This window comes from Periplaneta americana, chromosome 9 (assembly GCF_040183065.1).
Source record: "Periplaneta americana isolate PAMFEO1 chromosome 9, P.americana_PAMFEO1_priV1, whole genome shotgun sequence".
NCBI lineage: Eukaryota > Metazoa > Arthropoda > Insecta > Blattodea > Blattidae > Periplaneta > Periplaneta americana.
The window spans coordinates 64,518,281-64,572,309 of record NC_091125.1 but is presented as its reverse complement, the minus strand read 5'-3'; the positions used below and the strand labels follow the sequence as shown (position 1 = coordinate 64,572,309).

General features: G+C 35.6%; 1 protein-coding gene across 2 annotated transcripts; it reads left to right on the top strand.

Moving 5' to 3' along the window:
• Positions 1–31,088: 31,088 nt before the first annotated feature.
• LOC138705657 (facilitated trehalose transporter Tret1-like) lies at positions 31,089–44,167 on the top strand. 2 transcript variants are annotated; one of them, XM_069834244.1, is made up of 2 exons: positions 31,089–31,193; positions 41,458–44,167. In XM_069834244.1, the coding sequence occupies exons 1-2, from the start codon at positions 31,121–31,123 to the stop codon at positions 42,810–42,812; spliced, it is 1,428 nt and encodes a 475-aa protein (XP_069690345.1). In that variant the 5' UTR covers positions 31,089–31,120; the 3' UTR covers positions 42,813–44,167. The 2 variants fall into 2 exon arrangements, with proteins under 2 accessions (XP_069690345.1, XP_069690346.1); XM_069834245.1 differs by having other exon boundaries at positions 31,097–31,189.
• Positions 44,168–54,029: the final 9,862 nt, after the last annotated feature.

Sequence of the window (54,029 nt, the reverse complement as noted above, 5' to 3'; positions counted from 1 at the left end):
CGACCTTTCAAGCTCTACTACGCTAATCCTCAAGCTAGGCGCATTCCTAACCCACACCAGCTGACTACACTAAGGTTCGCTGTGTACACAGATGTCGAGCAGGCTACCCACTCATTCCTAGGCCAGCCCCCTCCGTGCGTCGCCAGCCGGCATTTGGGAATGATGACGAAATGGAGTAATGTTGACGTAAAATTGTAGGCGTTTAATATGGGAAACAGGAGATCCTCGACGAAAACCCTAACTAGACCTTGTCTTCTAAAATGTCACTGTGAATTTTTCTATGAAAAATCCCAAACCTGACCGGGACTCGAACCCGGACCGCCTGCGTGACAGGCTGAAGATCTGACCACTCAGCCACCGCAGGGTAAAAAGAGGGAAGTATTCATGTCCCGATATAACTTATTATTATTATTATTATTATTATTATTATTATTATTATTATTATTATTATTATTATAACATTGTATTGTCAGAAAAAAATATTCATAATGCTTAATATATAACCTCGGAATAAAAACGTACTAGATTTTCATAAAAAGTACTAGTGTACGAAGGTACCTACAAGTATGGCAACCCTGAACGTACACCGAGCGCGCAACCTATGAGCGTTAACGATCGAGAAAACGAGACTAACAGCGCCCACAAAGCCGAAAACTCGCACGACAATGTTGTATTAAGTCGCGTCCTTGACGCAAAGACTGGTTGTGAGTCTTCCGAGACTCGATATTGATCATCTCCCGAAGTCAGCAGTTGTTTATACCTGACTGAACTTTTATCTACTCTGGCAACAGTTATATGTGTATAAACAATCAAATAGCCTATTTGAAACATCATCTCTACCTTTCAGTGTATAATAATCCGTTCCCCAGCCTTTATTTAATTACTAGGCCCTTAAAAGGCTAGGAATTTTCTTTTCATATCTTTAAGATCCAGTGTGCAATCTCAAGTAAAAAGATATTAATGTCACATTTTATGTTTCTCAGAAATGCAAATTTATATAACCATAGGTAATATCATAGAACTTTTTTTTTATTTTAGTTGGTTATTTAACGACGCTGTATCAACTACTAGGTTATTTAGCGTCGATAAGATTGATGATAGCGAGATGATATTTGGCGAGATGAGGTCGAGGATTCGCCATAGATTACCTTGTATTCACATTACGGTTGGGGAAAAACTCCAATAAGGTAATCAGCCCAAGCGGAGATCTAACCCGCGCCCGAACGCAACTTCAGACCGGCAGGCAAGCGCCTTAACCGACTCCACGCCGACCAAATGCTATTTCGAGAATGATGAGCGAGACTCGAAGCGTACGAGAATGACAAGTCGAGACTCGAAAGACAAATGCAGCGAACACAGCGAGCGAGAGCGGCAGTTAGTTTTGTTCATCTGTAATGAGCGTATTCCGAATCTCAGCGCTGAGCAATCTGATTGCATCACGGTGTTCCGAATTTCAACGATGACATCACTGATGCTCCACCGGTGTCGCACCGGTTCCATCAGCTTGGAGTGGTGGTGGCAGTATCCATCAGCCGCCATGAGTGAATGTGATAGGTTCTTGTATAGGGCGGAAATTAGCAGACGAATGATATCGTGCACTGTTGTGTCATGACGGTGTGCTCTGCTGTATTGTTTTAATGAACACAACGTAATAACAATATGTTAACGGCTTATGAACGAACATGTCAACGGACTAGTTATTACTACTGATTAAAGAAATAAATTGTTTGTGCTCTCTTTTCTTTGAGCGAGATGACAGTACGGAATCTTGCTAGTGTAGCACATACAACAACTTGTACAACCGCCATGATAGCCATTGAACCTTCCAGCAGTTTTGTTCCTATTTCCCTGCAGTGTGACATCATTAACGTCCACCGGTCCGGTGAGATTCGGAATACGCTGTATGTATGGACACCACCTTCACATTGGGACCCCTTTGTCGTTCAGTCGAAAAACAGACACCCGACGGAAAGCGTCCAAAGCTACAGTACAGCAACGTGGGGCCCAAATCTTTATCATTTCCAATCATTCACTCGCAAGTTGACAAATGATGTTGGACCCGGCGTTGAGGCCAGTGTGTGGCCTTTAAATTGTTACAGAGTACGGTACAGTTCTTTTCTTAGCATGTAGCCTATTTCTGTCTGTGTGTGGCGGGTAAATTTCAAATGGCTTTTGTTAGTCGTGGTCGTTAGAGCTTTAAAATCATTGCAAACATCGGTTATCTCTCTTCCCTCTTACCACAAACCTGACGTTGCACAGAAGCAGAGATATAATACAAGATTTGTACACAAATTGGAATTCACAGGGGAAATGAAAGCGGGGCAGACTCGACAACTCGTGGATTGCGGAAGAAAATATGAAGAGAAATGAAAGTATAAAGAATATAATTATCCACATGAACAAATACTTGATGCAGTCTTTTGGCTTGACTAGACAACCCTTCAACATTACGATACTAAACAATAAAATATTCGTCAGCCATTCTTTTAGTAACGGATGTGACATATAGCCTACACAGTTTTAGAAGTAAATTTAAAAAAAATGAAATACATTTTCTGGATATTTCTTAATCACCATGTCACCTTGCGGTCATCCTTATACTCATATGAATTTTCATCATTGTTGCTTTGAAGATTTTCATTTTATACTCATTTTTGTGCTGTAACGACTTCATTTTATATTAGTTTAAAAATCTGTCAGTCCTTTTGAATAATTGTATATAGAAAATTCTTTACTGGTGAATTAACTATGTGTATTAATAAGTTTCTACGATTGTTTATTTTAATTAAAAATAATAATGCTTTTTTCTATAACACATTTGTCATGGATTCGTAACGGATGTGACAAATAACAGTTGAAACATATTTTTACTTTATCTTAGACGGAAATTTAATGCTTCACAAAGATTCTGTGAACAAATGAAAGCTACGGGTTATTTGGAAATATTACTACAAATTATTATATTAATTTCATTAGTATGAGGTGTATGTTATAAAATAATGGTTACATGCGAAGTTTGAATCGGATATAAGAGAAGACAATACCCACAGCATAACCGTCAACGAATTTTAAAGCTTCCTTTGAGAATCATAACTTATATACGTCAGAATAAATTATTATAATTTGAACACAAAAATATTTCGAGGATATTGTAGAATAATTCGGAACACATATCGGTACGCTCAATATAATTCATCAATTATTTTGAAAAAAAGTTTCGTTAACTTAATACTCCTATAACGTGTATTTATACGCCCAAACAAATCATTACAATTCAGACATAAATGCTTCTTTGGAACTGTTTACTGCTGCATATATATGTCCAAACAAGTAAAAATTTCAACATAAAAACTATGTGTTAATAATATACTGCTGCATGTCACTATATACGTCTTAAGAAGGTACTAACAATTGCAACATTAAAATATTTTGTTAAGGTTACATGCATACATACATACATACATTTTTACCTACAGAGAATTTTTCGCAAGTAAACATAAATAACTTAATTAAAATTGCATGTCGCTGCATACCTTTATACGCCAAAGGTAGCATTACAGATTAAAACAAAAGCTCTGTTAATGTTTATACCACGGTATACCTATAAATACCCTGAACTATCGTCCATCACAATATTAACATAACAATTTTCATTAAGATATTGTATCAATATAAATCTATCTTCATAAGTTCAAATCATTACAATCTGATAAAAAAATTGTTTATTTTGTTGGTTCGTAAAATGTTGTATGACTGTGTATTGTTTCATATCTTCATTCGCCCACGCAAATCACCGCAATTTGAAGGTAAAAATTTGTTAAATTTGCACACAACTTCACTTGTTTTACACATTCAGTATCAGAGTAGTGCATAGACAGTGAAATGACTGAAATGCTACTTACCACTTCATTCGGTGGACCACATGAAGCCACATTGCTCTAGTTCTGAAGTTGGACAGCTGTTCGGAAACCTTACCCCATAAGACCGCACTTTCACCAATGAAATGCGAATTTGTAAGTGGTGAGTCGCCTATTTAATATCTGCTTTGCGCATGCTTCACTTCTCGTGGAGAACTCACCCTCTCCTTATTTTATGTAAGCAAGAAATTGGTTACCGGTACGTCACATTCAAATGATTTTAATTATTTCACATATAAAACATACATGAATGTCCTGTATTATTTGAGTGAAGTATGAACAATTCCATTCAATAGAAATTTATAACACTGCAGAACTGCTTACTTGAAGGCATAGATAAAGGAAGGGCATGGTGGAGTGAATCTATACATGAAATTGTTTTTATCTGTTTTTAAAATGTAATAGTTGCAAAAATCTGTATTTTCACTTAACTTAGAAATGTGAAAAATATGGAGTTTCTATTTAATTTTTGAGGTGCCCCAAGGGCTTTGAAGTTTCTTAAAATTACAATGTTTTTTTCCTCTTTGTATATTTGTTCTTTTATTTTGTTTTCCATTACTTAGATAATGAATTGCTGTAAAATCACATATTTAAACTTCATTTGGAAGACTCTAAATTGGGGTTGCAATATACTGTATTTTCGAGCGGATCCAAAGGGACAAAATATATAGTATTGTGACAGTGACGTGAGATTCGAACTCACGACCAGCGTCCCGCAAGAGAGAAGATCGCGCGGAGCACTTTGGGATGGCGCGCGGCGGAGAGGGGAAAAGGGCCAACGCGGCGAGAGAGTGGAGAGAGAGTGCGCGCGCATCTGGTGTTGGTAGAGAGGAGAGGGCTCGGGATTTTTCTGGAGTGCCATCTCTAGAGACGCGTGGAACCTTCGAGGCTACGTCGCTGTGGTTATAAATTACGGACGCGAAGGAACGACAGCAGTTTCCAGTTTTTCAGTTATTCAGTCAGTGAGTAAGCCAGAGCAAGCAAGCCAGTCAAGCAAACCGGAGTTCGACTCGAGTGTGCGTCCGCATCTGCGTCAGCATCCGAAGGCCTGAGTTCGAGTGCAGTGGACCGCAGTTGGAGGGACCTGAGTTCGAGTGCAGTGAACTGTCTCTGAAGGTCTGTGGTTCGAGATACCGTGAACTCGAGTGACTGAGATAGAAGAACTGTGAACTGAGAACTGGTAGTTCTTATTTGTAAATAGTGCTTTGTAAATATTAGTTAAGATTAACAGTTCATTGTTGTGCGTAATAGTCCAAGTAAATTGTCATTGTCGTCGGTGGAGTGCTATAACGAATACTGTGTTGAGTGAAGATCCAATTGTTGACGAGAGCGTTTAAGGTGAATTGTAGAAAGGAATTATTGTTGTGACGAATAAATTACATTGTTGTTACTAATAAAATTCACAGTATTTTACATAAAATATGACAAAAATTCCATTTCAGCCCATTTATTTTTTTAGTTAGAATTTATTCTTGATTTATTTTTCATTTCTTTCTGAGTGGTAACTAACATGTCCAATTATCATCCTTCTTTCTGTTCTTTGCTCTAGCAAAACATTCTTTCTTGTTTTGGAACACGGCGGTCTTTATCACAATTAGGCCTACAGCATTAAATTTTCTTGCATATGCAACTGCACATATCAAACAGTTTGCTTGCTTCTTCTTTGAATTCTATAATGCCATTTTAGTTGTCGTCACTATGTCGTTTGTTACAAGACTTCATTAAGTTTGTGTATTGGTCATGGTAAGCACGAATCAGTTGTAATATTCTCGTATGATTGACTTTCGGAATTTATGCCTTTACCTGGATTTCCTTAGTTTTTATAGCAACTCTTTCTGAAATCTCTCCAACAGTAGATTCTTTTGATTTGATGTCAGATTTTAATTCATTTTTAACTCATAGATAATATTTCATTACATCATGATAGGTAGGTAATTGTGTTGGGTTCAGTCCCACTGGCATGGCGAAAACAGAGTAGAAGGTCAGATTTCTTGTATTAATTAGTGATATTCTGACTTAAATATCCTGCAACATAAGGAGAATGAATTTCCATTAATTTTATTATATTAATTAGGCCTATATCATACCTAAGAGTTTTGTGATTATTCCCAATTTTCTTATAAATTGAGGTTTTTGTGACACTTCAAGATTAAACAACAGGGGGCCAAAAATATGCAGACTCTTTTGACATGTATTTTTCTAAACATGCTCCTGGTATCCTGTTCAGATTAAATCACTGGAGAATGTTCTCTCGTTAACAAATCTGAACCTCAAAATTTTGTGAAAATTTCAAAATATAATGCTCTTGGGGCACCTCTAAATATTAATCTAGAGAAAAAAAATTGCATTGTTCTTTATGATATCACCCCACAACTTTTGCCTGGTATTATATTTTGATTCCACAAACTTCATATTTTCACTCCACCTTACTGTACAGATCGAAGGAGACAATAGAATACATTAAAAATGAATAAACTACCTATTATGCGTTTCGTAATTAAGTGCATGGTTAATTAGAACATTAGGCTGAAAATCTGGTCTAAATAGCAGCGTTCCGTTTCTTGGTCACCGCAGTAGAGTCGTCAGACTTGCTAGTGGCAGGAAATAACGATACGTGTTAATCTTTTTATTTAATTTACAAGAAAACTGTGCATCTTATTTGGCAATTTTAAAAGGATAAATCAATCCTTATCAGTTTCTCTGATGATATGAGTAAAAATCAGAATCGTACGGATATTGTACTTACACTGGCTACAAAAACTGTTAGCACATTTCATTTGTTGTAGCACTGGGTTCAATTTATGATAATTGAAAATGCAGTTGATATATGAACCGTTGAGAGCAGAAGTGGTGTAAGTAAAAATGGGTAATGAGAGTTAAAGTAAACATTCTGTAGAATACAGCGCAAAGTACCAATTAATATTCAATTTATTTAAACTATTCGTAGTCAGTGGATAGCATGAAGGACATATTAATTGCTACTTTGCGCTGTATTTTACAGAATTTTTACTCTAAACCTCATTACCCAATTTTGACTTACACCACTTCTGCTCTGAATGGTTCATATATGGGCAAAGATAAGATAGTTGAATAATCTTAATTACGAAATTATTCAATGACACGATAAACAAACTTTCTAGAAATTAAAACACAGTATTATAATCACCAAAAAATTATTGGCACAGTCGCGTCATGTATGTTTCTGTCATTTAAACTGCATTAAACACAAGGTCATGTTTCTGTACCTTCACTAAGCGTTCTTTACCAGTCAGTCGTTAAGTCTGGTGTGGTAGTGCTCAGTACAGTCAACATGTGACCGAAGAAATGTGAACATTCATCCTCTGTTCTAGGTAAAGTTGTGTTACTGCACTCACAAGGAAAAAGTTACAGAGAGATACAGATAGAGTGCTTTTTATAAGCTTCTCTACTGTAAGATCTATAATACATAAACACAGAGAACAAAGATCTACACGAAAGAAGCAAGGATCTAGTCGCCCATATAAACTCACATATCGAGAGAAAAAGAACCATCATACGTTTAGTCCAAAAGGAACCTACGAAAAGTGCTGCCTCTTTAGCTGCTGATATCACAACAATCGAACAAGATGGTAAATGCCCAGACAGTAAGGAATATCTTGAATAGTGCTGATATTCATGGCAGGTCTTCCAGGAGAAAAAAAAAACAACATATATTTCCGAGGTAAACAGGAAGAAACGCCTAGAGTTTGCCAAGGAATATTCACAAGAGCCTTAGGGAGAAAGATAATACAAAGAAAAAACGAAAAAAAGTAGCAACAGAATGAAGAGTAAGAAAGACAAAACAAATCATTTTAAAAAGTTACTCAGTAGTAAAAGCATCTGTGTTATAGGTCATGTAGGAATGTCAGTCGTAAGTACTCACCACATTTAACCCCAAAAACAACTCCCTGAGACTCATCTCCAGAGGCCGGAACTTTAGACATTATGAATAATTAAAACAGGCAAGCAAAAAGGCATTATAAATAGCTAAAATAGGCAGGCAAAAAGGCATTATAAATAGCTAAAATACGCAATAAAAGGCAATTACAAAAACCTTGCACAAGACCCACAACCTTGCACTTTCCACAAAGGGATTTCGGCAGCAAGAAAAGCTTTACATAAGTTGAATGCAAATTGAGATTTTCGACTCGATGTTGCAATTACTGTTGGAAGCAAAGAAATCTTCTTCCCAGTAGCCTTGGAAAGTGCATTTTTGTGTTCGGTTGTACTGATATGTTGCGATATAAAATATTTCTTTTCGTAGTTCACTTACTACTCACATATTTTGCATGTAAGTAATTTACCGTCAGTACAAAATACGTCGGATCCAAAAGTATTAACGTAAATTTGCAATTTACTGCGTAAAGGAACACTGGATTTCGGCATCTTGCTGCTAGCTACAACAATGTCGCAATGAGAACTGAAAGAAAAACAACCGTTAAAAATAACGTTAGACCCGCACTCATTGTTGTCTTGTCAAATAAACACAAGCGATAATTAAAATGCTTACTGTTATACATTTTTGCAGGGCAGTACTCACTGTTGCAAAGAGATTATGAACTGACTGAAAGACAATAATATACATTCGGTGAAATCACTTTAGAAATAAATTAAAATATACATGTAGGCAATATTTAATAATAAATTAATAAATAATAGATAAATAATTAAATAAAGGCAAAAAAGCATTTATTTTGTAAATTAGGCATTTATCTTAAAAAAGGCAGAAAAGGGCAACATAAAACTGTGACGTTTAATCACAAATGTATAATTCGTACAGATTTACTTTCAAAATGAAGATAGATTTAAAACATTTAGGAAGGCATTCTGCCAAAGTTCCGATCTCTGCTCATCTCTGTTAGAACCTGAGTAAACCTCAGGGCATAGTGCGACCGGAAGGACTGGTTTAGTGGAGAAAATTCACGATCCAGCCGGGAATCGAACACTTGACCTTCCGGCGTGCAGCGCAATGCCTCAACTGAGACGCTACCGTGCATCGTCTTCCTGAAATAGACATCAGTTTCCTTCTTTTACTAATATCAGTATGCTATTGAGAGCGTCTATAGAAGTGTGCGATCCCAAAACTCGCTCAGTCTATTTGACCATTTGTATGATTTATAAATATCCTATATAATTTTTAAGCTTGTTTTTTTCCAAAACAACACCAATTCTTGTCTAAAAGTTTGTGTTATTGTGCATGTCACTTGAAACCTCGCTCAGTTTGTAGGTGGTGGATAAAAAAAACTAATCCAGTCCTTCATAAAAATGGACTGAACGCGTTTTGGGATCACAATCTTCAATTGTACAGATCCAGAAACTGCATTGAGCATGCGCAGTATGTTATAATTGGAACTTGGAAAAATTCAGGTGGCCCAAATTTTGTTTCTGAGTCTGTACATAATTACGAACATAATATACAAAACTAACTCCTAGCAGAATTAGTGTAAGTTGTAAGTTTACAATAATGTATATTGATACATGTATTATTTCTATGAAAACAGGCGACGTTCTCAAGGCCTCCATGCTATTTGCCCAAGTGATCAAGATGAAATCTTCCACTGAATGCAGTGCTTCATACAGGAAAAAAGCAAAAGTTCGTCAAGTCTTTGCTGCTATCATAGGTATGAATATACTTTCTTACAAATAGACATTTTTCATAAAGACTTACAGAGAGATGGTTGACTCATCATTGACGATTCAAGAATAACATATGCCATCTTCAAATGTTATACTAGGTAACAAACATCTTTGTAATAATCAAGTGCTGTCACTGGTATTATTTAAATTCAAATATACAGAATAAAGAAATATAATTACAAAAACAAACAAAGAGAAATACAAATAAAATAATAAGAGCAATTTAAAAAGAAGATACAGTAGTATTAACAAAATTTGAGACCGATAGAGCAGCGCTCGTGCTCGGTCGCAGTTCAGATATAATATTAAAATAAAAAATAATAATAATAATAATAATATAAATAAATAAATAAGTAAAATAAAATAGGAACTAAAATATAATTACAGCGGCAATGGAATTAAGTATATAATATAATATTAACACTAGAGAAGAATAATATCGCACGTGAAAAGTAGGATTAACACATATTTCAAAATTATAGAATACAAATATAATATAGGTTGATTAATTCATACACATAGGCTATAAATTTATTTAATCAAATTTAAGATATTAACACGTTTCTAATTTTCTTGTTATATGTTAGTGGGTTACATGTTAGAAGTTCTGGGTGTAATTTAGTTAAAGCATTGTACAACCGAGGGCCAAAATTTATGCTATGCTTTAGACCAGCAGATGTGAGACATTTAGGTTCTACTAATGTTGAATTAATATTTCGTCTTGTGTCATAATTGTGTGTCTGTAATACAAACTTATTACGATTTTTATGATAAAATTTTAACAGCGTATACTTATAAATTTGTTCAATATTAAATACATTAAATTCAGAATAAATTAATTTAGTTGGATAATCGAAACGTTTCTTCAAACAAATTTTAATTATTCGTTTTTGTAGTAAATTTAACGGACTAAGATTAATTTTTGTACTTCCACCCCAAACAATTATACCATATTGAATGATAGACTGAATAATGGCCAAATAAACATTTCGTAAAACTCTAATAGGTAAGTAGCAGCGAAGATTAACGAATTTATAAATTGTTTTACGAAGCCTCTTACAAAGATAAGTAATGTGATGAGGCCATTTTAAATTCTGATCAATAATGATACCCAGATATTTGATATACGTGGCTTCTTTCAAAGGTGGACATTTACAACTTTTGGGATCTAAACAATTTTCACTGTGTATTATTAGTCTATATTTATCGCTAAATTTTAAATTTTGAACATGACATTGAATAAAACAGTAAATAAGTAAATACACGTATGGTAAGTAATAAGTTTAGATTTAATTTATTAATCTGACCCAATATTTTGAGTTTGTCTTGCGACACAGAATAGCTCACAATAAAATTTAAAATGAAAAATTAAATAAGCAGGTTTCAAACAAGAGATTAAGACACAGGGTAAAGGTTGGTAAATTGTGATATGAGTAATATTGTGGTAGTTCTTTTTGAGAATTTATTACAATTTTACTGAGCGAGAGAAAGACTGGTTTTGTGCAGAAACTTGTCCACGAACATCCCCTTAATACGTCGAAGCAAAACACCGATCTTCCTCTCGCTTAGTAAAATTGTAATAAAATCTCAAAAAGAACTATCACAATATTACCAACCTTTATCCTATAAGAAGAAATAATGTTAATGTTAATGTTATGTTTTATTTAACGATGCTCGCAACTGCAGAAGTTATATCAGCGTCGCCGGATGTGCCGGAATTTTGTCCCGCAGGAGTTCTTTTACATGCCAGTAAATCTACTGACATGAGCCTGTCGCATTTAAGCACACTTAAATGCCTTCGACCTGGCCCGGGATCGAACCCGCAACCTTGGGCATAGAAGGCCAGCGCTATACCAACTCGCTAACCAGGTCGACAAGAAGAAATAGAAACTAGTACAGGGACATCGGTTTATTTTTACCAACATTTTTAACATTAACCTGGCTATACTCGGAAACACTGTTACCCCGTTCCATTACAGGAGTTTGGTGTTACTAGTACAATATGTAAACAAATCATTTTACTAGTTGTAGGAGGAGAGAAATGTAGTGTAGCCATTTATGTTACAGAGAAATACGATATTAGGATTTTCAGTTTGATCATTACTTTTACGGTATTTTATCAAAATACAGTAGAGCAGTAACATTTTTTTCCACAAACTCAACTCCTCAGGCGGGTTTATTCATTATAAATGGCTACTTTATTCAGCATATTACCGTACTTTCGGTAACACTAATCTTCACTTCTGCTCAGTCCACACAGATAAAGTTATTCAGTCATGCTACACACAGTACCTGTGTGAAATAAGCAGGGGGGGGGGTATTTACGGAGATCGCGAAAATCACGACATAGGCCTAATAGGCTAAATATACAATAGATTTTTACTAATCTTAACGAATTAAGTGATTCTGATTAATAATATGCGGATAAAACAATCACGACAAATTGCGAAATAGAGTTCTAATAGCGAAATATGAACACATTCGTGAATTATTATTATTGTGTCGTTTTACAGCGAATTTCATATTCTGAGTTCTTTTTTCGGACATTTTTTCATTTGAATTTGTTGCACATTCATGTAGGCTACATTACGTGGTATTCCAAGTGTTCTAATTACATTAGTGAACTCAAAAGACGAGAATTGAACATTTCACTAATAATTTGAAAGTATTATTTGAGGGCTTCAAGTTTTTTTCCGTTTTTAATGAATGTGTGTTAAATACAGTCTCAATCCAACAAATATTGTCTATTGGCCATACCGCACCTTTACCAGAATCCAATGAATCTTTAATGTTAATTATTTGGAAAGTAATATTCATACTGAGTTAATACTCCAATTTCAAAATAGTTGTATTTTCCAAAATTTCCATTAATATCCAACAAGAGTACAAATCAATCTCCAACAATCTCCGCCGACACCAATATTGAAAAACACAAATGATAAAATTAATCTCCATAAATACCTGCCCCTGAAAATAAGCTTCAATAATATAGGCTCTCCCTTCTATGGAAAACGCAACCATATTTCTGAAACACACTATACTCTGTACTCTTTACTTCACTGCTAGCAGACTTCGTTTGCTACAGCGGCCGTAAGTTTGTGTGGCTGACGGGAGCAGGAACATTAGTGAAAGGGGTGAGAGTCAAGTACATTCAGAAACGCAGGTACAATAAAAATGCAAGTAAAAATAAAGTGATGTCCCTGTACAATTTAAATTGAGTGTACACCATAAAGATGCTGGCGAAATATCGCTACAGAAAATTTTATTATGGTGGTGACGATGACATCTTGAAGATCTCTCTTCAGCTTGTATTTTTCCCTCCACTTTACAAAGGTTTTCGGAATGGTGTCTCTCGCTCCGAAGAAGAGACCGGTAACTGTGATTTTTTTGTTGATAGATACTGAATAGAGGGGCTCGTAGATTTTCTTTTTCTCTTCGGTCACTTCAGATGGTTGAGTGGCTGAGATTTGGAAGAAAACAAAACACTTCAGAGATAAAAAAAGAACCGCCAAAAAAAGAAAACGTATAGCGATTTCTATACTGGAAATGTGTGCAGGGAAAGAGCAATATAGTTTGAAATATGTTATAACTTCTTGATTATAATGTGTTTTGGCATGAAAATGAAGATCAATCTTATCTGCGTTTTAACAAAACAAACGTTTGCAAGGGAGAAGGTTGGCATGCATTAACATTCCCTCATATCCTTGCAAAATAAATTAGCTTTGTCTCGAATTTTCACCTTAATGTTCGTCCCACCCAGTCTACTGTTCTACATTCTCTTCAAAATCTAACTACTCGTATATACCAATGTCTTCATTTACCACCATTCCCTTACCCAAATCTGAGTCCCATATTCTAACATTGTATAGTCTACTCATAAGGAAAACTTCATCTGTATTTGAATTGAATTGAGGCGGCACTAAACCAGAACTGCGACCTTATTAAGAGGAATGGCTAGTCTGAGCGTTTGGCTGTAGCATGAGTGAAGAAATTTTGCTATTACCCTTCAACTTTTGAATCTATCTATTTACAATTTTTACAGCATACACATAGGCCTAATATTTGCAGGTATATTTTAGTTTTCAGATTATCCAACTCGAACACCACTGCTGATGGCCATTTGACTCCCGCTCATATGCAGCTTTGTAAATACAATACTCGTCTTCTCTCCAGCAGGCTGCTAGTGGTCACGTCCCCTCGTACAATCCTGCACATGATGTGATATAGTGTTATCTACACTATTTTGGACGAAGCAGGTCAAATCATTTCCTCTACACAGAAAGAGAGATTTAAGGGGAAAATTAGAGGATAAATAATTAAGGCTACGGGATTGTTCGCCCTTGCGAGGGAATTTGGAACTCTCATTAAAAATTTATGTGTGCTCCAAGCCTGTTGACCACTTGTCTCACACTACAGATTAGTGAGATTAGCGGTGAACAATACGTCTGTGAAATATGTTTTCTAGAAGTGGGCACTTTGCTCTTATACCATCTCCTATGTGTTATTCCGTTGTATTAGAATAGCCCCTATAGTTTACCAAAGACAAGAATTAGGGAAAAGTGTAGAATATGGAGGTTGCAACGTGTTAGGAACTTAGACTTACGAGAGACCATAGGAACTAGAATCATATAATAATACAGAATATCACGACATGCTAAAAAAGGGGGGGTAATTTGTCATCAGACACAAAATGCTAAATTGTGGGACAATGCAGAACATGACGGGACAGAATTATCTAGACATTATAGACAAACAGAACTAGATCCTTCAGAAATATTGAGATATCGGCAAACGAAGGCAAGCGCTAGCAAATGAGGAAATCCTTACAAATAAAAACAAAAGCTAAAGTACTAATGTTACATGATCGCTAAGCATTGATGTCGCCACTGTCGTTGTATAGAAGACATCGTAGGCGATTACGAAGCGCGGGCCATTGAGAAAATCAAAGCATTCGAGAAGGGGTATGACGCACTCTGCTGGTAAATAAAATTTACAACGGACGGGTAGTAAACGTAATAATGTAAAGTTATAAATGACTAAAACGAAAATATGTCATTGTTGTTTCAGTGAACATAACCGTTGTGTCATACGGTGCCATCCACGGCTGGCTCTCACCCAGCCTGCCGATTCTGCAGTCGAACTTCACTACTGTAGAAGATCGTGTCGTCACGAAGAACGAAGAGTCCTGGCTGGGATCGCTGCCCTTCCTCGGAGCCTTCGTTTCAGCCCCTTTCTATGGCTACATAAATCAGGACTTCGGGAGGAAGATAGCTGGCTATCTGACCGCATTCTCCCAGATCGTGGGATGGCTACTCATAATGCTTAGCAAGTCGGTCGTTATGATGTATATCGGAAGGTTTATCATGGGCTTTAGCCTCTCCGGGGTCAACGTCTTCATTACCATGTACATAGGAGAGATCTCTGAAGACGACATCAGAGGGGCACTCGGAGTATTTCGGGGTTTGGGAGGAGACTTCGGTGTTGTTTTCATCTACGCTGTCGGATACCATCTGACTATATTCTATTCTGGTCTGGCTTGTACCTTATTATCCGTACTCTTCCTCCTAGGATTCGTCTGGCTGCCAGAATCTCCAATGTACTTGCTCGGAAAGGGAAAGGAAAACAAAGCCTTGGATGCATACATTTGGTTCAGAGGTGGTGATACTCAATTTGCTGAACAGGAAGTGTCAAAATTGAAATCTGTTTTAGTAGAGAGTTCCAAATTAGAAAATGTCACTTTGCGGGATATATTGTCCATTCGAGGTACAAGAAAAGCTATAATCATAGCTCTTGTATATGCAGTGTGCCTACAGTTCTCTGGCCTCAACGTCGTTTATACCTACTGCGATCCTATACTTCAAATGACAGGAGGCCTCTTAACACCTGAACTGTCGTCTTACATTATTAGTTTCATTGGAGTTTTAGGGTCCGCTTTCGGGTGTGTATTTACTGACAGGTGGGGAAGAAGAATTATTATGATGAGCACTTACTCTCTGCAAGGTGTATGCTTGGGTGTGCTGGCCATATACTTGTACATGAATGATGTAGAAATGAATATTTCTTATCTGGGTCTGATCCCAGTGACATGTGTGTCCCTCTACAGCTTTTTTGTAATTGCTGGTCCCTGTAATCTGTACTATGTTCTGCTTTCAGAAACATTCCGTCCTGAAGCTCGTGGCTTAGCAATGGGATTTTCCAATGCTTTGTTGTGGCTTTTGGCATTTATTTCTACAAATTTCTTTATAGATATTGTAGATCTCATGGGGTCTTATGGATGTTTCCTTTTGTTTGCTATATTCTCATTCATTGGAGCTTTATTCACATTTTTCCAATTACCGGAAACGAAAAATCGAAGTCTAGAATCGATCCTTAAAGAACTGGATGTCAAGAAGTCAAAGACAGCTTATGAAATAGAAATTTGAAACACACCGTTCAATTTTCAAGGTTTATGACGAGTTACAATTGAGGAAGCTATATGGAGACCTTCTATATGTTATAAACTATGTATTATTCCTGGGATTTATGATGTAATGGCTTTAAATCTTACCAGTTTACAGGACAAATTTTGGTATAAATGCAGACTTTATTAAATATGTCACGGAATTAGACAACCTTACCCTACATTTTGGACTGTGGAGAAGCTGTTACGTGATTTATACTGGAAGATTTGAACCCCAAAACCTCACATTCTGGCGATTCAGTAATCCATTAAGGCAGTGGCGTCTCGTGATAAAATATTATGTGTGTTCACAATGTTGTGGTTCCAAAATCGAAGAGAATTTTAAATCGTACGTTTAGTCTAATATGAAATGTCATGATTCCAATGTTTCACTATCGAAAAAAACCGTATATAAATTCAAAACAACATATAATAATAATAATAATAATAATAATAATAATAATAATAATAATAATAATAATAATAATAATGAAACTCAGTCTTTTTATTTCCAATTTTTCTTGGTAAGCCAGTTTAGCCAGTTCTTAACTGTTCAAAATTACTTGAACAGAGTTCATTGCTTACGTTTGTTAAAAATGAATACATACCACAGTCCCGTTATTTACAAACGCATGTGTTCAGTAATATATTTTCATTCACAACACACTGATACACTATAGCCTATACCAGTACTGTAATCCCATTCGCATAGATTTATTACTATAAATACATGCCAGTAAATATTATTCTTAAATATTATACACCACCATACTGATACTTAAATTGATACCACCATCACAGTCAGCCAGCGCGTGTTTGAAAGCCAAACTATGCTATTATGCCGACACTGAAGTATAGTAATTCACAAACTACACTCTCGTAGCAGCACTGTACACACATCCACGTAAGTAAACGTTCCTACAGTCAGATGCTGACATCTACAGGCTATTAAATTTCCTCCTCGAGATATAGCACGTGAACGATAGGCATCGATGGACCTGGCATCTGTAGGATAGATACTCATCATGTTCACTTAACACTTTGTGCTCTTGACGAGTCATAAGCAGAGTCCGTGGATATCCAGAGTAACGCAATTGTTTGAGCCGGCAAATGCCGACAAATCCGCCATTGTTAGTCCAGTGCGAGCTATGCAGTATACAGTTGTATAGGGAAAGAATGTAATTTAAATGCGAAAAAATGCAGTGCTGCTGTGTTCAGAACTGTTCACAGAGAACTGAAAAATGCGCACATTTGTTTTCTCTGTGACAAGGTGAAAGATATAATGAAAAAGGAAAGAAGTGACTATAAATATAAAAAGGAACGATCCGCTGCCTAAGCGAGCATACGTTGTGAGATTAATGAATGGCTGTATTTTGATATTTATTTTTTCAAAATTTGGGCCCCAAAATATTTTTATAAAATTAATTTAGAATTTAAGTTGTTTCAGCAATGATATGTCTACGTAAAACAAATGAAAATCACGTACCAATTAGGATCAGGTCAAATTTTTACCATCTTCTCCTTTTCAAACCAGGCATTTCTGAATTTAATCCTATTCGTTATTTGCAAGAATGACATAATATATTTGTGAAGTTCTGAATTCATTCTTGAGACAAGATTGTATTGCCTGGCTCGATTGGAAAATACAAAGACCGTAGAAACTAGAAACCGTATTAAGGTTAGACTGATGTGTAATTTCAATTTTCTAAACTATTCTAGGTAGATCTATGAAATTTTGTACTTATAATTTGTAATTTTAAATTGCGTAAATTTAGGTTTTCAAAAATTGCTACTATTTTGGCCAGAATTTTTGTCTACATACGTGTCAGACCTTCAGAAATGAAACTTACTATACAATTTCCCTCTTTATTTTACTAAAAAAAAATAATTAAAAATATTTAATGCACTAAAAGTGTAAAAACAGAAAAAATTCAACTCGAGTCTTAAAAAAATTAATATTAAAAAATACCTCTTCTGGCTGATATGCATATATATATATATATATATATATATATATATATATATATATCTATAATCAGGCAGTACATCTCACTTGACGATATGTGTCAGAGGAAGGACAATTGTTTGTAAGCATCTGAAGTCTGATTAGTGGAATATGTAGCTAATCGGCGAAGTATGAATTGGAGGAGGAAAGAAACTTGCCACCCTACCCCATTATCTCCTGGCCTAGTTGTCTCATGAATGATGCCTTGTTGGTGGTACTTATGAGGTTCAAACCTGTCTTCGGACAGTTGACTAAACAACAACAACAACAAAAATGAGTGTTAGGTATAATACTGATAGTAAGTTTTTGTTAAGAACATATTAAAAAACCTCTACAAAAAATCATGCATTTAGTACAGAATCTGTAGAACGAGTAGCATTTTTAGCAATGCAAAATTTAAGAAAATTAAAGTGGAGAAAATTGACTTCAAAAGTTTGGGATAATAATAATGAACCAGGCCTCTGTCTTTTTTATTTTATAGGCATTTTGAAACATATAGCACTAGCATATTATGTACACTACCACGCTGTGCACACCTAACCTACATTAGTAAATAAAGATGACTAAAAAAATTATGTAATCTTATAAAAGCATTATAATAGATAAATATTATTTACAAGTCACTATGGACTGTAGACACTATTATAACACTAACAATAAAACTGTTAGAAACTTGCAGATATTTCTTGTATCACAAACAAAACCCAAGCATGGAAAACACGTTGTTATGGCTACTAGGAACAAGTGGAATTTTCCTTTAGATAAGAGTTGTGCTCTCCTTTGTAACTGAATATCTTTTAAAGGAAAGCAGCCTTTGAAGTAGGTCTAACACCTGTTGGATTCTATGAAGAAATATTTCGAGAAGTCGAGAAAATACACTGGCTCAATCGGAAATCTAATATAATAAATAATGTATGAAATATAGCGTAATTTCCAAAATGGTCGCAGAATTCAGAGTGGAGGTCGTGGACGGAGAATTTAAATTAACAGTCAGAGCCCGCAGCCTTTTAAAAATGGGACCCTAAACAGCTGATAGACCGGGCGTATGGTCATGAAAATTGGCACAGGGCATCTTTAGATCATAAATGAATTTTTAGAGATAAAAACAAAGAAACGATTTTTTTTACCAAATATGACAAAATCTCACACATTGTTATGGCTACTAGGAACAAGTGGAATTTTCCTTTAGATAAGAGTTGTGCTCTCCTTTGTAACTGAATATCTTTTAAAGGAAAGCAGCCTTTGAAGTAGGTCTAACACCTGTTGGATTCTATGAAGAAATATTTCGAGAAGTCGAGAAAATACACTGGCTCAATCGGAAATCTAATATAATAAATAATGTATGAAATATAGCGTAATTTCCAAAATGGTCGCAGAATTCAGAGTGGAGGTCGTGGACGGAGAATTTAAATTAAAAGTCAGAGCCCGCAGCCTTTTAAAAATGGGACCCTAAACAGCTGATAGACCGGTCGTATGGTCATGAAAATTGGCACAGGGCATCTTTAGATCATAAATGAATTTTTAGAGATAAAAACAAAGAAACGATTTTTTTTTTACCAAATATGACAAAATCTCACATCGGTGTATTCTTGGGGACATTATACTGAAATTATTAACTTCCATATTTTTAAAGCTAAACTCACAAAATGTTTATCACTAGTATATCTGGTTGATAATAACACATGTACAACATTTCGTCTCTCTCTATGATAAGTGATTTGCATTTTATTAATAACTTAATTATATAGTGTATTGCTTAATGCAAAAAGTCCCTTGCGTCACAATTTACATTATTTTTCATTGATATTCACTTATAAGATTCTTTATATACATTGGAACAAACATTACTATTGGAATTTTCTGTACAGCGAATGGGTAAATTACTAGGAATTTTTATGACTATTAATTTTTTTTATTTTTTTATAATAAAAAATTCTAGTAATGTTTGTATTTCTTTTTTGTATTTATATGTGCTATCTGGTAGGATGGAAGAGAAGGCCTTATGGCCTTAATCCTGTCAGATTAAATAAATAAATTATTAAAATTAAAATAATAATTATTATTATTATTCTTAATTCACTTATTAATTTTACAGCAAAACCTAATAGTAAGCTTTGATTCCATGTATGTAAGGAGCCATATAAGTGAAAATCACTTAAGAATAATGTCAACTGTAGCACAAGCGACTTTTTATATAAAGCGGTTCAATATTTTAATAAAATAGAATTAATAAAATGCAAACCACGTATCATAGGCGGATGTAATTTTGTACACTTGTCACTATTAAGCAGATATACTAGTGATCAAAATGTGGTGAATCTAGCTTCGTAAGTATGGTAGTTTTGTGAACTCCTAAAACTAATGAACTTCGAGAAATTTCAGTATAGTGTCCACTTATATGCGGAAGTCGGAGAGTTTGCACGAGGAATGCAGTTGGAAATTTTTAGATTTATTGTTATTTTATTTGCAACATTGTTGTTTTCATTTGTTACTTGTAATTTATTAAATTCATGTTGCTGTAATACCTAGAACTGTGACGTTTATGAAGGAGCGTATTGAACACTTAAATGTATATTTATGCTGTAATAATTATTAAATAAAGTTTTTATACATTAGTATGTTGACTGACAATAATGTTCTAAAATGTAAGAAGATCCTTTAGAAGTTTTTGCCCTTCAAATTAAAAATATCTGAGTTTTACTTTAAATATTCCTATCCCTAGCGTGTTGAAAAGGAATAACAATGGCGGCCGGCTCGGTGATTGCGCTACTCTGTTTATCCACGGACTCTGGTCATAAGCGGCCAGCGAAAGACAATTTTCTCCCGCGCATGCGTGAAATTCCTGTAACCATCTCGAAAAGAGCACGGCTTGTACGTGAACGGATGTTGCCAAGTTTACATAAGAAGTTTATGCAATATGTGGGAAGTTTAAAATACTCGGTTCTGATATTATACATCCCCACTACGTCAATACGGTATCAAATAATAAAACTAGTCGTGCATTAATGGAAACAAAGTGTTCACGTGCTCTTGTGCTCTTATTAACGCATCGCCACTGCATTAAGGTAGAAATGAGCTTCGTCTGCAAACCACATATTGTTCACCCACTCCTCATTATCTTCCATCATTCGATTAAAACCACTGTACATTTCAGCACGTTCATCCTTGTCTTGAACTGATGACTATTTCATTTGCAATTCACGTGCAATTCTCCTAATGGACGTTGGACGCAGCCTCAGATCTCTCGCACGTCTTCGGTATCCTATTTTTGAGTTCTGACTGACTGACAACCGTACAGCTTCAATATTTTCTTGTGTCCTCGCCGTCCTGGTTCTTCCTGAATTTCCTTTATTAAGATTTAGAGCAGTCCTTTTCTCATTGAATTTATTTGCTATATGCAATTTTGTCTTTGGAGATGGTGCTAATCGGAAATTAAAGTGATTCCGATATCTACGTCGTGTCTCAATCACTGATTTCGTTTATAAATAAAATGTAGTAATTTTAATTCTCTCTTCCGTAGTGAAAACCAACATGAATTCTCCCAAGCTTGCACAACAATTACCAAAAAACAAAAGAACAATATTGTATCAACATAGTAAAATATCATATATTAAAATCAGGTACAGGTACATTTTATTGGCGCATCCAATATTCAGTTGTAACCACCGGCGTAGCTCAATCGGTTAAGGCGCTTGCCGGTTTGAAGTTGCGCTCGGGCGCGGGTTCGATCCCCGCTTGGACTGATTACCTGATTGGGTTTTTTCCGAGGTTCTTCCCAACCGTAAGGTAAATGCCAGGTAATCTATGGCGAATCCTCGGCCTCAGCTCACCAAATACTATCTCGCTATCACCAATTTCATCGACGCTAAATAACTTCGTAGTTGATATAGCGTCGTTAAATTACCAACTAAAAAAAATGTATACAGTTGTAACCTTTCATTCACTCATTCACTCGTTTCTCTATTGTACAGGATGAACCGTAGGGGAGAGTCGGGTAGTATCGGACATCGGGTAATATCGGACAGTGAGTTTCTTTCATCTACCACACGATGATAGTACCTGATTGACATGGTTACGTTTCTGTGATGTTGCATATAGAAACGTAACCATGTCATTCAGGTACTACCATATGGTGGTAGATGAAAGAAACGCACTGTCCGATACTACCCGATGTCCGATACTACCCGACTCTCCCCTAAGTAATGTCATTAATTTTAAGAGGTTATTCTTTGAGATATTTCAAACAAAAATGTTCAATGCAATTTTGCTTTCTATTCGAGAAAAAAATTATTTTGTATGAAACATTTCGTAGCGTATTTTGCGAAAGCTATTGAATCAATTCCAAATATGCTCAGTCAACTCAAGAGAGCAGTGTATTCTGATAGTGAGGCTTAGGATCCGAGACAACTTGAGAATGAAGTGAAGTTACAGTGCAAAGGAGTACAGATGGAGTGAGGTGGCGCCTTGAGTTTTGTTTACCTTTGCGTTGTGTACAATCCGGTTCGTGATCAGAGGTACAGTATTCTTCCGTCTCTCCCTACGAAACGAATTCAGGCCATCACAATGCACTTTCAATTCATAGCGAACAGTTTTTTTTTTCGAACTAGTTGAAAGTATGTACAGTAGTGGCAAAAAAAAGTCGGACCGACGGAATAATAAAAGTCCCCGAAATGAGCCACTGCGCATGTCACGCCCGCATTCACAAGATAGCGAGTAATCTATTGAAATTGTTGTAGTTTCGACTGCTAACGTAGCCCATTTCGAAAGCCATTAGAAAATAGGCTGGTAAAACCCATGTTCTAGGAATAATAAGTTAATTAAGTAGTAAAATATTGCTGCAATCGAAAAGTATTGGGAATAAATTTGAATAAGGAACAAAAAAGGTTTCCTTCCCAAGCAGGATTCGAACCACGAAAGTCTTAGTTACCAGTCTATCGTGCTGTCATTGTGAACAAGGCTCTGAAATCAGCTGCAAGGGTCGGTCCGGGTTTTTTTTTTGCCACTACTGTACATAGTTGTTCATTGTAACATCTTAAACGTCACCGAGGGACATGAAAACTTTTAACGTATGTATCCTACTTCATTTTCCACCGTCACTAGATTGTACTATTAACAGTAGAATATAACGCAGCACATTGACGTCGTTGTTTACATTCACAGTATGTCTGTCTACTACGTTCAAGGAACTCTATAGTCAAGTTGAGCGTACATTGGTTGCTAAAATGTCCTGGATCCTAAGCCTCCTCATAAGTAAACATGACAGACCCAGTGGCGGACTGTAGGAGAGGAACTACAACTCAATCGGATTAATTTGTTTCTTTTCTTTCTATAGTTTCGAATGTATTGTCGTACAGAAGAGGTAATATGAAAAGACTAGCTCCTCGGAAAATATCCTCTCTTATCTTTCCTTCCTTTCCTTTCCCCCCACCCCTTTCCTTTCTTCTTCCATTTCCTCCCCTCTTTCCTTTCTTCTTTTTCTCTTCCTTCCCTTTTCCTTTCCTTTTATTCCAATATTTCTTTTCCTCTTTTCTTTGCTTTATCTTTCATTTCCTTTTATTTTCACTTTCTTCTTTCATTTTTATTTTCTTACTTTCCCCTTTCCTTGTCTTTACCCTTATTTTCTTTCTATCTATTTTCCCTTCTTTCCTTTCCTCTTTTCTTTTCATTCTTTTTCTTTTTCTATTTCTTTCACTTTCTTTCCTTTCTTCTTTTTTCCTTTCTTTTTCTATTTCTTTCACTTTCTTTCCTTTCCTCTTTTTTCCTTTCTTTTTCTATTTCTTTTAGTTTCTCAGTCTTTTACTTTTTCTATTTCCTTCACTTTCTTTCATTTCCTCTTTTTCCTCTCCTTTTCCATTTCCTTTACTTTCTCTTTCCTTTTCCTCTCTTTTCCCTTCTTCCCTTTCTTTTACTTTTCTATTTTATTCACTTTCCTTTTCTTTACCTTCTCTCTTCCCACCTTATTTTCCTTTCCTCTTTTCTTTTTATTCTTTTCCTTTTCTATTCCCTTCAAATTCTCTTTCATTTTCTTCTCTTTTCTTTTCTTTCATTTCCTCTTATCTTTCTTTTTACTTTTCTTTTCTATTCCCTTTTTTTCTTTCCTCTTTTCTTTCCTATATTTTCCCTTTTCTACTTCCTTCACGTTCTACTTTACTTTCCATCTCTATTCCCTTCTTTCCTTTCCTCTTTTCATTGCTTTCTCTCTCTTTTCCTCCCTTTTCCATCTTTTCTTTCTTCTTTTCTTTCCCTTTTCCCTTTCTTTTTATTTTCCAATTTCATTTCTTTTTTCCTTCCTTTTTACTTTATTTACACTTTCCTTTCCTTCTATTCCCTTATTTCCTTTTCTCTCCTTTTCTTTCCTCTTTCTTTTCTTTTTCCTGCTTCTTTCTTTTCCTTTTCTTTGCTTCCTTTCTTTACTCTCCTTTTCTTTGCTTTTCATTATCTTCCCTTTCTTTACTTTCTTTTTCCCTCCTCTTTCTGCTCTCTTCCTTTTCCTTCAATTTAATTGTCTTTTCTTTTCTTTTCTTTTCTTTCCTATCTTCTCCTCTGCATTTCTTGCAAGAGAAGATTACTTTCACTGCATCAGAAATTATAATATAAATTTTATAAACAATATTGAAATATTAAATGTATAATATTATTGAAAGTTTCGAAACACACTGAAGTGCGTATTGTCTATCGGCTTCAATTAGCTGGATAGGCATTTTTGAAGATAATGACAGAGATGACTGTTCTTTCAGACTCCATCAAAATTGAAGTTAATGAAATTTTAATAGTCACAATCTTAACGACTTCCTAAGAAGTGTTATTGAGAGTGACACTGTTACCATATCTTGAAAAGATATTCACTCAGAATAATACGATGACAATATGTTGACGTTTATGTTTCCAAGTTATAACAAGCGGGTTAATAGCCTAGATAACAGAAGAGGTACTGGTAATATTTAAAGTTTGCTTCTTAATGATAAAGGCAGTAAAATAAAAACTGTCAAATCATACTTGAACAGGTTGTGGTTTCGAATTCCGTTTGCTACATTACGGTAGTTTTCGATCGTGCGCGTAATAATTATGTGAATAGTAATTCCTCATACAAAAGCATTTTCGATACAGCCTATAACATTTTATTCATCACAAACCTATGCAAATAAGTATGAAAAAATTGCTTACAACCTTTTTGAAATCAAACTCCATTTTGTCCTCCTCCAAATAAAGACCCATTAATTTTGCAAATGCAATAAAGAGATTATCACAACAAGCATTAAATTATAAACCTAAGGTACACAATAATACTAGATAATTCAAATGCATAGTTCAATATTTTTAGCGCAGGACGGTCTTTAAAAATGAAAAGATGGCATAGCTTAAGAGCTACTTTAATTCAGCCGGTTATATAACAACCCTGTCTCAACTGCGCGTCGGTAAAACGGGCGATAACGAGTATTATTCAGCAAAATGAATCCCAGGATTCGTCATGATATTACCTAATATTTGCATTAGAGTTGAAGACAACCTCGGCAAAAACCCAACGTGTTCCTATTCCAGCCATTGACTTAACCGAATTGTATCTGCCCACAATTTTTTACTAAACTGTCCATCTATTGGAGTATTATACAATACATGGGACAGTGATCAAATCTGATTGGCAGTTTCACACACATTTCCTATTCAAGCCACTGTCTTATACGAATTGTTTCTGCCCACAATTTTTTTACTAAACTGTCCATCTATTGGAGTATTATACAATACACGGACACAGCACTTACAGTCTTCTTCTAGTTTCACACTGAATTCAGTCGATGCCATAAAAATGGAGGTATTGTTAAACTACTTTAGTAGAGCTAGTTTGTCGTTATTTCTCACCACTTGCTCGTAACTATCCCTACCTTCTTTCTTCATATAAATGTCACTTTTTAGTGAAGTGTATTATATTGTAAAGAATATTTTGATTATATGAAAATGATGCGATCATAAAATAACAGCTATCGTGTTTATACAATATTATGTATTTTACTTAATACACAAAACCATAGTAATGTGATTTATGAAAAGTTATGCTAGTCACCAAAGTTATCACCAATGATAGCTCTTATAAAGTAGTGCTGTGCCCCTGTATGAGAACCCAAACAATGTTTCTATTATTATTACGTGTCTAGCTAATGTATAAGAATGTATCAACAGTTAATATTATTTCATTTAACATAATATAATAATCGGCAATTATATTTGCTTTTCTCCGCCATACTGCTGACTAGAAGGAATGATAAATTCAATCAACTGGAGGCGTCTACTGACAAGAAAATAGAAGATACTCGAATGATAACCGAAAGCGCAGATGGTATAGAATAAGATACCTCAGGTCGCGGACCTATATAAGCGTATAACGAATGACATGAATCAATTTCTAAGGTATCATATATTATGATAGACGACGATAATGCACGCTTACTGTGTGCATATAAAACATCGGACATTGTGCGCGATATACGGCTATGAGGGGCCGTTGCTGGTGTCCGCTGCTGAGACATTACCACGCGGAATCATTACAAGTACGATTATTTAGTCCTGAGAGTCGCCGGCAATGTGCGCCTGGGTCAGGCGAGTCCATTAAGTTACGCCAAGGGATGTTCAGGTTAGTCTGTTGCCTGCAGTCAAAGCGATCGGATGTCTCGCATGCGGTACAGCGTTGTGTTTCCAGTACAGTCAAGCTGTACTGCATTCCTTTACCGACCGCTCGCCCTTATCTCTACCCCGGAACTCTCCCCACTACTCCCATTACTTCCCCTCTTTCGCGTCGCTGAGCTGTCAGGACTAAATAATCGCTCTGGTACTACGCGGAATCATCTGGAGACATTAACTGATGGACGAGTTGTCCCGGAACGGGTATTTGTCAAGTCCGGGTTATCATAATTGAACAACTTGAGTCTGGCAGTGTGCTCGATTGCGGAGCATGGCCTGTAAAAAGAGTGGTAGGCTCGGTCTAATAGTACCTGAGGTCTACCAGGATGAGATTATATGATAAGCTTGTGAAACTATGCGGGGTTGAATGAAAGCAGTTTGATGTGGTGAACTATTTTTGTGTTGCAATGCTTAATTGTTATTTACTTAATATTTTATTTTATTGTTAATTAAATTATAGTTAATGTTGAATTGTGAGTGATTTTATTGTGATATTAGAATATGAGACAACACAAATCTCATTACAGAAAAAGTTCCATGGATCTAAAGAAAACAGGATGCGTCACAATAGTGAGACTGCGAGTCTCATGTAATTGCTTGATTGCTGATAAATCGAAGCATAGACGATATAGTACGATTATTTAGTCGTGACAGTCGCAGACAATGTGCGCCTGGGTCAGGCGAGTCCATTAAATTACGCCAAAGGGTGTCCAGGTTAGTCTTTCGCTTGCTTTCAGAGCGATCGGATGTCACGCGTGCGGTAGAGCATTGTGTTTCCAGTACAGCTAAACTGTACTGCATTTCTTTACTCACCACTCGCTCCTATCTCTACTCCGAAGCTCTTCCCCACTACTCCTATTACTTCCCCTCTTTCGCGTCGCTGAGCTGTCAGGACTAAATAATCGGTCTGTACAAATGAAACTAATGAACGTAAGAAAAAAATCACATTAATTTTGAGCAGCATGCTTTTAACTATCAGTGTAATTCGATTCTCATTGGTCAATATAGTGTCAATGAGCTCGTTCGCGTGGGATTATCACATTTAAACACGTTTGAGTTTATTCTATTCTTTTGGTACTGTCTGAAAATGTTTTAGGGGAGAGCCCGGACTCTACCCCAGTCAGTAATTTAATAAGTGTGCATCTTGCTATCAGTTAATAGCTAATCACAATAGTCTGTTTATCCTTGCATATTGTGCGCATTTCTTCATTATTACAATAGTCTGTTTGTAGCCGCTATTGGTGCTGCTTCTATGAGAGAAGTGGTTGAAAGTTTAATTAGTATTGTGCACAGTTTTCATAGTACGAGATTATTAATAATATTGTATGTTTGCGATAATTTTGTGAAAAATCCCATAATTTTTAGACCACAATTAGATTCCCTGGAGCCGTTTACAGAAATAAAACACAATTTCTTGAAAAGGTGCATTGTAGCAGATACAGATTGTTGAGCTATTATTCAATATATTCCCCACCGGAATTTAGACATTTATCATATTGCGGGATCAAGTGTATCGTAGAAGTCTGCCGCCTAAGATCGGAACCAGTGTGTGACAGCGTCTGCATCTCTCTGTTGATTTCACGGTATGGCAAATGTCTCAAATGTTCAAAAATATTTCAACAATTGCTGTATCTGTTCCAATACATTTTTCAATATTTTTCTGTAAACAGTCCCAAATAAACCTACTTACTTGACGGTCCTCGTAATTGCGCTCGAGTGGCCAAAATTTGTATAAGCACTTCTTTCGACATTATTAATACGGTGGAAGAAAGAAAAATAACTTTTTGATCTGCCCACATTAGAATGTTTGCTTGTCAGTTGTAGCTTTCCGGTGCTGTGAGGTGGTGGTTTCCACGGTTACATTTTCTTAGTGTATTACAGCAATGCCTAAAATAAAAGCAACGACACGTTATCATTTGCAGCAATATGTTGCAGAATGGATTCGTCCTGTAAGGACGGCCAACCAAGAGAGAAAGCAATAAAGGCTGAACAGAGATCTCAGGTACACAACACCTAGCTAGCATTAAAGATATCGCTGCAGTTTGCACATGACAAAGAACCACATCTATTAACGATCCAATTCCAAGTTATTCTATACGAACCTTCTAAATTTTCAGTTTATTGTGCAGATTTTAATATGTAAGCGTTTGTGTTAGGCGACATATTCCTTTATAAAGTAAATAATAATCCCGTGTTACGGAAGTTTCTCAACAAATATTCAAATACTGACACGCCCGAAGAGTCAATTTTTAGGGAAAATTATCTTGTTAGTATTATTTATTTAGTTAATCTGGTAGAGATAAGGTCAACAGGTCCTCTCTTCCCGTCTACCAGGGAATTACAACTACAATATGAAGAATAAGCCTACAATACAAATATAATTACAATTAATATTAAATTTACAATAATTACAATAACAATCAAAGTACGAAAAGATTACCTGATTAATACAGGATAGACAATTTATTGTAGAAGTTATGGAATTTAAATTTAACTGAGGGGGGCACGGATGGCCCAGCACTGCGACTTATTGAGATATATTGTGCTAACCCTCTATATGGAATGAGTTGCATGCCACAGATCCTCTACGCGCACCTCCCTAACCACATGACTCCCTTAACGACCGGTCCCTACAGCCGACAGAATCCATAGACCATTCCTGCTTCGGCAAATTCCCCCAAGATCCCCCTGTCGGTCCGAGGCGAAACTCCTCCCACGAGTAGGTCCGCCTCGGATGCCATTGCAGAAGCCATCCAACATCGTTGAACTACATTCCACGGAGGCCGGTCGAGTGTCAGCAGCTTCGGGAGGTCGCCGGTAGAGGGATCTGAAGAACCAGAAACGGGATGATGAGGAAAGGATGATGGGGGAGGAAAGGAAGTGACGAAGATGAATGGTATTCCAATCGCCTCATGAAGATACGTGATATTCATCCATAGGAGTGAGAGAAAAACCCCAAAAAAAACCTCACTCAGGCAACTCGTCCTGGCCGGAAATCGAACCCGGGACCGTTGGGTTCGGAGTTAGACTCCCTAACCCCTCAGCCACAACGGTGGACTTGTAGAAGTTAAGAACAAAGAAAGATCTTTTTTACTGAAGTACAAATTAAACCTAGAATAATAAAACTTTACAATGGTGAAATTACCGGATATAGAAATATTTTGTAATAGAATAAGAGAACTATTTACAAGCAGCCAAGTCTGAACGATTCTCAATTTCCTGACCAAGTGCCTAACAATTCTGAGTTTGAATTGAATTTTATTTCGATAGTCTGATGCTAGCAGGTAGCGAATTCCAGAGTCTTGGCAAGGCTAAGTGTTACGATGTGTTACGAAGAAACTCTGGAAAATATATTCAGTTCGGGAAAATGAAAAAAATCTGGGTTAATTTAGAGCAGCGATCATCAGCACAGAGCACCCTCAGGCTAGCGTCCCTTACCCGCGGTGCATCCGTAGCTGCTGGCGGGTATGCTCTGTCCCTCTCTGCCTGCTGCAAGTCGGAGCATATGATGTTGTTCCAGATACCCTTTACCCATTTCAACGAGTGCTGACGACCACTGATTTAGACGAAAAACACAAAGATGTGTTTCAAAGAAATAGTAGGTTTCACATTGTGTGTAAAATTTCAAGTGTGTTGGGCGGCCAGCGAGAAAAGGATTTTGATGGGTAAGTGACAGCCCTGCTATAAATTTTCTAGGCTGACTCCTTGTGAGGTGGAGTTTTTTTTTTTTTTTCCAGTATGTATAAGGTAATGTTCTGCGATAATAGTCAAGTCATTTGTGATGGAAAACTTGAGGATGAATCTCACTGTGTATTGTAATTCTTCAGCAGTTGGAGAAGCATACCATAAATTATAAGTACCTTCTGCATATTATTTATACTCACAAAATAATTAAAATATAATTAAATATTTTTGCTTTTTTGCCACTTATTTCAAATATTTCAGGAAATAAAAAATAAATATTTTCCCTGATTTTTAGTACCTAAAAAATCCGAGCCCAATAAATACAAAATTGTACTTTTCCGAGGTTTTCTCAACTGTGAGGCTATTGTCAGGTAATGAATTGCAGGTCCTTAGGACGTACCTCGCCAAAATACCATCTCGCTAACACTGTTCTGTGGACACTATATAACCACGTAAAAAATACAGTAGCGTTAAATTATGTAGGTAACCGATTTTCAAAAATCGGATCTCTGCTGTTCTCAGCCAATTCAAAAATATTACTTATCTCAGGTCAGAAGAATATTGCTCTGACTCAATCTAAAAGCGTTGTGAAAGGCCTAGTACTTGCAAACGTCAATAACGCCTTATAGAGTAAGATGTTACTCAAAGGATTATGAAACTCCAACAAAAGGATATCAGCGTTCGAAACAGACGTGAAACTCGCACTGTCGTGAAACTAAATTGTAGTAAACACCTCAAGTGAGCACGATGGACACTGAAAGCCATGTGCCAAGCAGCAAAAGACGAAGAATCCTGCGACAAATAGCAGCTACCAGTGTAGGTATGGAAATACAATTATATGAATATAACAGTTCATGAAATTGGTGCGGGTTTCTGACCGTATTTCTAAAAATTCAAAGAATTACCCTTAAATAGCCTACTTTTTTCATTACACACGTTGAGCAGGCTAATAATTGAAATCATTTTATCAGCTTTAGAAAGATGAGATTATTACACATACCTTACAAGTCACAACACTTTCTCTATCTAAATCTAACCTGATAACTTACAAAACACTATAGAAGTGAAGGGTGACACTCTTAACCGTGAAACTGGCAAACTTCATTTCTCACACTAGTTTATTAAACTGTATCGGACTGTAAAGAAAACAACTATCGCAAATACATATTTTATATGTTGTGCAATATTATAGTATTGTGAAATTTTAATTTACCTACCAATTTTTTTTTTGTCTATTAAAATTATAGCATACTAGTGGCTTGTGCAGCAAATGCTGCAAACTAAGTTCATTAGACGTTCAAATAAAATTCTTTTCAGATTTATTTTCAACGAAAAATACCAGACATTTTGGATTGTTATTTGCTTCCGTAATGATGAAACATACTCCCTCTGAACGATTTTTTTAATGCCAAATACTTTTTCTTGAACCTATCCACCTTCAGTTTTTGAGTTTCAAAGCGAAAACGCAAGTAGACTAACAATGTCAGGACGATCAGTGGGTTTTTCATGTGGGAGTAAAGCAATAGCTATTTCAGGTCATTGTAGATTCTAGGTGAAAGTTAAAAAAATGTCAGGTTTGCTGTGTTTTCGAACAATAGACATAGCATCTTGGTATAGCTGCTGCATGTAAAACTTGAAATGTAGAGGGTAAAATCATTTTATCCTGTTAAGAGTTCTTGCTGAAATGATCGGGAGACTACAAAATTTTCTAGGCCTCTTATTTTATCGGTAAGTAATACCTTTTGGTCTTTCCTTAGGAACTGTAATTTTTGCGCTCTCTCGAGCCAATACTGAGGAGTATGGCGCATATAATTATCTACACCACACCACCATTTAGTATATGAAAAAGACCCTTAACACTTGATTAATAACTATAAAAATATTTTATTTTTAATAACAATATTATCTTACGTAAGTTTTTATAGTTTATTATATTATATTATATTATATTATATTATATTATATTATATTATATTATATTATATTATATATGGCCGTCATTCAGTACATTATAGAAATGAAGATCTAATTTAAGATATTCTCTACATCTACTTACATAACCCCAAAACGTTTCACTTTCATATAAATATAGCATTAATATGTATAATTAATGAAAAATTTAATCACATCATGGCATTAACTATAATAATATTTCATATCTAATGGTAATAATGTCATCAAACCACCTCAAGTTTTGTAGATTTTAATATCCAATACACAGTTGTACCTCAGAAAATTACACACCGCAGAATCAGACCTGTAGGCTAAATTGTTTTTAGAAAGTCTTGAAGGTTTTAATAACCAATTGAATTTGAGCTCTAAATATGTCAGCAACCCCGCAGGTCATGGCCTTCGTGTAATAGCCTATTGTTTATTGTAGTGTGTGTGTTTTGTTTTATACTGAAATGCAATTAGTTCTCAAAACTGACGAAAGGTGGATTTTAGAATATAGGAAAATTATGTAGAAAAACTAACGCTTCACTGAAAGTTACTATTTTTCTGAAAATCCTTGGATGCCAAGCTTCAAAATGACGGTTTACTCATTAAAATGCGTTCAGCCGTTTTCCCGTAATTTCCATTACCAGTTCAAATTATATAGCCTATTAACCTGTTGTATCCTACAGGATACATTGCTATTTTAAGGGTTAACATTTTACACGCATTCGATCCTCATACTTAACCTTCAATTCATAGACTTCAAATTAATCAAAGATTTAAACTGTTTATATACCTACTATCATAATGAAGAAGGAGAAACTTTGGTTATTTAACGATGGCGTATCAACTACGAAGTTATTCAGCGTCGATGGGATTCGTGAAAGCGAGATGATATTTGAAGAGATGATGCCGAGGATTCGTCATAGAATACCTGACATTTGCCTTAAGGTTGGGGAAAACCTCGAAAAAAACCCAACCAGTTAAACACCCAAAGCGGAAATCGAACCCGCGCCCGAGCGCAACTCCGGATCGGCAGGCAAGCGTCTTATATCATAAAGTAGCCTACCGAGACTAAATTACCCTATAATTACACTACTTAACATATTTTGGAAGAAGACTATACGGTTTCCTTCAGCATTACTAAAACTAAATAAATAAATAAATAAATATATGTTGCTGTTCCTAATTAATGATGAATTCTTTGCAATACGCTAAAGACATCAACTATCTTTCTGTACGATACAGGAGAGTGATATAGTAAAAAATATAACTGTTTAAATGTAGGCGTAATATTTTTATGTTATGGCGGTTATATCACCTACATGCAACCCCCAAACTGTTTGAAGGACCACACCTGCCGTTAGTTAGCGTGTCCATATGACCTAGTCCATGGATGGCAAAGCGACTGCATTGCGAGCTCATACTACTGGGTGGACGAGACAAAATGCCACCAAAGCTGCAGAAAACTAGTCGCCGGAGTGCCACTACCTGCTCCCGGGTTTATGACCCTGTTATTCTCGGACTAGATCCCGCGCAAAGTACATTATGAATTAGTTCGCAAGGTCTAATTGAATGATTAACAGAAATCAAGCAATAATTCATAATTTTTTTTACCGTTCTTGTGCGCAGTAATAGAGTCCGCCAATTTACTCAGACGTGTGCAACAATCGAGAGAATATTCTCGGACTACCAGATCCCGCGCAAAAAATATTGCAGAAAGCAGTTTTCAGTTTTGTGCTGAGTGCCAAGTGTGTAAGTTGTGTCATGAGGTACAGTACAGAAGAACGCACTTCTATTTGTAATAATTTCGCCAATAAAGTCTTCTTGGAGAAGGTGTCACCGTAAGTTCCGTCGTCAATTTCCCGATTGCCTTGTGCCGGATAAAACAACAATATACCGACTAGTAAAGACGTTCAAAGAGACAGGATCTGTACAAAATGAGAAGCCTCGTGTGAATAAACGTATATTAACAGAGGAGAAATTGGACGAAATATGTTTTCGGTTAGAGCAAAGCCCTCACAAATCTAGTACAACAAGTAGGGGTGTCTAAAACATCTGTTCAACTCGCCACTAAACTATTAAAGTTAAAACCATACAAAACCCGTGTAGTGCACCAGCTTTTGGCCCCTGACGACGCAGCTAGAACTCATTTTTGTAATTGGTACCTTCAGTTAGTCCATGATGGCTTAGTAGACCCCACTTTGGTTTTTAAGTTATGAAGCATGGTTCTGCCTCAGTGGTTATGTAAATAGCCAGAACAATAGATGTTGGAGCGCTGAAAATCCCCACAACAGCTTAGAATTGGCGCTACATGGTAAAAAGATAGGTATGTGGTGTGCCATATCAGGAAGGAGAATAACAGGCCCCTTCTTTTTTTAGGACACTATAAATTCTTAACGTTATGTGCAACTGATTCTGCAGCCTTTCTTCGCGGAGCTCACAGATGAGGAAAAAGAATACGCATACTTTGTTCAGGACAATGCGACGGCGCATACTGCACGTTTCAATGCAAGCAATCTCTAATGTTTTCGGCGCTCGCATTGTGAATCGTGGTTTGTGGCCCCCCAGGTCCCCCGATCTAAATCCTTGTGATTTTTATTTGTGGGGGACATTGAAGAGTGTAGCATACAGAAACAACCCTCGCACCTTGAATGAACTGAAGGAAAATATCCAACAAGAAGTGCGGAACATTAGTGAAAATGAACTTCAAAAAGTGTCACAAAATGTGCTCAAAAGATGTGAAGCTAGTTTGAACGCAGGAGGCCACCATTTCCAGCATTTACAATAATGAGGTAAGCTTTTATGTTTTTATCGTACCGCATATTACTATCGCTTTCGCGGTAAGCTTTTTATGTTTTTATCGTACCATATATTACCATCGCGCTTTGACGGTAGGAAGAGCACTCCTATAACATGTGGAGCCGCTAGACTTTCCGTTAAGCTGTGACGTTTCGTCTCGTCCACCTGGTATAAGCAATACAAATTCAACAAGGTTCACTTTTCAGCAAGATAAAGTACAATCTTTGCTCTTAAGGAAATATTATTGACAGCACGCAGTGCAAGCACTTTGACATCCCTGAGCCGGAGGATTGTCAAACAACTCAACCACTTAGAGGACGCTTATGCATGCCACGGCAGGTCAAAATGCGGAAATTTTATATAGCACATGACTCTGTTCCCAGAGACTCGTTTGTTAAAAACAGGTTACAGAACGGGAAGGTGAGTATGGGATTTGAGTAGGAAAAGTTATGGGATGCACTTGACTATTTCTCATAACCCATAAATAAAAATAAAAATACGTGTATCGGACGATCAATTAGCATTTTACACTTTAATACGAGAAGTTCAAATTATCTCCTGTTCTCTGCCATGTAAAAAATATATTACATTTTATTACCTTATTTTTTGGATGAATTAACTCAACAGATATTGCGTATGAACAAAATTCGTGTAGTAGTTTACAATAAAATTGTTTAGATAAAAAAAATTATATCACAGGCCTATTTTACGGTGCCAGGAACGATGAAAAGTGTTTTTTCCTTAAAAAAAATCGTAATCTATCTTTGCAGCATTAAAATATTTGCTGCTTTATAGTCTGCACATTTAGAGAATTAAGAAGAACCACTTATGTACGTATGTGTGTACACGTTATGGATAAGTTAAATAGTATTCCATCAAGTATATTGAAATTGTTTTGGGGAAGCACCATATCTAAATGAGATTCATAGAACCAAACAAGTATTAATGTTATTGGTAATTAACTAATTAATATTATTTTCCTGAAATTTTTAAAAACCAATTTTTTACTCCGTATTCAATCTCATTTTCTTCATTTTCACTTTCTCGTTACACGCGCTATCAAGAGAAAATATTGTGATTTTTTTTTTAATATATTTATGTCATTTTTTTACATGTGCATTTTTAACGTCCGTTTTACATAAGTACTTTTCATTATGCTGTTTGCGTGTTCTACCATCTGTGTACAATTCATTCTAGCTATTGTAAGGATATTTTTCATATTCAGCATCTGCAAGTCATTTCTTCTGAAAATTAGTCATATGAAATACAGCCAATTTTTAATTTAAAACATTAAAGTCTTTATTTTAAAAAATAATATATAGCCTAATTGTTGGTAAAAATAGGAACGTAGCAGTCTCTTACGTTATTTCTTCGATGCAAAACAAATCTTGCTCGGTCTCCGCAGATTTGTGGTTTGATCAATACAATCAGGTCCATTATTCGACACTGACCACATAATATACAAATAGAGTAGAAACGTGCTTTTCGCCACAAAATTTCTTAATGTAAAGAAAACGGGTGATAATATAATAAAGTACTTTACGATAAAATGCCTACACTAAACATTTCTCAATACCATTACGAAGAAATTATTTTTGTGTCCGATCTAACAGAAAATAGAAAAAACCTCTATAAAATCACACACTACTACCTTGTGCCGAAATGTCATAATACTTTCCCACTTAATTCAAGGATGTTTAAGTTACAATTAATGTGAAGTATGCCCTAAATTCGCCGATAAAGTTGCATCATTTCATCTATGAGCACCATAGCAATTGAAATTCTACCAAATACTCTGAAAAACAACGAATCAGTGAATAGCCAGATGAAGAGATATCTCAGAGTAAACCTATTTTAAGTGAACGACATTTATTTAATTAAGAGTGTGATGAATTGTGAAAACATCAAATTCATCTTCAAAACAGAATTCGTCAACGAAATGCATTTATGAAAGTCACAAATTTCTTCACATTAACAAGGAATATTAGTTAGTTCGTTACAATTTATAATTGGTGATATAGCATTCATTTTGAATATTCCAAAAAATTTCAGGATGTTGGATAAACTGATTGATGGGTGCCATTAACCTCAACATTGGAATGATACATTAAGTAAAGTGCTAAGACCCCTTAACCAAATAGATTACGCTCTTTAGAATAACAGCGATGATAATGGTAGGCAGCATTCCGTTAAACAGTAAACGTAAGAAACTGTACTAATTGTAGGACAGGAAATAAATATATCAAAGAAATATGGCATTACAACTAGGTACTACTGTATGTTAGTAATAGGAGCGGATGATCCAACATTGTTTCACCAAATAGGACACGTAACATTAAATAATACACTTAATCTTAAATGATATGAACTACAATTAATCTTTCATTTTATATATTATTTTGCTTTTCGATTTGTTTTATTCTAATTATTTACTTTTTCTTAAAAGCAACAAATATTTCGTTCCGGTCAAGAATACTTTTTTCTTACTTCGTTCGTCTCTTATGTCAATTATAATTTATTATTTTCTTATCTTCGCTACTGGAATTTATTAGTCAATGTTTAAGCAATGACTAAACTTATTGTTATGCAAATTAAAGCAACAATACTTTCATCATATATGAGGTTAATGTTAAGTTTTAAAATTAGACTTGGATGTTACTCAGTTAAGTCAACACTTTTGCCGAAAATATCTGGTTTGATGTATCAACAGATTAATAAAAATATTTGAGTAAACTTTGGTGTGTACCTTTCATCTAATTACCAATATTTACTATGACATTTCTATTCTACGCCTTCATTTCGACTTCGAATACACTTGTAAATACAGAGCGATCAGATGAGGTGTGGAAGGAGCGACGAGGTTTTCACTATGCGCTGCTGACACACTCGCGGCGAGAAACGTTGGGCTGATAGAGGCGATGATGCAAGCATGCAAGTGTTCGTCCTGGCTCGTGTGAAGTTCAATAAATTAGTCTCCAAGGGCCATATTCATACACATTCTTAGCGCGGGCTTCCGGTGGATGATCAGCGAACTAACATTTTTCGTATTCATGAACCAGTGTTAGCAATATATGATATGAATCCTGTACAAGTAATCACTCGATAGCCGGGGCTAGTTTAGCACGCTCGTAGCGCGGGCTAGCGAAATGTCTATGCATAGCACCCCAAGTGACTGGCGAGTAACGTGGAACGTACGACGGTGTAATACGGTGTTTTCTTGTGCATTTAAAATGAAAGTGTATCTTTGCATCTTTGTGAGGAAATCAACTGTATTCCGAAACAAAATGGGCCTATAGGGGAGAGTCGGGTAGTATCGGACATCGGGTAGTATCGGACAGTGCGTTTCTTTCATCTACCACCATATGGTAGTATCTGAATGACATGGTTACGTTTCTCTATGCGACATCACAGAAACGTAACCATGTCAATCAGGTACTATCATCGTGTGGTAGATGAAAGAAACTCACTGTCCGATATTACCCGATGTCCGATACTACCCGACTCTCCCCTAATTCTTTTTCCGCTCTGGTGCACCATACGCCATTTTTTTTCTTTTTTTGGTCATGGAGGCGGCGATATCAGGTTTCTAAGCACTCCTATAACTATTGTTTTGTGAACACACATAACCATGGGGCTAACGGCTAATCAGATGTTTACTACTGAACAACGCGTATGATTTAACCTAGTCTGCCAGCCAAGTGCTAAAGCGGTTTAAAACACGATCACCAGGTGTAAAAATTCCATCACATACAACAATCCATAATCATCGTAACAAATTTCAGGCAACGGAAAGTATTCAGCCTAAAAAATAAAATAAACAGCATAGAGTTCTCACAGAAGAAACATTACATACCATTGGTCAGATTGGAACATTCTCCTGGAAAATCACAAGTACAAATGTCTTTTGGCTCTGCTACTAAATTCTTAAAGTTGCAGCTGTATAAAATAACTAAGAGAAATACTCTTTAACCGGGTGATTCTGCACGTAGGCGCATAATATTCATAATGTACTAATAGACCTACATTTAATATTTTTCTCAGACGAGGCATGGTGCCACCTCCATGGTTATGTGTGTTCACAAAACAATCGTTATAGGAGTGCTGAGAAACCTGATATCGTCGCCTCCATGACCAAAAAAAAATGGCGTATGGTGCGCCAGAGCGGAAAAAGAATTATAGGCCCATTTTGTTTCGGAATACAGTTGATACAGTTGCACTACGTTTTCCGCGGGTAAGAGAAGCTAGCCCCAGCGTGCTCTGTGCTGACGACCCCTGCTTTAGAGAATTAACTGGCAGGGAGAGTAATTTCGCATCTTCTAAGAAGGCTCAGCCACAATTTATACAGCCGGTATTTCGATATGAGACATTGAACGTGTGTTCCAGCAGGACAGAATTATTAGTAGGGATTTGTGGCCCCTTCGCTCCCCCCTCCCCCACCGATCTAACCCTCTGCGATTTTTATCTCTGGGGTACATAAAAAATTCTGTATACAAGACAAAGCCACGCACCCTGGGAAAACTGAAATGTAATATCCGTCACGAAATTAACAGCATTAATCGACCAGAACTATAGAGAGTTGTGGGACATTTCATTAAGTGGTGCCAAAAATGCTTGGACAACGAAGGTGGGCAGTTTCAGCACTTTCACCAATAAAGCTGGTAAGTAGAACACTTTTTAAAATAGATACGGAAACTTTATGGTTGTATTACCGTGACACTACACTGTCCGTCCCCCCCCCCTCCCGCCGCGAGTGCGTCAGCAGCACACAGTGAAACCCACGTCGCCCCTGTCCACACTTCATCTGATCGCTCTATAAATTAATCAGTGTACTATACAAGTTAACTTACAAGGAGAGGACACGCTCTGTATATCACTAAATGAAATAAGATTGTGTGAGATAAAAGTACAAGACGTACTGTTTAAAGTCATACCTGGTATGGGTGGCCAATGACCCCTCGTATTGGAAATATTGGCTATTGTTTGTGACATACTTCCGTTAAGTGCCTAATAGGGAAGCATGAGACAGTGTGAAAGTGTAGCTCATATGGTTGGGCGCTGAGTTGTAATCCAGGCAACCTGAGTTCGAGTCTTAACTGGTCCTATATTTTTTTCTTTTAATAATGATTAATAGAGTGATCACAGTAATCTATTTACATATATCATATTTCTCAATGTATTGAACGCTTCATCATATTTTAAACAAATTACTAATTAACTAACATTGTATTGTAAAGGATAAACAAGAAAATATTTCTCACGTAGGCAGGTCCCTGGTGTCTTTTCTGTTTCTATTCCACTTCATTTTGTACATGGTTCATTATGATAAATGTCATAAAAACACACAAAACATACACATTTCCTGCACCATGCACAGCAAATGAAAGAAGATTGTCCACAGTCACACACATTTTTCCGCACTTCTGCTGCGAAACAGACATCTTTCACATTCACAAACACTTCTCGTTAGTTTATTAATTTTGATGCATACCACGCATATTTCAACATGGCTTTGAATTTAGGAGCTGACAACTGAAAATGAATTAAGGAGTTAATTTTGAGGTCATCCTCCCTTGAAGCAATTTGTCGTCCAGTTTGTAAAAGGAAAGAGCTATTTTGCAAATATTTGATAAAAATCTTCACCTGTCTAAAAAGATAAACATCACAGGACTGGCACATTTGGGTGAAATCACTTTAAGGTTGCACGTTACTTCATTTTCTTCATTTGTAAATATTTCATCACACAAAGAAGGATTTACTTGCCCTTCCCACGAATCCAGAATTAGAAGAAATCACTACTCTTTCACATACGGTATGTCTTTCTTACTTTCTCCAGGTATTGCTTATGGAGTTGAGATGCCAGCTTTCCTAATGAAGAACGTATTACACATATATTTCCGAATTTAGAAGTGAATTCATCTACTTGACGTTGCACTCTTGGGTCAAATTGTCCTTTTGGTTATAATAATAATAATAATAATAATAATAATAATAATAATAATAATAATAATATCAGGTTTTAAAAAATGAGAAGGCATTAGTATTCGAACTGGGGTCGCCTGGATGGCAACTCAGCATCCATCCATATGAGCTACGCTATTACATAGTCTAACGCTTCCCTATTAGGCACCTAACGGAAGTATGTCACAAACAATAGCCAATATTTCCAAAACGAGGGGTCATTGGCTACCCATACCAGGTATGACTTTAAACAGTACGTCTTGTACTTTCATCTCACACAATCTCATTTAATTCGGTGATATACAGAGCGTGTCCTCTCCTTGTTAGTCTCGTTATCAAGGCATTACATTTTCAAAACAACCTTTAGTTCAACGTCTTATATGTTTCAGTGAATCTTGCTTCTGTGGCTTTTGGAATGGTGCAGGGTTGGCCTTCACCGACATTCCAGCTACTGAGGGAAAACAAGACAGCTTTAAACGGGCATCTTATCACAAAGGAGGAGGAATCCTGGATTGGATCGCTGCCGTTTCTGGGCGCCTTCACTGCGGCTTCGCTTTACAACTACATCAACCGAAATATGGGATGCAAGATTACGGGCTATCTCACGGCAGTTCCTCTGGTTTACGGCTACTTGCTCATCATCTTTGGGACCTCCATCACCTACATCTGCATAGCTAGATTCTTCATTGGCTTCAGTCTTTCGGGAATTAATGTTCTCGTGACTCTGTATATGGCAGAAATCTTAGAGGACAACACCCGAAAAGCTGCGGGAAATTTGAGGAGCATAGCAGAGAACGTGGGTCTTATCCTCATATACGCTCTCGGTTCCTATCTCACCATTTTGCATACCACTATCGTGTGCATCTCCATTCCTGTGTTCTTTCTCTTCACATTTTTTTTGCTGCCAGAATCTCCAATATTCCTTTTGAGAAAAGGAAAACCTCAGGCTGCACTGAATGCATATTTATGGCTCAGAGGGGGAGATCGTCAGCTGGCTGAAGAGGAGATGAAGAAACTGAGAGCAGTTATCGACGCGAGAGAGTCGACAGAACATTGCACAGTGGGAGAACTGTTGTCTGAGTGTGGCACTAGAAAAGCTCTGCAAATCATTATAATATTATCCGTTGTGCAGCAGCTCTCAGGAATCAATGTTATTTTCACGTTCTGTGAAACCATCTTCAGAATGTCTGGAAGCAGTCTCTCGCCAGAATGGTCGTCCCTTATTGTTTCTTTCTTCGGACTGTTTGGGTCTATATTTTCTCGTTTCTTTTTCATCTTATCCGGAAGAAGATTCATTCTTGTATCTACTCAGACTCTTCAAGGAGTCAGCCTGGGAGGTTTTGGCGTGTATCTCTACTTGAGGCATATAGAGGTGAATGTGTCTAACATGGGAGTACTTCCCGTAATTTTCATATCTATCTACATATTTTGCGTTATTGCTGGAGTAGCCAATCTTCTGCATGTTGTGATATCGGAGATGATTAAATCTGAAGCACAAGAAGTGGCAATGAAGATTTGTGGACTATTATCGTGGGCCTTAGCCTTCCTCTCCATCAAGTTTTACTATTCATTAATTGATATCTTGGACCTGCACGGATGTATCTGGCTATTTGCAAGTGTATCGTTTACTGGTGCAATATCAATGTATTTGTTATTACCAGAAACTAAGAATAAGAGTCTGGAATTAATCATGAGGAAACTTAACGATGAACCGCCTCAAGAAGATAAATCAAGAAATATATGATCCATACGTGTATTTATATTAACCTCTCTTCCTCATGCTTCCTACATGATCTCCATTTTTAATTCATACCAACCTCTCCATCTTTTCTTGCTTGCTGTATGATCTGCATCTTTATTTATAAAATATTACTCTTTTTACGTTAACGTCTCTTCCTCCATTACACATAATCTACATTTTTATTTATATCTCCTTCGTCTTTAGCATATGATCTTCAAGATTAATTTGCAACAAATTCTCTCCCAACTGTAACTTACATAATCATTTTACTTGCACTGACCTGTCTCCTTTCTACTTTCTTATCGCGTTTCCAGTTTGGATATGAAAATACTATATGAACGACGATTTATGACAATAGTTCATCTCAAATGTAGTATATGGAAGAATTTTGTAGGAACACGTCTCCAAAGTGTAGATTCAGTCATTGCTGGTCAGACTTATTCAAGAATACGGCGGAAGGATAGTAGTCACAAAGAGAAAATGACACACAAATTTTAAACAAATTATAACATACTGTATAATCCAAGCTCATATATTATACAATGTCTACGTATGAAGTGAAATGTAATTTAAATATTGCAGTGCTTTTATTTTGAAATAATAACTGAAGTTTTTTCGGTACTTTATGTAATTCAGTCTATAAATCACATAATGTGCGAAAAATTTCCTCCATATCAAGTTAATGTAGAGTAAGCATACTATGATATTAAGTAAAGATAGTCAATTTTCATTTGAACTTTCTCACACGTCCCAAACCCTCCAAAAACTCTTTAGAGAATATTGAACATTGTTATTATTATTATTATTATTATTATTACATATATAAATAGGTATACAATGTATAAATATCTTGTCGGCCTGGGTAGCGCAGTCGGTATAGCACTGGCCTTCTGTGCTCGAGGGTGCGGGTTCGATCCCGGCCCCGGGCGATGACATTTAAGTATGCTTAAAATGCGACAGGCTCATGTCAGTAGATTTACTGGCATATAAAGTACTTCTGCGAGACAAAATTCAGGCACACCGAAGACGCTGATATAACCTCGCCAGTAGCGAGCGTCGTTAAATAAGCCGTAATTTTTTTATAAACATCTTCCTGTGTCCAAAGCTATGTCACTTTAATTTTTCTTTTCCACTCCCCTCTATCTTCCCACTCTCCCTCTTCTAGTCCATTTTCCCTCACAGATTTTCAAACATCTTCTATCCATGTGGTTTTCGACCGACCTTTTTTTCTTTTTTTCCAGGGTGAATTCAGTCTAACAATTTCCTAGGTAATTTCTGTTCTGGTATTCTTATAATGTGACCATACCGTTCTAGTTGTCTATAGTTCACAAAATCTAATAAATAATTTGAAAACTTAATTTCTTGCCTGATCGCATCATTTGTAATTTTTTCCAATTTGGAATGCCTAGCTGATCGTCTTAAATATTCCATTTCTGTTGATAATAATTTTGACAGATTATTCTGATTAATTCTTCGGGATTCATATCCATATGTTATAGTACTTCGAACTATTGATTTTAAATCTGTAGTTTTGGGTCTTTTGTTATGTGTTTATCCTACAGTACCCCATTGCTATTGCTATTGCTATTGCTGATCTTCCATTCATTATTTTGTAATTTATATAGGCGTGTTATTATTATTATTATTATTATTATTATTATTATTATTATTATTATTATTATTATTATTTAATTAAAATGTGTCTCAGTGAAACGTACAGCAGAGTTCGTATAGGTCAGTTTCTGTCAGATGCGTTTCCAATTCACTGTGGGCTAAAGCAAGGAGATGCACCATCACCTTTACTTTTTAACTTTGCTCTAGAGTATGCCATTAGGAAAGTCCAGGATCACAGAGAGGGTTTGGAATTGAATGGGTTACATCAGCTGCTTGTCTATGCGGATGACGTGAGTATGTTAGGAGAAAATCCACAAACGATTAGGGAAAACACGGGAATTTTACTGGAAGCAAGTAAAGAGATAGGTTTGGAAGTAAATCCCGAAAAGACTAAGTATATGATTATGTCTCGTGACGAGAATATTGTACGAAATGGAAATATAAAAATTGGAAATTTATCTTTTAAAGAAGTGGAGAAGTTCAAATATCTTGGAGCAACAGTAACAAATATAAATGATACTCGGGAGGAAATTAAGCACAGAATAAATATGGGAAATGCCTGTTATTATTCGGTTGAGAAGCTTTTATCATCCAGTCTGCTGTCAAAAAATGTGAAAGTTAGAATTTATAAAACAATTATATTACCTGTTGCTCTTTATGGTTGTGAAACTTGGACTCTCACTTTCAGAGAGGAACATAGGTTAAGGGTGTTTGAGAATAAGATTCTTAGGAAAATATTTTGGGCTGAGAGGGATGAAGTTATAGGAGAATGGAGAAAGTTACACAACACAGAACTGCACGCATTGTATTGTTCACCTGACATAATTAGGAACATTAAATCCAGACGTTTGAGATGAGCAGGGCATGTAGCACGTATGGGCGAATCCAGAAATGCATATAGAGTGTTAGTTGGGAGGTCGGAGGGAAAAAGACCTTTAGGGAGGCCGAGACGTAGATGGGAAGATAATATAAAAATGGATTTGAGGGAGGTGGGATATGATGATAGAGAATGGATTAATCTTGCTCAGGATAGGGACCAATGGCGGGCTTATGTGAGAGCGGCAGTGAACCTCCGGGTTCCTTAAAAGCCAGTAAGTAAGTAAGTAAGTAAGTATTACTATTATTATTATTACTATTATTATTATTATTATTATTATTATTATTATTATTATTACTACTAGTACCATGCAGCTTATTTTCTGATTGAGAATGCCCAGTATTTCTGAACTGAAAAGTGGTAATACGATGACCATGGTGTGGATAAATAGTTCGCTGGATAAAAGTATCCAATCACAAATTGCCTTACCCCATACTTTTTTATCACACATTTCTAATCGGACTTTTCAAAATGTTTGCCTGTTCCGAAAACAAAAATGAACACACTTACTAGCGTAACAGTTAAGAGTTTCCTTAGTTAATTCGTGTAATGGGTAGTACTGCATTTAAATATTTTGCTACCCGTAGTCCTTGAATTTTTAAAACGTTCTTTCGCATCTCCTCAAAACCGTTACATTTCTGTTGATATATTCACTAATTTGACTTGAATACATATGAGTAATTAAGAAAAAACTCGCCCAGTCTTGAATACAAAAATACAGCGTTACACATATACATGAAACATTTTGGGTGAAATGCTGATATTATAATGAGATTTAATTTCTTTAACGTTATGAATCACTTCAAATACCGACTATTTCTTAATCCTGATACAACTATAAACTTCTTTCACATACTCACGCTTGATCATTTGTCTATTTGTCCCTCTATATGTGGCTCTTTCTTAGAGTGAAAGAGTTCTTTGGTGAAACCTTAGCAAATATGTATTTGTCTAATAGTAGTACATTATATTTACTATCATTGGCTGAGGGAAAAACAAGAAAGTGGTGAACAAAACTACGGTTTAAGTAATCAAAAACATTCGAGCTCTGGCTTCCCAGTAGCGGTCGACTTCCTTGGAGGATTTCAGAGCAGGGCATTTTGCAAGATGCTGTCTATCCATGTCTTCCTGTTGATGGCACAAAATGCAGGCTGCTGATGGCAGGATGCCAAGACGATTGAGGTGTTTACCCAGGATCAGTGTTGCCAACAGTTGTTCGTATAATCCCGCTAGATGGCTTTCGAAAACCCGCGATTTTCTAACAAATATCTCTAGATTTTAATGTATACTTATTATTCAATAATAATAATAATAATAATAATAATAATAATAATAATAATATTAACGGTCAAGCTAGAGCATCCACCCGCCAATGTAACGAATATTGCACACTATTATCATTGCCAATGTGGCGCTATAAAGAAATTTTGAACACTTTTATCACAGACGCAACATATTTAAATTCTTATTGCACGATATATGTCACCGTTAAAACCCAAAATTCGACAAAACTAGTTTCAACTAGTAAAAACTAGTTTTAAAATATAGATAGATAGAAAGCGAATTTTCGTAAGATCTAGAATCAATGACAGGTTAGGTTAGGTTTGTTTAGGTTTTTTTAGGCTTTTACCAAACAAAAACCTAAACAAACCAAACCTAACCTGACACTGATTCTAGATAATACGAAAACTCACTTTCTATCTTTATTTGCTTAACCTAGTTTTTACTAGTTGAAACTGATTTTGACGGATTTCGGGTTTTAACGGTACCGGTAACATATATAATATGGAATTATCGCTACATTAACACATCCATTATTTCACAAAACAAACACTGAACGAATTAAATGTAATTATGAAAGCCACTTATAATGTTAATATGAATTTCATTTCAGAAACTTTAAAGATTAAAAACCGCTAGTATTCCCGCTAAGCGGAATAATATAATTTTACCCGCGAGACGGTTATCCAAAAAAGCTAGATTTAGCGGGAAAATCGCTGAACTGGCAACACTGCCCAAGATGTCATGTTCAGTGTTAAGGCGAAAGCTTGCAACTGCTAGTCTTCTGGGTCATCCTCTCGGACTCAAAAGCAGCCATCTTGTCCATAAATAAAACTGACCACCCCTACACAGAACAAACAATGATTGTCAAAAAATACTTGCAACTTTAAAAGAACATGAAAAAACAGTTGTGTTACAATGGATCCCAGGACTTTGTAAGCTACATGGGAATGAACAGGCTGACACATTAGCTAAGAAGGGTGCCAATCTCAAAATAAATCCACGCAAACCTTTGTCATTTAGCTCAGTAAAACAATATATCAAGCAACTACAAAAAAATAATCACTAACAAGAATTGGACATAAACGTTTCGCAACAACGTAGGAAATTACTGAAGGATATACCACCTTAGCAAATATAAAACCAAAAATAAGTTGCAATGCTATAAATGCCATTCTTTATATTTCGTTGCATGCTTTAAATTTTCTGTTGGTAGTAAAAATATATTTCAAAGGTAGTTGTAATAGCATCTCTCGCGGCTGAAAAATATACAGTATCTTACTTTCCAGGAGTGTGTGTACTCGTATTACAGACTAAGAACCACCAATGTAAATTGAAGAACTTAATATTTCGTCTTTCTTTTCCTAGCAATCAGGATTTTATAAAATAAAAACATTATCATACACAAAGATTCGTCCCCCTCATACATTTTATAACTATTATTCTGTATAAATGCTTTCGTAACTAAATATACAGAGCGCAACAAATCCTTACGTGCAATGAGAGATAAACTTTTTCATGCCAGGTTTTTTTACGTTTTAAAATTATTTTGTATGTGTGTGTATGTGTGAATTTATTCACACTGCAAATGGGTATATACCCGGTGGCAGTGGTAACTAATTACATTCAATAATGACAATTAATAATAAACACAACTAATAAAAAACAATAATTAATAATAATAATAATAATAATAATAATAATAATAATAATAATAATAACAAGGAGGATCCTAAATTAAATTAAGCATGGTCACTTAAAATAACATTTAAAATAAATATAATTTGTATCTTAACCCTATTATTATTATTATTATTATTATTATTATTATTATTATTATTATTATTATTATTATTATTATTTTACACAGTCATTACTTTATTTTTCCATTAACATTAATATCTAGGTAATTATCATTGTCTCAATGTAACACGTGCAGTGCTGATCATACTAATTGTACTATTCCTTTAGTTGTGAGATTATTTTCATATGTATTAATTCTTTTTTTTCCTTTAAGTTAATACTTGTATACTAGAATGTATTTTTCTGTTTGTGATTATGTATTCAGTCTCTTTTTTTTTATTACATATATTTTTTTATTGTTGTTATTTCAAAGTTAATACTGATTGTGTATATGTATTCAATCTCTCTTTTTTACTCAATTATGTTTATTATTATTTTTAAGTTCATATTTGTATACCGGTATGAATTTTTTCTGTATGTGATTTGATCCTGGTTGAGTGGAAGAGAAGGCCTGATGGCCTTAACTCTGCCAGAGAAAATAAAGCTATTATTATTATTATTATTATTATTATTATTATTATTATTATTAAGTTCGAACTAAGACCCATGAGTGTGACAGGTTCATACCTGCACAAGTACCTTTCGGTACTACACTTATTTCGCTGTCAACTCACTCACTGCACTGATTCTACCTGATTTCACTAACATTCTAACCATTTCACTGTTCAAATACTTTGCACAGCCACTTCACAGACACCAACACACTTCACTTACACAATAGACTTCACTGACACTACACACTTCACTGACACAACACACTTCCTCACTGATGGAACACTTCAAATAACAAGATATCAATTACACCCTTTAAGTAGTGTGTATAATATACTATCGTCTATTAGTAAAGTCCTTAAGCCTATTTTTAAATACATTTTTGGTTATTGGTAAAGCCTTTAGTAAGTCTGCAGGTAAAGCATTCCAGTCCCTGATAGTACGATTGAGAAAAGAAACCTTTCCAGGGTCCGTCCTCTGTCTTCTTTCCCTCAATTTATTCATTAGATTATCATCAAAAAGCATATGTCGAATTTTTAAGAAATATCTTTCATAGTTTTTTTATCAACAGTAATCTCACTAGAGGTTTTGATTTATCTAGAGAAAATCAAAACTCGAGTGGGATTTAATTGACTATTACACGATTAGAAGAAAGTATATAAAGATTAGAAGTAACAAAGTACTCCAATACAATAAAATATTAATTGGCTTATGAAAATACAACTGTCTTCAAATGTATCAACTATCGAATCTGACGATGAGATATCCAGGCCTTGTACACTGGTTTCTGACAAATTATTATTATTATTATTATTATTATTATTATTATTATTATTATTATTATTATTATTATACCATCTCAACATTACGCTAGATGGCAGTAGTGTTTTATGATTATGTTTTCTTGTTATCGGTATCAGTTGTGCCAACTATGGAATCATCATTGAACTCTGTGGCCTGTTACTAGTCAAGAAGGCAATGTTGATTCAGTTTCATTTTTATTAAAATGCAACATTCCACTTCAATTATCCGAATTCCAGTAATCAACGTCACTTGACAGATGATTTTCAATAAATCTTAATATTAAACAATCTCTGATACGTGACTATCCATAATATCATATAGCAGAAGCTATAACATAACCTAACTAATATACTGTACACAAGTGTTAGAAAAGTTTTAATTAACGACGATGACATAAAAAATAAACATGAATAATTTTAAAAGGAATAATTATTGAATGTACAATTTTCAAATTTGAATGTGGTTGGTGGTCCAATTGATGTTATATTAGACGTGTGCGTAATAGAAGTGAACTCGTTGATTTAGGCCTACATGGTGTATTCAACTTATTCAGGATTTCCGAATGAATAATTTTAAAAGGAATAATTATTGAATGTACAATTTTCAAATTTGAACGTGGTTGGTGGTTCAATTGATGTTATATTGGACGTGTGCGTAATAGAAGTGGAACTCGTTGATTTAGGTCTACATGGTGTATTCAACTTATTCAGAATTTCCGAATGGTGCTCTTCATTTATTTGTAAATCGGATTTCAGAAGATGCATAGGTATGATTAGTGATTTTTATTAATTCTTGTTCTTGAACGCCAATGCGAGTCATATTTGAAACTGCTGTGCATCGACTGGAGTGGTTTGTAATTTTATATATATATATATATATATATATATATATATATATATATATATATATATATTTTTTTTTTTTTTGACGTCCAGACCAGCGCAGTTTCAAATGTTGGCAAACAAAGAAACAAATGCTAGGGACGCGATAACATTAAACAAATGCTAGGGACGCGATAAAATTAAACAAATGCTAGGGACGCGATAAAATTGTGCGATAAGCAGCCATGATTGGTTGAAATACGTCCTTTCGTACCGTTTTATTGGTCAAAAGTAGTATGACGTAGTAAGAGTGTAATAGTCTGCTTAAATCATCTACAGTAATAAATGCGTGTGCGGATTAAGGATGAATGAATGGAAGCAAGGATGGCTGGATAGATAGATTTATGAATGAATGAAGACATACAGAGATTAATAATGATTAATGGCTGATTGGTAGATGGCTAGATGAAAGGATGGGCGGATTGATGGCTTTATAAACTAAGAAATGGGTGAGTGTATGAATAAACAGTTGAATAATAAACACATGTAAGGTAATGGATGGATGAAGAAATGAATGGATTGATGAATACATTTATCAATTTAAGAACGAACGAAGAAATAGAAAAATGAAAGGATGGACGTATAAATAGATGAATGAAAGAATGATAAATTCATAATGAATACAATAACTATGTGGATGATGATTAGATTATAGGTGAATGGCTGTATGCGTAAATTGGGATATAAGTGAATAACTTTATGAATGAACGAAGAAATGGATGACTGAAAAGATGAATATATGCATAATGAATGAATGAATGATTTTATTCACAAAATGAGAGAAATAAATAGATTAATGGAATAATGAATGACAATGTCATATAACACAAGGGTGTTTCCAGCAATCTGAAATATTTGCAATATTGTATTACATCATGTTTTAAAATGTATTGTATTGAAGTATTTCCAGTCTTTTTATTTTGAAGAACAACATTTTTGTGATGTCTTAATCATTTCCCCGCTGAGAATATTACTTCATGCATACATGTGATAAAGGCAGCAGAAATTTAGGTCTTATCGCATAACAACCGCTGATGTAACGTTGTTTTTATGTTATCAGTATGTGTCAAGCCACAGCGCTTAATGTTGTTTACAACGATTCATTCCCTTCTCTTTGAGGAGAGATATTTGTTAGTGTTTTAGAAAACATTATTTTTAACTTGTTCTACAGAAGTTATGGTATTGTGGATGTACCGTATTCCAAACTTCTCCATTTTTGTTCAGAGTAGCGCGAACTTTAATTAATTTAGTACAAAATAATATTCATTCTATTGCAGTACCTACTTATAACAGAAATAATAATAATAATAATAATAATAATAATAATAATAATAATAATAATAATAATAATAATAATAATAAACAAACAGAATGCTGATTATTACCAAGTCTGATGCGCTGATTACGAATATGTAATCAGATTTTTTCCATAACGTCAGGTTTCTGAGCACTGCAACAATGTTATATTTTATGAATAGCCATAAATACAGTGCGGGTGGCAAGTTACTAGGTATTATTAATTGCCTATGGAATTTCTATTATTGATGGAACCATAATGAAAATTGTGTGTACATTTATAGATCATTAAATGGAATTTGAACTTTTGCGCGTCCGTAGTATAGATGATGGCCGTGAGGAGCGGTTCACGCAACAATAGCAAAGATGGTTGATCACCTGTATGTTCGCGAGCGAGCGCAGATTGCTGTACGCTATGAAGTGTGGAATTCTATTGTTCTCGTTCAGAGATGGTGGCATACGGAGAAAGGAAGGAATGCCACAATCCGTCCAGAGACAGTAAAGAATTGGAAGCACGGATTCGGGGCATTATCACCAATGCCCCATGCAACTTCCTTCAGAAGACTTTGGATTCCATTACCGGCCGCTTGAGGAAATTTGTGGAAATCACAGGCCTACGTTTAATTTTGATGTATGCTTACGTATTCCCATGTAACAAGGTACACATGAAATAAATTTCAATAATTTAGCGTTGTAAATATAGAATTTATACACATTTTTCAAAACCTAGTATACATGTAGCGCTTCTTTGGTTTCTATCCATTATATCAAGCCCCTATTTACTTGACACATCTGAATCATGGTTTGTTGATTCTTGAAAAATAAGATCGACTTACAGGATGCCTGGTAATGAAAACAGAGACAGTCAGTCTGTACTTTGTTCAGTTCGGGTGTAGAGATTTTGTTAGTAGTGTGAGCTGTTCTGTGTGAAATGAAATGAAGAAGCAAGGGCGTAGTTGTAAAAAATTTCCGAACCAATAGCATGGCGTGAACAAGAAAATCACGAAGATGACTGTTATTTCTGCTTAACCAATATTGCTGGATTTCTTAAAAAATGAGAGACTCATTCATTCACTATCCTAATCTCCCGTCAGCTATAAGACCAATACCTCAAGGATAAAATTTACCTGTTTCCATTCCACCTTCTACATGACAAGTAGAATCGGAATCTGACATAACGTCATGTGATATTGTGCAGCCCTCTACATCAAGGGATGGCATCTACATTCCAGATGAAGAGATAAAAGAAAAGTCACATTTAATAACATAGGTAGAACTCAACGATCTGGTACGTGATTTGTACTTAACTAAACAGCTGGCTGAGCTTCTAGGATCTCGTCTTCAGAAACGGACGGTGCTGGATAAAGATACTAATGTTTCAGTATTTAGAAACATAAATAAGGATCTATTACCATTTTTCATAGTGACAGATTCTGGAGTTTGTGCATGCAGCGATGTAAGTGGACTGATTAAATCTAGTACAGTATTACACATAATGCTGAAGAGTGGTGCTTATTTATAGATGCTCCTAAAATTAGTCTGAAAGCTGTTTTGTTACACAATGGCAACAAACTTTCCTGTATATCTGTAGCATACAGTGCAGCAATGAAAGAAACATACGAAAACATGCGTCGTATTGTTGAAATCATTAAAATATGAAAACCATTGTTGGCATATTTGCGGGATCTTAAAGTCTTCTACTTGGAATGCAGAGTGGATTCACTAAATATCCTTTTTCTGTGCCTTTGGAAGAGTTGAGATACTCAACATCAATATATTATAGTCAAGGAATGGCAAAGAAAATAAGATTTCACTCCTGGGAAACATAATGTAAAATTAAAACCTTTATTTGGCCCAAAAAAAGTATATCTCCCTTCTTTACACATTAAATTAAGGCTCATAAAGAACTTTGTGAAAGATATGGACACAACAGGCGAAGGTTTCAAATATCTGCGAAGAATGTTCCCTGGCTTGAGTGTTGCAAAATTAAAAGAAGGAATATTCATTGGACCTCAGATTTAAAAAGTGATGGGTGACCAATTTTTTTTTTTAGAAAAAAATTAACTCCAAACGAACTTGCAGCATGGGAGTCATTTAAAAGTGTTGAGAATGGTTCCTCGGCAACAAGAAGGGAGAAAATAATGACGAACTAGTTCAGAATCTCCTTCAAAC

Coding starts and splice junctions, on each gene's coding strand:
- LOC138705657 (XM_069834244.1), top strand. CDS start 31,121: ATGGACACTGAAAGCCATGTGCCAAGCAGCAAAAGACGAAGAATCCTG. Junction 31,194..41,457: donor AATAGCAGCTACCAGTGTAG/GTATGGAAATAC, acceptor TATATGTTTCAG/TGAATCTTGCTTCTGTGGCT.